The sequence below is a fragment of the Cyphomyrmex costatus genome, unplaced genomic scaffold, assembly GCF_001594065.2.
Source record: "Cyphomyrmex costatus isolate MS0001 unplaced genomic scaffold, Ccosl1.0 scaffold223, whole genome shotgun sequence".
NCBI lineage: Eukaryota > Metazoa > Arthropoda > Insecta > Hymenoptera > Formicidae > Cyphomyrmex > Cyphomyrmex costatus.
In genome coordinates, this window is record NW_017276291.1 from 800446 (window position 1) to 872534 (window position 72089).

Below are 72089 nucleotides of genomic sequence, written 5' to 3' on the forward strand. Positions count from 1 at the left end.
AACATTTTTTAAATTAGAGTCGTCTTTGAGAACAAGCTTTGCATGCTTTAACAAAACAGGAATGAGAAATAGGAACAATGATAAATATGAATACTGATTACAAACCAATAGCATTCCTCCTGGATAGTTTCAAAATTACCATTATGCGGACAGTATATAATATTTTTAACATATATTTATTACTATTCATTTTTTAAATGATTAATAAATGTTTTATGTAATATTTATGATAAATATAAATAAATATTTCAAACAAGCATTTTTGACCGAGATCATAATGTTTCATGAAGTATTTCTGTAACGTTTACTGTAACATTTATATTTACTGTAATATTTATAATATACAATCAGTCAAAGAAAAACCGGTACAATAGAAAAGTTGGAAAAATTTACGAAACTTCGAATGCTCGTAACTCGGTAAACTACTATGATACAAAGGTGTTTAAAAAACAAAAATGAAGCTTGAAGTTTGTACTTTTGAGAAACTTCATATGCCGATTGAGTGATCAATAATTTTTCCATGGTCGATAAATTGAGGATCTGCAAAAGTGACAAATAGAATCTTCTATTCCGAAGTTGCACGTAGTAAAGCAGTAGACGCAGCTTAATGGGATAAAAAGAACATAAATTTCAAAATTTCCCTTTCAAAATATGCTTTTACGGAACTCGATACGATTTTTTTTCGTCAAGTTATGACAATTAGGTAAAAGAACAGTTTTTTAAACAGAACAGAGATAAGTACCTCACGGTTCGTCACTTTTGCATTTATTGACTTCAAACCCTCTCTGCCGTGTATGTGACACACACACACACATTCACACGGATGGGATTTCGACAATTAACATCTTAGAATTGCGATGATGGTTTGAACTGATAATGGGAGCATTATAATTTATTATTATTTCGTATTAAAGACTTTTTTTTTAAAATGTCATAACGTGGCAAAAAATTGTCGTATCAAATTCCGTAAAAGCGCATTTTGATAGGGAGATTTTGTTTCATGTACTTTTTATCCTATTTAGCTGCGTCTACTGCTTTACTGTGTGTAACTTTGAAATGGAAGGTTCTATTTGTCAATTTTGTCTTCACTCTATCATCGGCCATTAGAAAATTATTAATGCCACTCAATCGGTATTAGATGTTTCTCAAAGTACAAACTTCAAATTTCAAACTTTATTTTTTTGTTTTTTAAATACTTCTGTATCATAGTTATTTACTGAGTTACGAGCATTTGAAGATTCGTAAATTTTTCCAACTTTTTTGCTTTTTCTTTTTAATTGTGAGTGTATATACAATATACATTTCATTAATATACATATATTTAATATAATATATAATATATACAATATATATATTCATGTAATATATATACAGGGTGTTTCCAAAATACCGCCCAGTATTTATATAATGATCTGTGCAGACTCTAAGCCACAAAAGTAAATATAAATACTTACGAATATCTTTTAAATTATTTATAAATGTTGTATACTATTTGCGTATTGCACGTATTCTTGTTTGCAAAAATTTGTAAAAAATTGATTGAAAAGTTGTAAACTAAACGACATGATCAACGAGAAAATAATAAATGTAAAATTGTGAATAAATTTTTTCAGTTAATTCTGAATAAGTGAAGTTCTCCATTCATATAAACCGTAAAAAAGGAATTAATCTTTGATAAAATTAATAAATAAATAACAACAACAATAATAGCGTACTAACAATAAATAGTAATTGCTTAGGACAAAGGAAAAGTTGAATATATTTTAGAGGTCAATATCTTTTGACGTAAAATTTTATGAAAATTTTGATCGGAGGATCATGTGAAGTAATCACAATTATGACTCAAACAATAAAATTTGTTTCTCGACAAGAAATATTTAACTTAGGGTTTTTCCACTAGGTATTTACGTTGCACCTAACAAAATCTTAATTTATTGAATATAATTTACTATGTTTAAAATAAATGAACCAAACCAGTAAAATTTTCGTTTAACCTATTATTACAATGAGAAGAGTACACTAATAGAAAAGATTGGCTGCCAATTAAAAATGCTGTACCATAAAACCTGTCAGCAAAAGAATATGGATCCGAGCATGGGATACTCTGTATACGTATAATATATATATAGGGGAGACCGGGGCTCCATAGATCACGAGGTACCATATAGTTCATTGACTGTTTAGGGAAATCCAAAATTTTATGTAATGTTTATGTATCCAATGTCAAACTAAACAATGTCTGATACTTTCCTGAGAAAAATAATTTTTGGCTAACTGCTTATTGTAATGGTAAATAGTAAAAAATGTTTCATACAGTTATATATGGAAACAAATATTTATTTATTAGTTTTCTTCATAGTTGGAAAAATAGTAAACATTTCTAACTCTCGGGGGGAGGGGGTCTTTAATTCTTTCAAGATTTTCCTACATCCGCCGGCGGAAGGTTAAAGGAAGCTTATAAGTATAAAGGTACAATTTCATGACGCTTGACGCTTATTTTTAGCGTCAAAACAGATCACGTGATACAAATTGACGAATATTAATCATCAATTTTGATCACGTGATCTGTTTTGACGCTAAAAATAAGCGTCAAGCGTCAGCATGAAATTGTACCTTAAGACTTAATGATTATTAGACTTCATTTCTATATATAATATATTTGTTTGAGCGTGTAAAAATATATAAATACTAAAAGTTAAATTTATTAATGACTATTTTAAACATAAGATAAACTACTATAGAATTTTTTTCAAATACTATATATGGGCTCATTCATAGCTCGTTCATATTCAGAATATGCTTATAACGATATTAGTGCATTAATATGCTACATATAGTTTACATTATACATTCAGAATTTCAGAGCTATATAAAAGTGTGCTTTTATTGATAAAAACTCATTTTGAATACAGGCCATAATTTATACCTGATTGTGAGATTTTATATCTTCCATTCCGAATACTTATTTTAATACATTTTTACTGACGTTCCCTGCTGTCCACGAACTTATTAGAAACTCGTCAATAACTGTTTCTCAAAAAAGTACGCTCATTCCCCTTTTATTGCAGAGTTTAGAAAGATTTTTTAAAAAACTCTTTATGCTATCTGCTCGTTTGCATAATTGATTCGTATAATGCTTCGTTTTTCTAAGAGAAATCTGTAATTAATAAACAATGAAACGATTCTTTGAAACTAGTATTTTTCGTCTTCATGCTTTGTATTTTTCGAGGACTCATTCCTTTGTGTTGTATATAAAGTTGGACAACTTAAAGATAGCATCATAGTACGATACTCAAATGTCTCTCCCCTTGCTAAGATGTAATATCTTCAATATCTTCGGACTAATTTACATCGGAAGGTTAAGTAAGTAAGCAAATAGCTAAAGTTTTAAGTATTCAGAGAATTTAAAATGCAAATTATTTAAAATCATTATGTATTCATATATGTAGGTTTTTTTAATTTGGACAGTTAAACTGTTATAACGGGAAATTACACATAAAATTAATTACAATACATAAAATGTGTGTGTGCACTGGAATTTATTAAAGCTATAACTATTACGTAAAGTTTAATTAATTTATATAGAATAATATATATTTTTTTATGTGCTTTGCAATTATATATAAGTATAAAAAAATTATCATATACTCCAAAATTTTCAAAATAACAATTTGATATACTATATATATTTTTGTACTAACAATTTAAAGTACGTAATTTAACAAATCAATTATATGATTAAATAAATAATGTAAAACTAATAAAGTGTGTTATTTTAATTCCGAATATGAAAGGACGCAATTGCGATATAATCTAGAAAATTAATAGACCGTGTATTTGAATATCATAACAAATTTGTATCACATTACTTTTAACGAACAGATATTTAAAATATAAATAATATATTTTTAAAAAGTGGAAACAATTATCTGTTGCAAATAAATATTTTTATATTTAATTTTTATATACTTTCTAGATCTTAAAGATATACGAAAATTTAAAAAGTAGACAGTATTTAGAAAATATGAATTTTAATTAACATAGTAATGCATTTTGAAAGTAATTTACGTATATCCAGGGCTGAACATATATATATTTGAAATACTTTTAATAGAAAATTAGTATTTGTTAGAGTAGAAAATTAGTATTCGTATTTTGTATTTTAAATACGAGATTGACAATCAATCTTATTTGAATTATAAATCGCAAAAAACTTTTAATCTTTTCATTTTAAATACAAAATATATAATACTTTCACGTGCTCCGCTAAAATACAAAATATAAAATTCATTTGTATTGTGAAAAACTGCATTTAAAAAAAATATTTCGCATAACATGCGTTTGAAGTACTGCGTATTGAAGTACTATACTGTAGTTAATATTCCATAACTGACTGCGAATGATTTCGCCTTTAACCGCACGATGTAATGTGTTAGGTAATTTACCGGACAACACGTGTTTTTTCTCTTATACGTTAAACGAAGAACTGGTCCAAATGCTAAAGCAAAAGGAAAGAAAGAGACTTCTAACGACATTTCTTGCTCCCACTCGAATACATCACCCTTCTCTTCAAGTTTTCGCCAATAAAATTATATAATCTCCACCAAATTTTCGTTACTCGGAAGCAGTTCGCTAACCGTTCTCTCAGATGTATCGCAAACAGTGAAAGTGCGTGGTACGCGCTCCTCGTCCGCGTAATACTGCAAGTAAATCGCCGTGCCTATCGTGAGTATCGAAAAGAATTGAAATATTTTCTTTTCTGTGCTTCAGATTTATCGAACAAAAAAAAGAGTAAAGAAGAAAGCAATAACAAAGAGATGCAGCTAAAAACTTTCTTGCTTGTGCTACTATTGCGCGCTTCAATTGCTGCAGATTTCGGTAAGTACTCCCAGTTAGATTTCAATAATCGCACGTGTAATGAACTTCCAAACCGGTAATTTAAATGCTTGGTATTATAAGAAAAACCCTAAATTTATACCAAACTCAGATCTATAACATAAGTTAAACAAATTAGCCAAATGTTTGATATAATACTTCAAACAAAAATTAATTATCATAAAATTGTAATACTCCTTAATAAGGACGTATGTTATTTAAAGTGTTAACTGTAAACATCAAAAGTAACATAACATATATCAATGTATAATTTTACACTCAATATAATTATTATGTAATACGTGTGTTATGTTACATCTACATGATTGAGCGTAAAATTATAATATATTGATGTTATGTTATTATAGTTTTAGTTGATATTTACTAGGTTATAAAAAATATAAAATTTTATAAATTGTTTTATTATTACTTCTAAATAATATTTGCATTCCAGTAGCATAATTTTCCTATTGGCTTCAAAGTTTAATTTTTTTGTTTATCTCAATTTTACATAAAAATAAAAGTTAAAATTAAATAGTACTTTTTTTAATAACATTCATTTGCAAATTAAACATAAAGAAGTAGCATTACAAATTAAATCGAATTTTATATACATATAAAAGTCCCGAAATTCGAGAGTAATATCATTATGCTAAGTGAAAAATTAAGTAATATAAGTTTAAGCTATGTTTTTCCGTAAAACTGTTTTTAGGTATAAACGTTTAAAGTTTGATTAATCAAAGCGTTGGTTAAAAAGTCATCTGTTCATGTGACATGTATACAATAGTTAGATATTATCAAAATACTGTTGCTACGTATGTCCACGGACAGATGATTTTTCAATACTTATATGATTAATTAATTTTAAACGTTTACACTTGAAAAACTTTATAGGAAAAAATGGCTTACATTTTTATTTATATTTATAATTTTTTTACATTGCATGATTTTACATTGCAATGATATTACTCTTAAATAATCTTAAGATAATTTGTATATTCACATATATACTAGTAAAATTAAACTCTAATTAATGTTTGCGCAAAAATTTAAATCTATTTATTCGTTTATAAATTACGAACTTAAAACCGCAGCAAAATATGATAACCTGCTTGCACAGTATCCACAGCTTTCTCAATTGCGCTACATAAACTGTTAAGAGCTAAATAATTTGTTTTTTGCTTTTATAATTGGTCTCAAGACGTATTTACAATAAAATTGTTTAATTTTTTGACTAATACTTTTAGTTAATATTATATAACTAAACAAGCATTTTAAATTTCTTCTTAAATTTCTCTTGACTGTCAAATCTCTCATAACCACATCGCATATTAGGTTAAGAACACATTCACGTTGGACTCCTATGCGCTGTAAACTTTATGCTGTTTTTATCGTTTACTTTTTATTATATGAAGAAGAAAGATAGAATGAAAGTTATTGTGTGTGAGCTATAAATGTACTTTAAAGGTTACATAATTGAGCATTTTTGAAAGGAATATTAAGGTGAGCGGAAAGATTGATATAAAATGTTATTTTTATTGAAGAGTATTAAGGATTAATTTCATCATTAAAATTATATAAATTAACACTCATTAAAAAATATGTAAAGTAAAAATTGAAATCATCAAATTTTATTGTTGTGGTATTCTTATAATAAATTAATCTTTAATTATACGTTATGCTAATATTATCATATATTATATTTCAATTATAAATTTTAGAGATATGGTATTGTATAAATTATTTATTCGTTATAAAAATTCGCGCTAATCTAATAATAATTAAAACAAGAAACAAGTCTTAACGGTTAAGTTGGATCTTGGGTGCTTCTATAATCGTGTGTGAATTTAGTTTTGGTAGTCTAAAGGCTTAGGACATTTGCACGGAATGCTGGAGATCCGGGTTCAACTCCTGGCCGAAGTAATATTTTTCACAATAAGAGTTAATTAATTACTATAGATATTAATATGTCATTTAACATGATTAAAATTGCTCTAAGATGAGTAAAGATTATAAAAAAATATTAAATTGTTAATCAATTTAACTCATGATATTACTGCGGTAGTTTAATAAAGCTTACGTTTCAAGTCTAAAAATAATTTGGTGCCTGATAAAAAATCTATATATACATACGTAGTACCTATATAAATACATGTGATTATAGAAGCACTCAAAATCCAGGTTGATCGTTAAAGTTTGTTTCTCATTAGTTTTAGTTTTCACTGTTCTATAAGATTTAATATTACTAATAATAATTACACTTTACATATATCTATATATACATTATCGCAAACGTTTCGACTTTCACAGTCTTTTTCTCAGTGCTCGCAAATAATTATGACCTTATTCTCACTCATGAATTAATAAATTATATACAAAAAGATCACACTAATCAGTTACATATGGTATATATCTATGCGTTTATTATAAAAAAAATCATCAAAGATGGCATCAAAGATAATATTTCATCAACATTTATTCCAAAGTTCTGTTATAAAAATATTTTTACGATTAATTCTTTGGTTAGATAATGTTGAAAGTCCATGCAATCAAGTCATAATTTAAACAAGCATTTATATAAAAAAATTGGTCGGTTATTTTAGCATATTTATAATTAAAAAATATTTATGTAAAACTTTCATCTGCATAAAAGCCAACCGACTGCGTTCTTATAAATTTAAAATTTTGCTTGCTTGCGACAAACTTGTCAATTAAAACTATAGCATATTAATATTTTATATAAAATTAATTTTACATAAATTATCAATATGCTAAAACAACAGTGCAATTTATTTTTAAATTTACTGCTTGTTTGAACTTACTGCGTGGATTTTCAACATTAATCGAAAAATTAAATATAATAAGATTTTTAATTGTTATTGTTATATCGATTATTAATGCTTGGTTATAGATGATATCATTTTATTGAGTAGCAATTTTATAAGTGAATTTGTATATAAATTATAAAAGTTTTTCAATACTTTTAAATTTTCAAAGAAGGCGAGAAAAGAACAGAAATTTCTTCTTTCTCTTATAAATTATTATAACAAAAAAAATCTACATTATTGTATTTTAGTATTAAACAAAGACAAAATATATATAACTTAATAAATACTTAAAGTAACATGTAAAATATGCAAAATTGTGGAAAAGTATGCCAAAGTGCGTCTTTCAACTAAAAAATCGACATATCGTTGATTTGTTGATATATTACATAACGTAATATCCTATTTTGTAATAGAATGCGAAATGCACAAGTGAGATATTCTCAAGGAACTTATGGTGCTATCAAAACCGGAATACCTGGAAGTGAAAGTCACATTATGTGCGATTACGTATGTGCATTCAATGTTAATACGAATATATTAACATTCAATGTTAAAACGTAGTCTTACTTTCTTACAACAATGTCTAAGTATCACACATATTCGCTAATTTAATTTAACTGTTTGTAATATTACACATTAATATTACAAATAATTTGAATTGTAATAAGTTAAACCGTTATATGAATAATACGAATAAGTAAAAAAGCATAGGATGCGATTGAGACTAGATTTTTTTAGATGCTCCCTTCCCTATTAGTATTTCTTATCATTAAATATAATAAATTTTTAATCATCTTTCAGTTACATAAACAGAACTGATACTGTCAGACTTGAAACGCAATCATAAGTCAAGCTAAAAAAAGTATAATATCACAAAATTAAATTAATCGTTAATTTAATAATGACAAAAAATAATAAGTATTAATTTGAATTTTAAATTGTATATAACATCCTACTTTGCTTTATTTAGAGAGAGAGAGAGAGAGAGAGTAAAATATTTGAAAAAAAATTTTAGCTTTAGTGTATCAATCTAATGCAAATAAAAATGTCAATATGAATTTCCGAAACGAATATCGAATAAAAATATGGATTCTCTATGTCTCTCTCTCTCTCTCTCTCTCTGTGAATATATTCAGATATTTAAAAATTATTGATAATTATTCTGAATGTATAAACTCAGCAAACATATTTTGGCATTGTTATATAACTTTTTGTCATTGTATATGATAAATGTCTTGGTTTTATAACAAGACAGTTTTATGGCGTAAACGAAATATTCTGATAATATAAATATGATAATTTTAAATTGATAATTTTGAATATGATAATTTTGTTACATGTCTTTGTGTGTGTTATATGTATTCAGTATAAAACATAATTATATAAATTAAATATAATTAAGTTATACATCCACGCACCATTTTATGAATAAGACATAACAAATACAAAATATATTTACATCATGAAGTCATAATGAAAGAAGATGTAAATTATATATGCTTTTGTTATATCTGCGGGAATGTATTCTGTAACAGTTAAATCAGTAAAATTATGAGATTGTATCTTTCCTATAAAATTACATAACTCCAATAAAATATAATTTCATGAATTATACGTCACTTTTTCACAGCTGTGTTTCAGTACATATTTCATTAATAGCATATTGGATTTTGCACATTGAGAAAAGTGGCTTTGTTATAGGTATATATAGGTAAACAAATCAAGGGGCAACAAATAATTTGATAAGAAAAAATGATCGATTAGTACATGCTATTACAAATTATTTCTCATTATTTGTTAATATTACAAATAATCAAAATAATAAGTATTATTATCGCAAATAAAGTCTATCCAAAAGATAGGTTACATTCTACGTAGTTTGCTTAATTCTACTATGCAGTTTTAGTTGTTAATTGTTTTTATGCAGTTAGATAATAATACATACGATTGTTGTGTGGATTTATCCTTATACTTATAAACTTTTATACCTATAGACTTTGTCGGTAAACGCGCGCGGCGCGCCTCGCTGGCCGGTCATATATAGCCGCGCGCTTGCATTTGGCGGTGGGCCGGGCGAACTTGGATATTTTTATAAATTAATATCTCGTTAACTATTGCGAAAATTGTAAAATGGTAGAGGACTTTTCTTCTCAGTTTAGTCCATTTTATCCCTATGCGACAAAACTTTTCATTACTTTTCAAACACCCTGTATATTCATAAAACAATAAGATATAATATTCGTAAACAATTAAAATAAACTTACTCAATAAAGTAAACTGCAACGAAATATACCGCAAACGTTTTGAAGTGAGTCTTCATCAATGCGGACGTTTATGTACTTACAAACTCATCTTATTGTGCATATCAACTCTTACGAAATTGTTTTCAGCAATCTTTTTAATATGTATTTAAGATGGATTGTGAATTATATGTTTTTAGAGGACAATTTTAAGAACTGTCACCCCAACGTATCAGGTTTTGATGTCTGCATGCGAGAGGGATTGAATGCAATTCGACCTTATTTCAAAACCGGTTTACCAAAATACAACATTCTCCCATTTGATCCCTTTTTTGCCAGGGAGGTAACGGCCACGAGAGGGGTACCGAATTTTGGTTTTACTTTAACTCTTCGAAATGTCACCGAAACCGGGTGGTCACTGAGTAAAGTAACAAAATTTGTTTCCGACTTGAATAATTACAAGGTACATGTACTGTCCGTCGATATACTTAAAAATTTACGTCAGGTTCTCAATTGACATAACATACAATTTTATGCCATCGGAGAATTTGCTTATTTTATCTAAGACGTGCTACAACAAAACGTTGTAAGAGCCAAAACTATGAAAATGCATTTTATTACGTGAATGGATTGTAAATGTTATATTTTATCACATATTAATATCACTGTGTGACCGATTTCAACTTTTAAAATTTTCCAAAGGGCGCGTAGGTTTGATTGTGTCGGGAACACGGCCCACTATCATTTTCCCAAGAGATTTGGTAAAGTTAGATCGTAGAAGAATGGAGCATAAATTTGAAGTTATTAATTTCGAGGAGTACCAGTTGTGCTATTCTCATGGTTTTGAGATCAAATATTATCACAAATACGTACACGCACATACATACACATACTCACACTCACACTTATGCGCGCGAGCGCGAACTTTGTTTTGTAAATACATTAGATAGTAGGATCTGTGAAGCTGGCACGACATTCTGTTGATATCAAAAAAATTACAACAGTTCCATTAGCACTTTTCATAGTTCTACAGTTCTACCTAGAAATAAAAAATAGTTCCGCAGTTTTAATATGAAAAAACTAAAATTGGAAATATGGCGTGCTAACTACGCAAATCTGGCACGTCAGATTTCCTCTAAAGTACGAGAAAAAAATTAATATTTGCACTTTTAGCAACAGTTCCCGATAGTTCTACTAAAAATCAACTAAGATATGCATTTTCAAAATAAAATAACAACATTTAACAATTTTTATACATCCTATATATAGAAAATGGCATAAAACTTCTAGAAAAAGTGACGTGCTGACTATTTCTTGCTGGACTCAGGTATTAAAAAATTGATTAAAAATATGTAGAAGCCGAAACTCTGCTTATAAATGATTGCATTGCATAGAACTCTGTGAGAACTAACGAGAACTGCCGTTGAAACTGATAGAAATAGTCAGCACGTTACTTTTTCTACAAGTGTCGTGCTGGACTCAGGTACTAAAAAATTGATTAAAAATATGTAGAGGCCGGAACTCTGCTTATAAATAATTGCATTGCATAGAACTCTGTGAGAACTAACGAGAACTGCCATTGAAACTGATAGAAATAGTCAGCACGTCACTTTTTCTACAAGTGTCCTGCTGGACTCAGGTATTAAAAAATTGATTAAAAATATGTAGAGGCCGGAACTCTGTTTATAAATGATTGCATTGCATAGAACTCTGTGAGAACTAATGAGAACTGCCGTTGAAACTGATAGAAATAGTCAGCACGTCACTTTTTCTAGAAGTTTTATGCCATTTTCTATATATAGGATGTATAAAAATTGTTAAATGTTGTTATTTTATTTTGAAAATGCATATCTTAGTTGATTTTTAGTAGAACTATCGGGAACTGTTGCTAAAAGTGCAAATATTAATTTTTTTCTCGTACTTTAGAGGAAATCTGACGTGCCGGATTCGCGTAGTTAGCACGCCATATTTTCAATTTTAGTTTTTTCATATTAAAACTGCGGAACTATTTTTCATTTCTAGGTAGAACTGTAGAACTATGAAAAGTGCTACTGGAACTGTTGTAATTTTTTTGATATCGACAGAATGTCGTGCCAGCTTCACAGATCCTAGATAGTAAATATATGTGTTCATTTCATATCAGGCATCAAAACTTTCGCATGCACCAGTATCACTTTATAACGCGTTAGATAAACGTATAAGAATGTTAATTGTGATTTTAAATTTTCTCGGGAAACATCAAGTTGAAAACTACCGTATATTAGTAGATGATATGATAAGCTTTTAAGAATATCGGCATTCATATGTCATTGAAAATCCATTTTTTACATCACCACCTTCAATTCTTTGAAAAGCAGCTTGCTACAGAGTCAGACGAACAATGTGAAAAATTTCATCAACAAATCATGCAGATGGAATGTCGATACAAAGGAAAATTTCTGATTTTTGCTGGTCAATTGCTGAATAAATTTAATAGTACATAGTGTAACAGTGGAGGATATTTGTTTATTGCGCGGCCGGGCACGAGCGCACGAGCGCCCGTGCCGACCTATAAACAAATATGCCTCCACTCGCTACACGTAGAATTTTTCATTACAAGTCCTCGTCGTAATGTGCCCTATACAGCAACGTTTTTGCGCAGAAGAGTGGGATTAGAGAAATAACTCAACGGCTTGAGGTATTGGCTATTTACCGCATGCAAAAGCGTTAAGGTATAGAGCACATTACGTGCACACGTGATGAAAAAAATATTAACATGTGCGTATATTTGTTATCATATATATTTGACCTCAAATCGCGCTACCTGTATTCCTCAAAATTTATAACTGTAAATTGATTCCCCATTTTTGTACGATCTAACTTTGCCAAATCCCTTGGGGAAATGGTAGTGGACCGTGCCCCCGACATAACCAAACCCACGCGCCCTTTGGAAAATTTTTGTGGTCACACAGTGTATTTGGCATGGAAAGTATTACTACAAGCAGAGCAAAATTGGTAGTACAATTCAAAATTTTGTTCATTTGGATTTATAACATTTTAACTTGTAATTTTAATTAAATTTACAACATTTTTCCTTTACCTTTAGAATATCTTAATTTGTATATTTTACTTGGACTATTTTTCTATAACGTTAAAATTTTAACAACTTTTACACGATTTTTTCAAGAATTATATTTAATTAAAATATTTTGCAGAAAGAGACTGATTTTATTTATATAATTTCTCTAATACAAATAATTGAAGAATTGGAGGACTCTTGAACTCTTCTACAGTTCTCTAATACAGTTATGTTTTTATAGAAATTTTGGTGAAAGAAGTTTGGAAAAGAAATAATGATTTTTAAGAAAATAAGCTTTTTCTTTCTCCTGAAAAGTTAAAAAAAAATAGTATTTACAATGTTTTACTTTGACACGCCTTATTTTAATATTATTAGCGAAATTATTTTATAACATATATTTCATATTTAAGATAAAAATATATTAAAATTGATGGCATGATTACAATTATTTTATGTATATTTTATTTTTATTATTTAATGAGAAAAGTAGACTTATAATCAGAATAATGAGTGATAAAATATTTATAACTAAACAAAGCATTTTATTAATTAGATTGTCTACACGCAAAGTTTCCCAGAAAAAATGTTGACGGGTAATTATGAATTTAAAGGAGCTTTCTTCAGTTCCACTATACATAATAGAGGAAGATTCACACTCACTTTATGTAAGTTCAAATTTGCATTTGATTATGAATTCTATTATAGTGATCACTAATATATGAAAATACAACTTTTTTTATTAATATTATAATAAAAAATAACTGAAGTAAAAAAAACAAAAATATTAAAACCGCTTATTTGTATTTAAAAATTTTTTTCGTTGCAGATGATCTTATACAAATGACCACCGTGACCAAATTGCCGGGACTAAAATTGCGGGCCCAAATGGACGTCCAATCCATCAAAGATTTAAAGCTTCACATTACAAATCTTCTATTTGGCAAACGATTCTTTGAGGGTATTCTCGATAAAATAATTAATCATACGTGGCAGCCAGGTTTTGTTTTAACGAGGGGCCTAATCAACGAACTCGTTTCGACTGCTTTCACAGAGATTTTCGATAATTCCTTCCGTGACTTTCCCTTTGAGCAAATTTTCAAATCAAAGTCGTTTATACTTTAATTGATTATAACTTTGAGATATGTACATTACGCTTGAATTGATAAAGTGAATTTGTTAATTAGCAAATATGTAAATATAAGAAGTGTATCTATCAGTTTGTAAACAATTTATCCGTTAAATCATTACAAAAGGGCGAAATTTATAAAGTAAATTTTGCAACTTTTGTTACTTTTACTCTACATAATATAATAATTATTATTATATTGTGTATATAAGTTGCGTACATTAGAACATAAGATATATATGCGTGGCATACTACGTTAAATAAACATATTCTTTTTTTACGTTATATACATATACCTCTGTATTATTACATGTTGTATTATCACTGAGTAATTTATGTAGCTATTCAATTTGAATTAATAATATACAGCTTTAGCTACATAGTCACAATACAAAGTACCTTCACAAATTGATATGAACATTCTACGTCTAATAAAAATAAATTAAAAAGTAATTTTATTGAAAAAAATATTTATTTTTTATTGAAAATATTTATTTTTATAACAATTTTAATATTTTATTAGTTCTTTACTTTTCATTACCGCCTTTTTCAGAAAAATGTAATAAATTATAAATATTTTATACTTTTGTATTTAATACATTGTCCACATGCTGTCATGTATGTACGATTATTGACCGTTTTTATCAATATAAATTCATTTTAATCTTAGTTTAATTTATTCTTTTTAACTCTTAAAACTAAAATAAGATAAAGATTTAAAAAATTGGAATTAAGATTAATTTATGTACCATTGATGAAAATAAGCATACATCTGTCAATTATTATAAAAAATGCTAAATGTTTTATAATAGCATGTAGAACAGAATGGTTTTTTATGTCTCAATAGTAGGTTGCCTTGACGAAACTGCGGTCTTTGAACTTATATTCTTACAGAACACATAGAAACGTCACGAAGCATTGAACCGAAGAATGTCAATTAGATCGTTGTCAAATAATATAATTAATTTCGATCAGCTAGAAGGACAAATTTGTGTATCATATCTTTTCCGTATTATTCAATTCTAATTATTTTAATATTTTTACTAAATGTTTTCCTTAAGATATTTAAAGTTAAATTTGTATTTTAAAAGAAAAATGCAGAATACGAGTGTACACATTGTGCATGAATAAATAAACGATCTGACTGCAGAGAGTGTGGAATCTTAACTAAGGTATGCATGACCTTCCTTCTCTATTCATCATATGCACAAAAAAATCTTAAAATAAATCTAAAAGATCTGTACGTCTCTGAAAGAAACCTTGAAATAATTTTAATCTTAGAAAGTACTGGTTCATTCTTATCTAAAAAACAAAAAGAAGTTATGTGAATTAAAATGTATTGTCAGATTTTAGAAATAGTATCCCTTCTCAGTATCAAATTAATTATTTTTCAGTTTAATTAATTTTATTAGTTTATTTTATTTTTTACTTAATTTAATTTATAATTTATTTTTTGAATGTAGACATTGTGAACAGCAGTTTAATGGACAAAACGATTTACATGTATGTGTCACACGTACGATTGAAAAAATTTTGAAATGGTCCCTTTGCAGGACTCGGTCTCTAGATCTCGGTATTGGCTGTACCAATGTTATTGGTTGCAATCGAAAGATACCGATGATTATATGATAAAAGTGTTTTTAGATTTTTAATTGGGCCTTTAATTTCTGAGTAATATTAATCTAAAATTTATAGATGTCAAAAATCCAGATAAAGCTAGCAGTAGCGTCACGAATTATACTTCGAAAAACTGTAACTTTTCAGGATTTTACACACTTCTTAAATTTTAGAATTGTGACTTTTCGGAACATTCGCGTAGTTTTTAATTTTCGGGTTTATGATTTTTCGGAACTTTACACCTCACTATTTAAACAAATAAGTATAATTTCAGATAAATTAGATTCTAGGAATCTTTAAAACTTCGTAAAAATATAAAATAAAAATGTGTAAGTTGTTACTTACAGTAAGATTCGCTCTTCTGAAGTTAATCTACATCTCAGCCCTCCAATTTCATTTTTTCCTCACGTTTAAAGGCAGGAAGTGCGATTAGCTATACCGGCGACGATCTTCCGCGAACATTTACGTGAGCAAGTCGGAAACGTGACTTAAAACGAACGTGACCAAGGCGATTAACGGGGCTTAACATTCTCCTACTCTCCTTTTGACTGTTCCATGACGTCCACTCTGACGTCTATCGATGCTTTCTTTTTCTCGTACTCATCACTCATTTTTAGGAGCGATGTCATGTCTCATGTTTAATTGTTACCATTTAAATATACTTTCAAATTCAGGATGCGTTTACGTACTTAAATTGCGCAATTTAATAGACTAATTAGTTTTATCAATAAATTGTATTCAATATATATTACAAATATTTTATAATGCACGTAATATTTCTTGTACTTTATTTCTAATTAACCGATTTGCTAATTATTAGAAGCGGAGAAAATCGCTTTTTCTACGCTCTTTCCAATCATTAAGCGTGTACCACTTTAAAATTACCAGATAAAAGAAAAAAAATTATAAACAAACGTCGGCAATTATTGGGAAAGTAAGCGCATAAATTAATCAATGGTTTCTTGGTCTTCTTTATCGGTTTCAGGGCCACTTATATATTAGAAGACTTTTACAGTGCGTAGTTTATTGCGGTTAATTTAAAATTAACGTTGGTAAAAGTTATAAGAACCATCCATGAAATTCATGATGCTTCGCATGAATTTCATCGCTTTTTTACTTCTTTCATCTAGGAAAGTTGATTGGCGAAGTCTGTAATAACAATAGCTTGACTTTGTTGACCCACGCTATTAAAAACCAATTTAATTAAAATTTATTCAAATAAAAATATAAATCATGATTTAATTAAAAATCCAAATGTGGTTAATAGAATAATAAGAGATATATGAAATTATAAAAAGACATTTCCTTGCTCTTATTTTAAAGATTTAAAAGTTGTAGCTCTACGCCACCCTGTATATAACATACTCGCATTCTTATTATTATGCCATTTATTTTGCACCTGTACATTGTACAAGTTAAAAAAAACATCAAAGAGTACGCACTGACTCGATATCCCGCTTAAGGTCCGATCCTCTTTTTCTTCTTCGTCTTTGGGTATAGCGGGGGCAATGTCAAGGTCTATAAGGCCTGGCGCATCCCTGCCAGTCGATCATTTCTCGTCGAGAAACCTGATCGTTCCGTAGAGTGTCTCGGTAGGTACCGGTTGATCATAACGAAGAAAGGAAAGAAGAAATAAAATAGCTTGCTAGATATGAGGAATACTATACTACTGTGCTACGCATGCTCGCTGCTGATTGGCGCCCAGGCCATTGGAAGATATAGGGGCCTAGAATTTTTAGAGCCTTGCTCCAGAGACGACCCAAAACTAGAGATCTGCCTTGCCAGAACAGCCAATACACTTGTCGAACACTTCCGTCAAGGTGAGATGTTGCAAATTTAAAATAATCCACATATATTAATTGACATTGAACTTGCTATTTCTTTTGTAATTTTTGATATATCTATGAAACATATTATCATATAAATAGATCATCCAATTTCTAAACCGTTTAGTTTTTTTATAGTAATGTATCTCATATGTTAAATGATATTTTCTAATCTATACCAAAAAAAATTAAATTTTTTTAATATAAAAGTTATACAAAATCTTTTAATTAGATTTATTTCGATTTAATGTAATATTTGTGTTCATTATAATTAATGACTGATGTGTCTCAAGGAACTTTGAAAAAATTGAAGTACAGTTTAACGTTCCATTTTTTGCCATGTCAAGTGAAGTCGCAATAGACGATAGGAATTTGCGGTTCGTCGAAGTATATTGCTTGAGCATTTCTCCGTTCTTGACTTCTCCACTTCGCACTGTCAGGAATGTTAATAATTTTAACAAATTTGTTATTATGACATTTAATACTTGGTAAAATATAGTTAAAAAGTCAAATATATTAAACATATAACTTTTTATTATTTTTATATTATTTGTATTATTTGAAATAATTACTTTGAACAGAAATGACTGTAATAGCTTTGAAGATCGTCAATGTAACAACATGACTAATATGAATACGAAGCTTATAACGGTCTACCTGGATCTTAGTTGCTTATATATAATTTCGCGTGAATTTATATACTGATATATGTAGTCTTTCTAAACTACGCGCCGAACAATTGTCAGTCTTGAAACTCAACTCTAATAAACTATCGCAGTACTATCACAAATTAAATTGATTAACAAATTGATTTACGTGCCTGAAAGAAAACGTTTGTCACCCTCACATATACCAGTTATTGCGAGGAATATTACTAAAGCCTCAGTAATTTAATTGACTAACAATAAGAAAAAACTCATGTATTTTTTTTTAGTAAATCAAGTTAAATTTAAAATATACAAGAATGGCATTTTTATCAATACTTTTTATCAATTAAAATGAGAATTTTATAATATATTATAATAAACGATTCTTTTAGCTGTAGTAAATATATATACTTGTAGCCAAAATTAAAACGTTTGTAATATAAACACGCAAATAAAATATATAATTAAATAAAATTATTAAATTATGATAAAATTGTTAACTTACATTATTGTTTTATAATTAATACAAAATATAAAAATAGTACAAATTTGAAGAGTACGTTATAATTGTAATATATTTTTGTTTCCTGTCATGGGAATTTTATTAGATAAATATATAATATTGTATAATAATAATAATCTATATAATTTGTAAATAAACTGAAAGTTGAAAGTCTGAATAAACCGGTTTTGTAATCACGTGGTTTTGTTAACGATCACAACACGTTATAACGGTGTATTCGAATGGTCACCCAGTGTCCTACATTCCACTTGTATTGTACGATATAACTTTGACATACGTAAAGCAATATAGCTTTCTTCAAGTGCGTGCAGCGGGTGGAAAATTATTGAATTTATTTTTGAGTGAAATAAACTTTTCAAACGGATTACAAAAATAATTAATAAATAATAAGATTGAATATATTCTAACTTTCAAATTCAAATAGAATCAGTTTTAAAAGTGTCATACGCTTTTTTTTTAAATTTAATCGACACATTTAAGTGTCAAGCAAATTCTAAAAATATATATATTTTCAAAGAAACCACACAAGATTTATTACACTGAGAGAATTTGCGTCGTTTATAGTGAAGCCGCGTACATTATAAGTTCTAACTGCATTGCAATTGCATTGCAGGTCTACCGCAACTAGGTTATCATGATGTGGAACCAATTATCCTGGACGAGTTGCATATCGCGCTTGGCGGTGGTCCAAATGGTTACAGAGCGCAATTTAAAAATATTACTGCAAGAGGAGTCTCTGCCCTGAGAATAACCGGCTTGAGGACGAGACTGACTGACGATGAGGTGCAATTGCAACTGGCTTTTAGCATTCCAAGAATTAGAGCTGCCGCGAGATACCGGTCTAGTGGAACATTAATCTTAGTACAAGCTAGTGGTGCCGGCGATTATTGGGGCGAATATGAGGACGTCAGGGCCAAGGTCTTTATCAGAGCAAAACCATTTTTGTATGAGGGCCGTCGTTACCTCAGATTGCAGCAACTAAAAATGGACTTCAGCGTAAAGGATATCAAAATGGGAGTTGAAAACGTACTCAACACTAACAGCATATTACGTAAGTTAATTTCTGTATAATAACTCTTAAATTGTTTCTTGGGTGTCATACATTAAAAGGAATAAAAATAGAATCTCAACAGTGCAATAATATTATAACAAGATAATAGATATATAAATATATGAAATAGGTACATTTAAATATGCTTTAGAATAAATAAATGTTAGTTAAAAATTGAATCAAAAGATTCAGTCAGTATAAATCAATATAAATTATTAAGTTTAAAAAAAGAGTTATGAAAAATAGGTGTCTAATAAACTGTGTCATAGAATTGAAATAGGATATTTTTTCATTGATTCATTTAAAAAATGCATTTTAATCTAATAATAATTTTTTTTATTTTGAACCATATACTAATATTACTTATATTTTTAGATTGAACTATATATACTATATAATATTACTTATATTTTAGTGGCAGCACTCAATCTTTTCATCAATACCAACAGTCAAGAATTGTTGAAGGAGATGAAGCCGGATCTTAGAAGGAAACTAGTGCAAGTGATGTCGAGTTTCGTAGAGAATCTGTTTGCTCAAGTGCCGTATGATGCCTGGATTACGGATTAAACAATCGTTTGATAATTGTCAAGAGCAAAACCTAATCGTAATTATTGCGTAATTGATGAACCTTTGAATGCGGGTCTTGACGGGAGAAAAAAATTCGTATACAATGATCCTGTTATAGAATGTACAATGGAAATCATGGATGACGTAAATATTTATTATTTTGAATTGGTATTTCCATGCGTCGAGAGAAAAAAATATACGCGTAATAATTAATGGTTTTTTTAAATCTTGCGTAAATGGTCCAAGGGACAAAAAATCTACATCTACAAAGATTAAACAATTGCGTTGCATATACGATACAGGGTATTTTATATAAATTCGTATCACACATAAAATTTAAACGAATATTCTTCAAAAATATTAAATCTTATTATTTTCTTTGTTATCCGAAACATAATAGTCAAGATATTCATAGAAAATAATTTTTTAATTTTAAACTTTATATATATAAGATTGCTGTTAGTAATAAGTATTATACAAGTATATAATTTAGAGCGGATGTTAACTGTGAATAATTTATAGCGAACTTTTCTTATTTTTATTGCTTATTTATTTCATTTTTATTCCATTAATGACTTCAGAAAAACTAAATTAATAATTAAACATTCAAAGCATTTTAAATAATAATAATTGCATATAAAGAGGATATAGTATGTTTAAATTATTTGGATGTATTATTGTTTTTTCAGTCATATATATATTTACAGATTTATACATGAAGAGTTAGACAATAGATAACATATTAAAAATATACATGTATTTTTATAAAAAATATAAGTTTTGTACACAATTATATGTATATACATATATTATATATATACATATGTGGATATATGTATAATATAATAGGATCCATTCTCTTCTTTTAATATACATATATTAAATAAGAAAATTAGTATATTTACCAAAAAAATTAACTGTTTAGTCAATTCTTTTAATTTGATCTTTGTTTTAAAATAAATTATTGCCTTAATTTTATAAAGTTTTTATTCAGTTTATATAGTACGTCTCTATTATATTAGCACATTTTATTTTATGACGTTGCAAATAGACATAGAACAGAAAAATTTTAATTATTTTAGGAATTATTTCAATGCACATATATAGATTATGTATTTTTATAAAAAGTGTTTATAAAGTTTACAACATTTCTTTACAATGAATTCGTTACATTAATCTGCTATAATACACAGAATAAATTGAATAAGTAAAAATGTGCAAAATGTATAATAATTCGTTTTTTCATTTTATTTTGCACAAATGCGTCATTATTGCATTGATGACACATGAGGATAATGTGATAAATGAGCATCAACTCTAAGGAACTCTAATAATCATGGAAACAGAATCATAAATAATAAAATAGAATAATCGGAAAATAAATGCTATTTGAAATTAAATTATTGGTCATATCTGCGCGCGAGTCGCATTTCAAACGACGAGTCATATTTCAAATAGATGAATGAATAATCTGTTTAATGAAAAGTAAAACCAATATTGATTAAATAAACTATATTATCAGGAGCGTTGACTTGAGGTTTCACCATGTGTGGAGGTAGAAGTTGCCGTGGGCGAAGTGACAACCAAAAAAAATATGTCCTCGCAAAATGTGTACATAAATCGCTGTAAGGAATTAACTTTTTGTTATGGGAGTTGTTACTTTCTTACTTTTTCCGAATATATACCTATATTTGCAACATGCTTCTTTAAAATACATTATACATTTATTTATAACATATATTACTTCTTTGTTATACTTATATACACCGTGTGTTTTATTTTAATTGTCCCAGGCAAATATCTCGAAAAATATGGAAGATACGAAAAAATGTTTCAGACAAAAGTTGTATGGTTTCGAGGGGTACATAAGATGATATCATTAATTTGATCTTAAATAATTGTATGAAGGTCACATAAATGATACTTTTAATTTCTTAAATGGAACTCTCTATTTTCCATTTTATTTTCTTATAGCTTATCTCAAGAGCTTTCCAAAACACTATACTAAAATATTTTTTCATCACATACTTTTCGATTTATGAGGCTTAAAAGTCGCAGTATTTGCTGGCATTAATATTACCCAAGGTGTCTAATGGACAGCTAAAACCTCTTGAATGTTGTTCAGAATCATGATTTGGATAACATTTGTCAACATCAAGCCCACTGGAGGTTGTAACTCCTATTTTCATTTTTGCATTGAAAATTCATTTTTATACGTCCACGATATGGAATACTCCACATCAACCACACTATAGTCGACGCCCATGTATATTATTGTTAATCCAATAATAATTTTATATAAAGGTTATTTTTAAAGGTTTTATATTTGTTTTAAATGAAGTTTAACAATTTGCGATTTTAACAGTTACTGCTACTAAAGTTAAATTGTATGAGAAGAATAAGATTAATTATAGTATTTTATTATTTTAAAATTATTTCAACCGATATTGAATGGTTGCCACTATTATTAATTACACACAATTTATTCTTGTGTTACATTAAAAAAAGACATAAATAATTTTCTGTAAAATTTAAATAAACAAATGTCGATTTTACATTAAATAATGTACTAGAAATCTTGTTTGATTTGTGCGAAACATATCATTAGGACAGGATTAATAACAATAATCAAATACCATATATACACATTTTTATTTATCATCTCTTTATGTATAAATTATGAGCAAGTATCTAATATCTTACTCATATTTTTACGATATGAGTGTCATTATTTGTTGTACCTAGAAGTGATATAATATTCTATGCAAGCCTATGTACAATAATTATTTTAAATATCAATAGAACTGAGGATTGAGAAACCTGTATGAGATTTCAAATAAGAAAATAATAGCAGCAAAATGATAATTCTGACATACAAGAAAATTGTATACAATACAATCAATTATACTTCTTCAAGTTAAATCGCGTTTTCTTCCAAGAATTCTAACATTAGAATAGATACATTATCCATGTGTTGAGTAATAAATATATAATAAGCTGGTTATATATTATTATATTAGTTCATTTCTTTTCTTAAAAAATTACACGCTTACACATTTATGTCAAAGGACGATTCAATTAGATTTACAATATTTTAAAAGTGTTGATAAAAAAATGCAAATTTATATTTGGTATTTCTTGAATATATGAAAAATAAATGTTTTAAAATATTGTTAACATTATATCATCTTACATAAAGAAATATGTTAGCTAAAGATATTGATACTAATTTCTTCCACATTTCTGCAGAGACTTATTTTTTAAACGTGAATAAAAATCGGCGACAATAACCTTTGCAAATTAGACAAAAATTGCAAATTTTATTCCGACTTTAATCTCCAGTAAATAATGTCTACATTTCACAAAACGTATATCCACAATAAATATGATTACTGTATTTGCGTTCCCTCACAGGAAACCGATCATCACTGAGCACGTCTTGACGCGCGAGGTCGAAGGAGACCTTGCTCTCTACATAAATACGTACATTTCTATGTCAACGCTACGCGCGCGCGTCTTCACTATTATCAAACTAAAATCATAATACTAGTGGTTGACGTTCTCTCAGAGAGACCCCATATCTGGATTTATTTTGCTAATTCGCGGGCGGTACAATGCCCATTTGTGATATGAAATTATTAAGCCAGTGGAAGCAGGAAATTACGATCGTGCTTCATGTCCTCTATGAATTGACAGCTGTTGCTAGAAATAATATCTCAAGATGTACATAATAAAAAATTCCTGTTTTACAAAATATTTCATTGTTTGGTTTGAATTATAAAATATGTCTCTAAAGAGAGTTTTTAGGCACATAACGTTAGTCGAGTCTAGTTATGAGATCAAATTTTACTCGCAGAAATATTGAGTTTTCAACTGATTTTTGAATAATAACATACATTGAAACTGCGAAGATATTTGTCTAATATATTTCAAATAGAAATGAAGAATATCAAAGATTTTTTTTCGAAGAATACTCTGAAATAATGTACACTGATGCAGTAAATTGATACAAAATATAAAACTATAATATCCGTTTTATTCCAATTTATTATTGCACCAATGTATGTAAATTAAATAAGAATATTCTTTCTTTGAAAAAAATATACCTTAATCAGGAAATAGAATTTAATTTATGTAGTAAATAATTGTACTTTATTAAAAAATATTTTTTTAATATTTTATAAATTAATACACAACTGTGCGTGCGTGCGCGCGCGTGTGTGTGGTGATGGATAAATTCTTTAAGGGCTGGTTGTTTCACTTTCCGGTAAATTTTACCTGTTAGGTAAGTAGCAAGATTACCCAATCACGTGCGCGGATTGCCAGATTTACCGAACAGGTAGAATTTACCGGAAAATGGAACAACCGGCTCTAATTATATTAATTTATTTAAAAACGAGTAAATATGTAATTGGCCAATTAATTTATTTGTTTATTTAAGGGAGGGAACACCACGGTGATGGCCGAAAAAAGGCTCTTTTTGTGAATTTTTTTTTTGAAAACTGGTAGCTTGTATGAATTATTGTTTTTATATATGCTAAGTACATACATTTATATGTATGTAGTACGAAATTATTAAAAAAAAATCATTGAATAATATTAATATTTGTAGCTTCAGTACTCATTAATGTGCACCTCGTCTGAAAAAACATGGATGCACGGGCGCTCGTGCTGCGTCTGAATGGGAGCCCTAAAATAATTTTTTTAAATTTTATTTTAAAGTATATGAGTGTAGTTTCAGTTGCACGTACGGAATTTTTGATAAAATAATTTTAGACAAAATGGCGCTGTTTTAGAAAAAAGGTCACGATTTTGCGACAAAAAATCGTTATCTTTTTAATTGTTTTCGAAAACTAATAATCCGATTGAAAAGTTCGTACGTGCAACTGAAGGCAATTTCGTTGTAAACATTCTGTCCAAAATTCAAGTCATTCGGATAAAAATTGGCCGAGATATGTGAGCGCCCAGTTACGAAAATGTGGTTTCGAGAAAATCACGTTTAAAGTTTTACAACCAATTAGTTTATATAGAACGATATAATTTTGTAACGAATCAAAGTGCGTTCAATCCGGGTGCATGTGAAGTGTTCACGTCTGAAGCACACAAGAAACAAAAGAATACCGGTAAAACTGCCTACAAGCAGATCAAGGGGACTGCTGAATGTCCTAGCGGCATCTGACCACGTTCTACTCTATCACATATTTACTATTGTTCCGTTAGGAATTTCAACATAATATTATAGGGACATATTTTTAAGACTCCAAGCATTACAAAAATGTAATAAAAAAATATCGATTTTTTAAACTCGTCACCGTGGTGTTCCCCTTTAACTGAGCCTACAATTAATTCAATTAAAATATTTGATTAAAATATTTATTATAAATTTTTATCTCTTTGTATAAAAATATAAAATGTTACATAATTTTTTAAAATAAAATAATCCACAATATATTTTTATTAATAGTAAAACCGATTTCTGTATTAATGGATAAAAGAAGAATTATAATAATCTATCAATGTTGGTAGGCGTTCAGTTTAGATTCAATAAGCGTTATATCACAGCTCTGATAACTCCAATGACTTCTTTGATTTAATGGATAAACACCAATTATGATGTTTTTTACTAATCCCAGCTAGCTTAATTATTCGTGCGCACGTAAACAATCATTCTCGAATGTCAGGAAGTTATTATTCTCGCCTGTAAGACTTTACTTTTACTATGTTTCAACGTCTCAAAATAGTTTACAGAAATAAAAATTTTGAAATTGTAAATTACGAAATGCATATGTATTACAAATATGTCACAAAAAATAATTAAAACTTAATCGTACATATCTTAAATTTAAATAATTTTGTGATATTTCTTAGATTTTTAGAAGCTATTATGTTTTTATTGTTTTAATTACTTATATCTATATACTTATCAATTTATTTATATTTATATTATATTATTATATGTATAAATATAAATCCTTTAAAAAATTTTATAATATAAAAATAGTTATTTAATTTGTGTTAAAAGATAATCACTTTTTTTTGTATATAAGAGCATTTAGAACATTCAAAAATTACTATTTTATTTGCAATAGTTAAATATTATATGTATAACTTCGGTGTAGAGAGAGAGAGAGAGAGAGAGAGAGAGAGAGAGAGAGAGAGAGAGAGAGAGAGGGTTATGACTATTGACGTGTATAAAACATTGATTCTCGCATATTATCACTTACATAATCTTTAACTTTAGGAAAAACTGTGAAAAAACTTTAGGAAAAACTGTGAAAATTATGCCTTTTACACTTCTACTTCCATTGATTCGTCATCACACATTTTTCACTACGTATTTCTTTGGTACGTATACGTATGCATAATCACATTAATGGTCAAATAGCAAAATGTCTGCATGTTGCGTAATATACATATACAGACAGCTTGAAACATTTGTCTTTTATTATTTAATTGGTCACTTATTAAAGATGGTCACTTAGATGGTTTTTAAAAATAAATTACTATCAGGTCATAGCTACGTTTTCAACCAACATTTTAAAATCTTTTTCAATATTCGGCACATTAAATGATAAACTTTCGTCAAGATGCAACATTAAATGCAAACGCTTTAGCGCTCAACATAGGTACTTTATAAGATATCACTATAAACACAATATACAGAAATAAAAAGTTCTAAATAAGTATATAAAGTAAATATCTTCTAACAATCAAATAAGTGTATATAAAATATAAAATTTCATTACAGATTTATATATAAAAAGAATATAATGTAAAAATAAATAGATAAATGTATATATGATACTAAAATTATGAAGATATAGCTTCTATAAAAAATGTAAGAAATGTTAGAAAATAATTTAAATTTATTAGATGTGATTTTTACTGCAATATCGCTTTGATTAAAATGAGAGCAAACACATAACTTGAATAATTTTTACAACTTTTAAAATATTTTTTTAAGTTATGGCTTACTTGTTTTTATACATATATTTTTAATTAAATAATTTATACTTATTTTAAATCTTTCATCGTTTCCAATATTTTCGTGATACATTTGCATTTCTTTACAGCACTAGAATTCTGTTATTTTTTATTATGACAAAAATGTATTATGATAAAAAAAGGATTATATATATATATATATAAGCATTTCTAATTTATTTGCAATTGCATATTCTAAAATGTGTAAAATATCTTGTTTGATGCGCTACATTTTTGTATAATATTTATTGAATATATTGTAAAATTACTATCTGTCAATATCGCAAAAAATGTTAAAATTAGATCAACTTGTTTCTTTATTCTTATCGAATATATATAATCTTATCGCCAGTTTTACATTAAATCTTTGAAAGGAAGAGCGTCGAATAAGACCATTGTGTAAAAAATTTTCTTTGACAGCCTTATATTTTCTTATTATAAATAAATAAGAAATCTTCATTTACAAAAAAAGAATCAATAATATTCTAAAGATACGTCAGATGTGTATCTGTAAAAAATGATTGAATCCAAAAACTTATACTTTTCACATAAAAAAAGAGTATGATATAATTATATACTTATTACATATATTTATGAAACAATTTAATAATGTGTTTTAATAAATATTTATATTTAATAATACAATTTTATATAGTTTTAATAAACATTTTCTCATTTTATTTCAATTAAAAAGAAATATGTTTACATATCAAATCACTATAATCGTCTATAATTAAAATAATTTTTAATCCAGATTCTAAATTACCGCCAAACTTTTGTATTATTTTCAAATAAAATATGAAAAATCTGTAATTTTTAATAATTTTTTCATTTTGTTAAAAAATGCATATAATACACCTTTTATCCTTATAACATTCTTATGTACAAATTTTAATAAAATTAAAGAGAGCGAATTTAATCTTTTAATTTAAACCCTAATAAAAACAAAATTTAGAAAACAGAAAAACATTACAATTATTTTTCAAATTAGTTTTTCAAAAAAACTAGTGAATCTTTCAATTATAATTGCTATGTAACGAGAAATTGATTATTTATGTAGAATTTCCTCCGATATTATTTGATCAGACATCATATGACCTTGTCATTTCCTCTTTGCTTTTAGTAGAAATCCATGAGATATGAAACCGAAGCAACATCCGTGATACCGTTTAATGAAAAAGCATATATTAGGCTGTCATTGTCTGCATAATACGCATGTCCACAATCAAATCATCCATCTGTACATGTTCATTCTCACAATCGGTACATGCACTTTTCTTTTTGCAAGTGCATGAAGACAGATATCATATAAGTAACAATAATGACTTTTGTTTTGTTTGTGGGGGGTAGTGAATGATATGGAGAAGGAGAGATGGTCACTGTTATAAGACGTTCGGATTGTTAGGTCAACACTTCCAGCCCGACCATCTTCGGACCACCTGCCACCGTGGGTCCTCGGTCCAGCAACCCCGTCGTCGAATCTTGCACCCAGGTCTTTATTGTCAGAAGACAATTCCGTTGAGCTTCCTGTCTGCTTATTTTCCATTTTTGTAAAACATGGCATCAGTGAAGGCAACATTTACGATTCTCTTGACAGTGGCGACGACGGGCGTAATAGCTTCACGAGATATACGTAAGTAAACAATATAGGTAAAATCCCTCAAAAGTAATATTTATGCTTTAATATTGATTAGTATCATAAGTACTGACAATTAATGTCAATGAAATAAAAACTTTTCAAGGATAGTTTTATATGATTTATTTTTCGTAATCTTATGCTGTTCTTCTAGTATACTATTATATAAGGAAGTTATCAAATAAGAAACAAGAGAGAGAGAGAGAGAGAGAGAGAGAGAAGAGCTGAATTCTAAAAGTTGATTTAATATCTGTCATTAACATTATAATTAAAATTTTTTAAATACGTTTGCAGTTTAAGATAAACTTATATGCAATTTAAGCTAATATCAACATTAAGATTAAATACTCCAGGTGATTTATAATTTTTGTTAGAATTTATTCAAGAAAAATATACATAGAATTTTATTTATATAACAATTTTACACGAAGAACATATTATTAAACGAATATTTGAAGAATTGGACACACATACACGGACATATATTATACAGGGGATCTCATAGGAAATGTTAAAATTAATCAGTTGTTATTTTTAAAAACATTTAAGAAAAATAAAATTTATTTAATAGAGAACATTTGACAATTTTATTTACATTATAAAATAAACGTTCGGAAATATTTTTTGGAAATATTAATATCATTTAATAAATATTCATAAAAATACTAAATAATGCTAGCTTATATAAAAAGTAACTTATCGCATAAGAAACATTTGTGAGAGTTTTGATTTGTGTAGAATGAAAAATTATATGTGTCATTAAATTGAATATTTTTACATATATAAATTTTAATCTTATTTTTATATTCTAATTATATCAAGAAATATTACATAAAAATTATCTCAAGAAATATTACATAAAAAATATAAATCAATTTAACAGAATATATTCCTTTATAAATTATATTTACATTGCATTAATATAAAAATATTTGAATAGAGAGAGAGAGAGAGAGAGAAAGAGAGTGAATAATAAATATAAAATTTTCTCTTAATCACAAAGATCGTATAAATGCATTATATTAAAAAAGTATTACATTTTATAAAAATTAAATCTTGTAATTACAAATAAAAATTAAACGGTAAATAAAAATTAAGGATTAATGATATAAATTTATAGCAACAATTGCTTATTATTTAATATTTTCCATTTTACTGTGTATGTATCAATCTGATGATAGCTTTCATTATAATTGCAGCCGAGTTCCTGCATGTTTGCCAAACGAGCGATCCGCATTACGAGGAATGTATCAGAGAGAGCATAGAACATATGAAGCCGTACCTTAAGACAGGTGTACCAGAATACAATATTCCATCATTGGAGCCTCTCATACTAAAAAAATTAACGTTTGCTCCAACAAGTAGTTTACAATTGGAGGCATCTGAAATCGTGACACGTGGTGCTAGTAACTTTATAATTAAAAAAGCGAAGTAAGTATAAAAAACGTAATACTATTTATTACAGAACAATTTACCAAAATTAGTTTTAAAAAATGCGAACACGCGATACAGTAATATGTCTGTGAAATAATTGCAACAGTATAAATACTTTAAAATTTTTTTATGAGCAGATTTGAAAAGTATTCTTTGTCGCTAATTCTCTAACATAAAGTTAAACTTGATATTCTTGCAAAATATTTTTTTGTAATTATTAATATCAGGTATATCGATAACTTGTTTTATTTAACAAATTAGATGTTTTAACTGAATTTAATTTAATTAATTTGTTAAATAAAACGTAATTGGTCTTCCTCCCTTCTTCCTCCGATAGAACCGACGGTTTTCGTTTTCACAAAAATGACATAACGTAAATGATATAATACAATAAAATTCAAATTAATGAAATCTTACAAATCACTTTAGCGTGCTTGTCTTTATTTTTAAACAAGCGTGTTGAATCTCTGCACAATTATGCGAGTAGTGACCTTGTAAGAAAATATTATTAGATAATGACATCCTTTTGCGCAAAATTTAAGTCTACGAATCATTCATAATGTTAAATTGAATCACATTGTCTCTCTCTCTCTCTCTCTCTCCCTCTCTCTCTCTCTCTCTCTCTCTCTCTCTCTCCCTCCCTCTCTCTCTCTCTCTCCTTCACAATAAATCCAGCCAGATTACATAAGATTACAAAGAGATGATTATGCACACATTATGATGTTTTTACTGTCATTGACTTGTGATGCATACTACCTGGCAATTCATTATAGAAAAAAAATAAATTTATAAAATACGGAAAAAACAACAATATTCCAAATGTATGGTAAAGTATTTAAAAAAACGTTTTGAATAAACATTCTACAGCTTTAGAAAAAAGAATAATGCTACAAATTTTTTATAGAATGCTTTGAAAAAAGCTAACACTTTATTAATAATAATATTTAAAATAAAGAAATGTGTATGACTTCGTAATATTTGTATTGTATTTTTAAATGTAATTTTTCTTTTAAAAAATTTCACGTTTTATTAATATTTTATAAATAATGCACTAATAATTTTTTAATTATAATTCCTATAATCATAATGTACTAAAAATATTAAAATAAATAACTATTTAAACAAGATTTCATATATTTTCTTTTAATATACATATTTTAACATAATAAGATACAAAATTTTTTATGAATTATTTATTTTTAATGATTCGACTTCAATATTTTTGCGCACAGAATAATGAGACGAATCAAGTGTTTTAAAAAGACACATAATCACATTTAAAGAAAATTATGCAATTTGTAATAAGCAATTGAGGAACGGACGCTGTGTCGTTTGTATTCTACGCATAGACGGCCGTGACACGAACACTCCAAGTGTGTCTACAAAGCGTCAACAATACTCATGCCTACTTCTCGAAGATTGCAAAAAAGAGTTAAATAATCGATACGGACCAGAAAACCGGACGAAAATTGTAATCGCCGGTGGTGTTTCTCTCTAAAAGTAGCATACGAAATTAAAATTTGAAAATACATTTATATTAAACAATATGTCGAGCGTTGAGAAAGCAGTAGAAAAAGACAGAACTTACAATAGCGTTGTAATAATGTAAATAATAAGGAAGGCTCGACGCTGTGCATTGAAATTATCAGTATTGTAATAATTTCCCATGTGTGAGAACTATGAAAGAGAAATTCATTAATCCAATATATCGTGTATCCATCAAGATATCCATCCACATTCCATAGAATGCATATTATACTGTTCGTATTGACTCTTTGTATTATATCTCAACACAATAATGCCAAGAATGTATAATACTATAATTTTCTAGAAATTAAATGTAATTTATTGTTTATAATTTTATTTTAATTGCAAACATTTTTATTAAAAATCTTACATTATACTAGATGTGTAGAAAATTACAAAGTTAACACACGGTAACGGTATATAGTGATTCAATAGTAACAATATTTATGCCGCAACAAAAATTTATGAATTCATGTAAATCGTAATCTTTATATCAGACTTAGATTAAAAAAGATTAGTTGAGATACGCAAAATGAAAATCCTACTTGTATCATTTTGAGAGATTTCTGTCATAAGTTAAATAATTTCACTTATATAAATGGAAATTATACAGGCATAAATTGGAAGGTGTAATGAGCGTACAACGAATTTCTCCCGTTATTTTCTTGATTAGGTGTTAATACTGTCGTTCTTTTTTCCAAGAATCGATTTAGACACTTTGATCGTTCTTGTGGATGTGGAACTGCCAAATATTCAAGTTGAAGGGATATATGGAATCGACGGCAAGTTACTGTTACTTCCGATTCGCGGATCCGGCCCGATTCATGGCAATTTTTCAAATTGCATAGGTACTTGCCGTATATAAATTCTAATTCTGTAATTTTATACATTTGAATTATTCATCTTATAAAATCTCGGTCAACTTTTCAGGCGCTTGCAAAATACAGATTGAAAAATATCTCGACGAGGACGGCGAAGAGAAGATGCGCATCAAGGACTTCAAATTGAAAATCTCAGTAGGAAAAGGAATGATAAAGCTAGATAATCTATTTGGTGGCGAACAAGCCCTTGGAGATGTCATTAATTTGGCTATCAACAACAATTTCGATATCTTCCTGAAGGAGCTTTCGCCGCAAATAGAAAAGGGACTATCTGATTCATTTCAGGATATTGCTAGCAGTATCATTCAACAGTTTACATTCGCACAACTCTTCCCCGGCGCATAAATCGACCAATAGTGATCGGGCGGGCTGGAAAACATAAATTAAATTTTTTGCTAAATTACAAAATAAGCAATAGAGTGAATCAGGAAAATTTATTGCTGTTTTTCACTATATTGAATCTACCTTCCTAAGTTTTTTAAAATTTTATAACACAAGGATGAATGGTTTAATCAGAACTAAACCAAAATTCAATTTTGATAGAAAACAAGAGAAGAATTAAACCAGAATTATGGAACAACTTGTTAGTATTACTTAAAAATTCCATTATAATCGTCTTGCAGAAAACGTTATGATCTGATAAATTAGTCGAGCATTTGCGCAACTCTTAAAAAGAGTAATGATACAATAAAAAAAAACTTTTAAAAAGAAAATACAAGAAAAGATATTTTTTAAATAGTGTAAATTCTTTAAAAAAAATTGGAAAAACATTTTTGTCAGTTTTATCATAAAATTTTTTGACACGCAATTTATGGATTTGTTACCATTACCATTAATTGCAAAAAAAAATTAAGTTATTATAGTACTTAGAATTAGATGTGGAAATTTCTTGGTCGAAAATCATGTACTTTTCTCCAAATTTGTCAATAGAGCACAGTACAGCAAAATTTTTGTTTCAATTTTAATTCTTTCATTATTAACTCGAATTAAAAACTTTGAATCAATCAGATGCAAATAAAAAACGATTATCAACGCATAATAAACGGTACTGTTCAAAATAGGTCTAATTTGCTTGCTAAGAAAGAAATAACAATCAGCTGTATAATCTTTGTGATTATAACTTATAGACTTGTAATATTACTTTAATACTTTTGTAATTGTCGTACCAAAATCGATAAATTCAATGCTTTATGAATCATCGAAAGTTTCTGACTATAGTATTTGTTAAATGATATTAGCATTATTGGATCTTTTACATATACCATGACATATGATTATGTCTTATGCGACTTTCACGGTAGGGTATATATTTCCTCCAAAATTATAATTTATTTGTGAAATAACTCACATATTTTTAAATAGGTATGTGTAACATTTTATAAATTAATCAGAAGCTTATCTTAAGTATTATTACACATTCTTTACAATAATACTACCAGTCAATCCATTTTGCGAATTGTATTGTGATATTTATTGTAATTTGTAATTTATTACAAAGATATTAAACGATATATTAATTTAATTTAATTTAATAAATGTGCTTGTAATGACATTGTTGCATCAACAACTAACCAAAGTATTAATAAAAAATATTAATAACAGAATATTAATAATAAATTGTATTACATACAGATAAGTAAAATCTTTGATTATTAAATCTATGTACATATGAAATCTACGTCAAACAATTTATAATTCATATTAGAAATTATAATTTATGCATTAGAGAGGTTTTAAATTATTGCAATACACAAGTAATTGCAACCATACTCAACTTATAGTACCGTAATTAACATAAAATTGACAATAAATATAACGTATCTTAAATATAATTGAGACTTATCAAGTCATTTGCTTTATCTTTTTTTGTTTAAATTTCTTTTAGGAAAACAATATCACATAGGTACAACAATATTTAATTATTTAAAGCAGTTTTCTTCAACATTATAAAATACACTATAATGAACACATACAATATTTAACTCTATGTATGTTACCTTAAAGTAATTTATTGTTTAATATACAACTTTTTTAAAATTTTTTTTTAACATATGTAGACATATTTAGGTTGTTAACCCTCAACTACAGCAACGAGTCATTTGAAACCAAAGTCAAAATTTTTGGACGATTGTACAATCTGTATGATTAATACTATAAGTTTTTAAATTATATAAAAAGCTTGATATCTTTTTTCCTTTTTTTTATCAATCGCTATAAGACGGAAGTTCTATACTTGAAACAGGACGCTTTAGAATTTAAGAGTAGTTTTCATAGCCGTAAAGTTAAGGATTTTCTAACGACATAAATATAGTCATAAAATTAGATAAATAACATATATTATGTATATAATACATAAATATATATTATATCTATATTATAAATAGATATTAAAGATATAAATATAAGGATACGTAAAATAAAAAGCACATCATAGCAATTTTATATCTACATGTTTTCATTTTTTCTAATAATTTTATAACACTTATATCAAAAATTAGATATAAAATTCTTATAAACATTATGCCCAAACAAATAGAAAAAGTATTTAAAATTTTTAATTTAACACAAACTTTAATTCCAAATATTTTTCCAAATAATTCTTTCGTACCTCCGAGATATACATATATATCTTATCTACTAAAAAATTATAACTTTTAATAAACAATTAATTGTATCGACTTTTACCTTGACTTGTTCTAAAAAAGAAGGTTTAAGCTGCACGTAAAAAATTCACACTCTGAAATGTAATGTTTTCATAAAATATATATGTATAAGCTATCTGAATTTTACAAAATATAAAATTTTTGGATAGTTAAGAATTATAATCGTATATTATATATATCGTATATTACATCGAAAAATAGAATTAATGCTAATTATATATTCAGAATCTTATGTACATGTATGCTGTGATATATATTTAAAAAAGTAAAGTTCAAAATTATACTTTAAATGTATAATACTAATATATTTCAGTTCTTCATGACTGCCATTATTTTAAATTTAAATTTAGAATCAGCATCCCCAAAATCCCCTATAAAACCATCTTCATACAAAACGCATCTCTTTTGGGATACCCGGACGTACGAAAGATTTAAATAAATCACAAAATGGGCAAAATGATTGTGTAACAATGGAACTTAAAAACTCTTATTATGCGGTTTATTCTCGATCAGGGAAAAGTTCCTCTAATGTAAAGTGTTTAACTATATTATTGGAAAGCAAGAGAATTCGTTTGACAATTGTTTCTTCTAATGCTGGTTTGAAGACAGCAATAACCTCCTCTTGATTGTTGCCTATAAAATTGCTAATGACTTCATTTAGTCGATTTTGTTCTGCATTATTCAATCCATACTCAGCGGTGTATCCTTTGACGTCGAGATTTATCTTCATCTTTGCTAAATACACATATCTTTTGCCATTTTTGGTTACTACTTTCATGTCCAAATTTACCTTTGCTTCTACATTATCTACAAAATCCAGATTAATAATTATGACGAAAAAGTATCGAATTGTAAATCATTACGTTGAAATAGACATTATTTTATTTTCCTCACGCGTGCACGTAATGTGCCCTATTTAACGTTTTTGCGTGCGGTAAATAGCCAATACCTCAAGCCGTTGAGTTATTTCTCTAACCCCATGCAAAAGCGTTACATTATGAAAAATAACGCAACACAGTGGTAGCGCTCGTACAAATATCAACACGGAGAAACGCGCGCGACCGAAGCGTTCTTTCGGGGCATCTGGGGGGGGAAAAAAATAAGCATAGTTTTCTCCAATAATAAAAGTAACTACGACAAAACGACAATACAGTATCTATAAATATCATTCAACTTATAATAACGCGCGTTTAAATTTATAATTTCAAATTGTAATAATCTCACAATTATAATTAAAAGTAATGAGCAATACAAAATTTAGTATTGTTAAATATTTATTTACGAAATATTTTAATTTCTTTTTCGGGCCGCGCCCTCCCCCCGAATTCCCCCTGCTTCCTGCGCCCCACGCACCATCCCATAAGTCGCACTCGTTTTGCTCGTGCGACTTTATAATTGTATAACATATTACTAACACAGTGCACTCGTGGTGAAAAACTCTATGTGCAACTCATATGCTATAATTGTCTATAGCGCGACGCGGGCGCGGGGAAGCGCACGAGCGAAGCGACGCTTCCCCGCGCCCGCGTCGCACAATAAACAACTTTAACATACATGTTACACAATGTACTATTTCTGTCTTTTTAATTATCATATAAGTATAACGCAATATCGTTTATCTTACGTACTTGTAGTGATGTAAACCGGTCCCTTGTTAACAATAGGCACTAATAAACGTATGTCGAAATCGTACGTGGCATTCAATTGGAGCCGTCTGAATAAAAGTTCAACATCGAAATGAAGTTTCTCGAGATCTGAATGAAGGTATTTTACGACAAAATCGCAAATTCCCGTCACTTTCACATTTTGAAGAGATATCTTAGAATTTGGCGTATCAGAAATGATTAGTTTCTCAATAACTAATGGATTGTTCGGCAGAACGTCCAATTCCGGGATTCCTTCGCAGATCTTATCTTTTATATTATCAATGTTGTCCAAGATGCATTTATTAAGATTCGGATTTTTGCGTCCGCATACATTAATAAAAGAAGCTGTAAAAGATAATTATATCTTTATTAAATTAATTATGAATAAAATTATTAATATTAAAGAATAAATGAAATAAAAGATGACAAAATGTAAAAAATAAAAAGCTATCATAATATTAAAGGATTCCTTATAATAAAATAATGTAAACAAATTTAAAAACGGCTATTAGGAGTCAACGCAGTAAGAAGTGCGCAATAAATATATACTTTCGATAATATAAAAATATATTTAATACTAAATCTTGAAGTACTCAAATAAAATTCTGAACGTAAAAAATAAAAAAAGCAATTTTTTTATGATATATATATTTTATGCAATATATATATATATAGTAAATGATATATAGTTTGTAATATTAAATTATGATAATATTAACAGCGTTAATATCAAATCTTGAAAAATGTAAAATAATGTAAAATTTTTAATTAAATCACAGCATACGTGAAATAATTAATGAATTAAATTTTATATTTAGTTTTATATATTTAATAATAAAGTATTTAATAGTAAAAAAATCCTGAATATTGACGAATTAAATTTTATATTTATTCATAAATTTTATATTTGATAATAAAGTATTTGAAAATAAAAATATCTTGAATATTACTACAGAATTTTTATTTAATACTTTTGTTACACTGTTTTTGTATTAGAACATATTTTTTTAAATATAAATCTATTACAGGTGACTGCACAGCAAGTCAAGTCTACGAAATATGTTGTCGCGTTGGAAAAATTCTTTATAAGACGTTCTCTTCTAAATGTATGTGCTGTATTATAAAACACGTAACGAAATGTTTGACAAGAAACTCTTGTTGAAGTTGATATCGGTTACACCTATCATTTTAATTAAGTGCTTCAAAGGTGGAACATAGCTTCTTTTCGTAAGTATTTTTTCTAATACGCGTTCACGTTATTGCTATCTAATAGGTACATGTTTACGACCTGGCGAGTGCTAGGCATGCAGTTTGCATTAACTCGTTGAGCTATTGCATTATACCTTATAATTAATATTATCGCAATGTCTGCAACAGCAAAGATATTTCTTTACACAACGATTATCTTGAAATATAATATTTTATTAACATAAAATATTTTATCTACAAAAAAAGTCGATAAAAAAATTAATAAAGAAGAATTATAAGCATTTTTTGTGACAAAGACAAACATATATATTTTTTTTACTCACGTATTTCTGCTGCAACATAATTTGTTGCTATAAGCGCAAAAGCAAAAACTATAGTAAACATATTACAATCTGAAATTTATCTTTTAAGAAACACTTTCTAAAGATAGGTATATACTGTAAAGTGAACCAAACAGCTGAATAGCGAATGGGTATTAAGACTGATTCTTGCGTATTGCTGGAGCTTATATATATATATATATATGCGTCCTTGTTCAATATTTTATTAACCAGTCTCTTTCTTACTCTATAGCCATGACTCATATAAAATCAACGATCACATTTCTGTTTACATCAGTAAAGTTAAGTAAAATTCAACAATAAGTAACGAAAGAATAATACAATCTTTCATGTAAAAAGACATATTTTATTAAATTAAAATATATTTGATATACGTACAGGACATGAAATAATATTTATGTAAATGTTGCATGTATACATAAATAAATTTTTAAAATGTGCTTATTTAAACAATCCAAAAAGTATTGTAAAATATTTCAGTAGTAAAATAGTATTGCTAAAAATCGATAAAAAGGAGAAATCGATCAATTTTTTTTTTAAATAAGAGAATTATGTTCATACAATTGCTACAGACACTATTTAATTTAATTATAATTTTTCTTATTTTTAACGTATTAAACAAATATAAATATATCTTCAACTGTGATTTTTTTTATTTTTTAATGAAATAACGGAATTATTTTTTGAAGTATTAAAATAACTGACAACATAAATGTTCTTGGAAAGTATCAGATTATAACCTAAATATTAATACGCAGAATACAACCTTGCAGTTTGATTACGTAACAAGGAAGATAACTTTTTTAAATAAAAGTTATGTAGTTATAATTATAACCGATCAATTGAAGAGAATTTAATTAATGAATTCCAATTTTTTTTCTTCAAATTGTATACAATTAAATATATATACAATCTATTTTTAAAACATAATTAGTTGTGGTAACAAATAAGACTTGCGTCAAGACTAATACACCTATATTCTTTACCGGACTTTAAACAAATTATTATCTCAAATAAAATGTTAACAACAAATTGAAATATTTTTACTTTCTAAATATTTTTAAAATAATCTAAAAATAAATCTAATTGTAAAATATTGTCCAAAAATTGTATTCACAAAATGTAAATGATACGTGATATAAATATATATTATATATGATATGTGCCGAATACAACATTTCATTTCTATATATTAATATTAACAATTAAATACAATTGTTTTTATTTTTTTATGTGCAAAGTTTTATTGATCGCAAAGTAATTAGCAAAAAAGACTATTCTTTTATTCTTCGTAACTAATTATAAATATTACAATACATAACCGTTATTAAATAAATTCTTAATATCTATCTATATGAAAAGATCTACACTAATCTTTATATAGATTATATTAAGAGTTTATTTGTAATTCATAGAGAAAATAGTAATAGAGAGAATGTTTATACAATTGAATAAAATGTTTTAATTTTATAGTTCATATAATATTTTTCTTATTATTAGGATACTCTTTGCTTAGGTTTTACGTTTTTTTTTAATCTTTAGAAGAAAATATATTTAAGAAAATATCTTTAAAATTTTTATAAGAAAATTTAATGTAAAAAGATATTATAATATTAAGATATTTTTCATTTACTGCATTTTACTAGATCTATGGATAAGTTTTTTCACAAACCACGTTGAGCCTGTGGCTTACAATCGCGACTGGTTCCCAAGCATTTCTGCGAATTCTTGCGTCGTTACAGTGGAGTTTTCAAGCAGGGTCTGCAGGTTTCCATCTTCGATTTGACCTCGGTGAATCGCAACATCGACATTTGTACCAGTTTTTATACACGCTTACTGACAACTCTTCAGCCATACGCACGTGTGCACAAAATTCTTTTTGCAGTCTACTTTTCTGAGTTAAAAAAATGTACAAAATTGCGTCGATAAATTCTTGTCTAAATTTATTTAAAATAAGGATCTAAAACAACAACTAAACGAACGAAATTCACAAAATTTTTCTAGTAAGCCATACAGATACAGATTGAGTCACATATATATATACTGCGAAAGGAAGAGTGTACACAATTCTCAAGGTTATTGCAATGTTACGCAAACTCAATCATACAAATTTATGTGTAAATCTGATAATTTGTCAGTAAAATAATTAATTGTTATACAAACTTGTATTAACAAATAATTATAAAATACTAAACGTTAATTATTACGCACAATAATTGTGCAAAATATAAAATACTAAATATTCAAAGTGTAGGAAAGAATTAAATATTATTCTGAAGAATCATACAGGTTTTATAATATTAGCTAAGATAGCACAATATTGTTTATAATATCAAATCTTATTAGACCGTGAGAATTTAAACCAATAAATGCTTAAAATACCGATGAGAACAGAGGTGCTTCTGTAATATATAATTGCGCGCTGAATTTTTTTCAGACTTAAAACGCAACACTACTAAACTATCACAGTAATATTACGAGTTAAATTGACTAACAATTTAACAATTTTTGAATGACATATTAAATGCTCTTTGCGCATCGATCTTAATAATGTTTAATGACATATTAAATCTGTAAATCATTAATTTTTCATTGTGAAAAACATTACCTCGGGATCTAGCTTGACGCGTTACGGCATATTCTCATCGGTATTCATTGGTTTATATTATTTATAGTTACGCAATAATAACTCTTACAATAAAACTCGAATATTATAATAACTATGACATTCTTCGAGTAGAAATTGTTATAAATATAATTCTTTGATTTAATAAAAGCATAGAATTTGCGTTTAAAGCGAAAGAAATGTGATTTTAAAGAATTTGTGTTTGTAAAGCAGAAAATATTTTATTACGTGTAATGTCTACCTTTTTCCATTTGTTGATTTGATTTATTCAATATTTATATTGTTAAATATTAGGTATTCTTAGCCATTATATTAAAGAAAGCGTTCATGCGTGTATCACATGCTTTTTTGAACATGAATTCTGCAAGGTAATGGACGAAATGGGATTGTTTATGACCTATGTTCATATTTTTTATTTTGTAAAAACCGAATATATAATATTACATGTATTAAGAAATGGCTTTTATCGATTATCTTAATTGCAAAGTACAAGGAAGTTGCATAAGTTATTTAATGACTCTATCAAATATGACATTGATGTTCAACACGTTAAACAAATTAAACGCAAAAATTTATAAGGAGAAATAAAAAACATTCTACTATGATTAAAAATAAATAGTATAGTATTATGCAGCAAATACTTATTAGATTATTACGCTAATAGCTTAATAAAAATATACCGTTAATTTTTTTAGTTCGTTTTTTTCTATCATATTGGGAAGAAAACGGAATTAAAATATAATTTCTTTTCGCGTTGGGGGGGGGGAGATAGGGATATTTATTATTGTTATTTTTTCCTTGTTTTCCTTTTTTCGTTTCTTTTTTTAAATATTCAATCAAATAATTGCTTTACTAGATATCTAAGCGGATATCCGTAAGTATTATATTCTTTCCGGATATCCAATATTCAATATCCCCGATAATTTTATAATTCGGTACATCCTTAATTTTTATTGATAAAATTATATATGTCTTGCTAATTCAGTAAGATACTGCTTGATCAGTACAAAATCTTTTCTCATCACTTTATGATAATTTCAATTCTTTTGTTATTAACTAGACGTACTCGACGGTTGATAGCTTTGTAAGGTAATGTCAGTGCGAAAACATATTTATCGATACACAGTAAATAATATGCTTTACTTTGCAGATAAATGTTAAAAAATTTTCATTGTAAATAATAAGTAGTACTGTAAAGACATAAGCTGTAATTCTTTCTACATCATATATTTATCAAAAATTAAATTAAAAAATTAAAAAATTTGTAAAATGTTTATTGACGCAATTTTTATAACGGCTAACACAATTAAAATATTAATTATCAAATTTTTATTTTTTTTATATTTCTTAATGTCACTGCAATTTTAATGTAAAGTAACTTATAAACTTTGCAGTTTACATAATAACATTTAAATTAATTACAATTATGTTTTAAATAATGCACATCTTTTCACGAATAAGAAGAGATAATATTTAATCCTATGTCATTCTATAAAAATTTAACATTTTTAATTTATAAATATAACTTATTTAAAAAATTGAATGATTTAAATTAATAAACAACCCTTTCTTTTTAGAAAAGATAAATTTATTATATCCCATTCAATACAACACTAATATTATAATAATATAATAACGAATTGTAATAAATAAATTCTTTGTAATTATAAATATTAAGTCTGCAACTTAATTCTCTCTCTCGACCTTCTTTACCAAATTTCGATATAAAATTATAAAAGAACAAATATTAACCTAGTCAAAGTAATTCCTTTCACTTTCCACACATTTTCGCCATCTTTCAGGCAATTGTCTAATTCCGCTTGAGAAAAAAGATAGTTATTTTGAGTCAATAAATTCTATGATGAAAAACATTGAAATTAGCATCGTATAAATCTTTGGAACCACTTTTTAATGTACTGCACGACACAGAGTTTCCGCCTAAAGTTGAGCAAATCATTTCTTAAGCTTTCGCGGCATTTTTTTTCAACTCTGAAACGCGAAAAGTTTTCACTACCATTTTTGAAGTTATATTCACAGCACTAACACTATTATAACTTATTTTAAAAATAATAAATAAGCAATATTTTAAGAAAAATACGTTTAAAGTTTCAAATGCAGTTTACTGCTAATTAAAGATTTATTTTTAATTTACAGTCATTTATGCTAAGTATATACACAAGTACTTATACTTTAACATAATAGAGATGACCAGCTGACAGGCAGACAGAACGAGATAATATTTATCCCTTGTGCAGCTGCCGCATTAGATTGTTATAAGAGCGCTTTGATGAACATATACTCAAAAGTCGTATATCTCCGTGAATACAGCAAATAAACTTAAAATTTTGAGGGAAAATATTTCTAACATTATATACTTTAAGAAAATATTATTTTAAAAAATCGATGTTTTTAAAATTTCTAACTAATTGTAAGTATACACTCTTAAATGAATCACACATATATAAATAACGTCACACATTAGACAACCTTAATATTGCGTTTTATATAGTTTATATTTTATCGGGGAAAAGCTCCTCATAGGTGAAACGTTTAATTACATTATTAGAAATCAAGATAATTCGTCTGGAAATTTCCGCTTCTATAGCTGGTTTAAGAATTTTAATAATTTCTTCTCGATTATTACCGATAAAATTCTTAATGATTTCGCGAAATTGTTCTAATTCCAAATTGTTCACATCATATTCGATGTTATAATTTTTGAAATCAATATTAATCTTCAACTTTGATAAATATACATATTTCGTGTTATTTTTAGTTGTCACATTCATATCTATGTCTGCTGTTGCTTCTACATTATCTGCAAATCATAATTTATTATTTGCGAAAGAAAACATAAAATAGAAAAAATTAAACATTAAATTATATTAAAAAGTTAAATTAAATATTAAAAAATTAAATTAAATATTAAAATTTCTTTTTGTCTTATTTTTTAATACATTAACTTGATATTGCTTCAATATTTAAAGTTTTTTAAACTATTATTTAATACATTAACTTTTTACATACTTATAATTAGGTGAATCAATCCCTTATAAGCAATAGGCACCAATAAACGTATGTTAAAATCATATGTGGTGTTTATTTCGATCCGTTTGAATACTATTTCAACATCGAAGTGGAGTCTATCGATATCTGCGTGAAGGAATTTTATGTCAAAATCACACGCTCCCATTACTTTTGCATCTCTAATGTAAATTTTGGTGTTAGGCCCATCGGTAATGAGTAGTTTATCAAAAGTATATGGATTTCCAGATGGAATGCCCAATTCTGGAATTCCATCGCAGATCTTTCCTTTCAAATTCTCAACGTTATTTATGATACACTGTTCGAGATTCGGGTCTCTACGGCCGCATACATGAATATAGGAGGCTGTAAAAAGTTTACATTATTATTTTCCTTAATAAACAACACTTTCTTAGACAAAATTAAACAGTGACATAAATATGAATAACGAAAAGATAAAATGATAAAATCATCATGATAATAGGGCAGGTTGTAACATTTCCATTGATGCGCATCCTAATGAAAATAAAAATAAAGCTTCTAAGAAGCGAAAACGCTTCTTTTACGATGTTTCAATTTTCATCTCCTAAAAGTTTTATTTACGCTTTTTTTACTTTCTCATTACATTCGTCTTACGCTCCGATTTTTATTTTCAACAGCAGTAAGAGAATGCATAAGCTCAAATTTGATCGACTGTTTTCCTTATCCAATCTTACTACTGCCATTATGCGCAATGTTACATCTTTCTTTTTACATTGTGTGTAAAATATTTTTCAACAACTTTTTTAACTATTTTTTAACAACTTAAGAGAGAATGAGAAAAGAAAAAAAAGAGAAAAAATGGAAAAATGGGGGATGATAATTAATAATAAAATTAATAGGTAAAAGATTTATAAACACATCGTAGAATTTTCATTTAACATTTCTATTATACAGTTGAGGTATTAGGAAATACTTCTTTTAATTTATTGACACAAACCTGTTACAAATGACTGCACTCGTAGCAAGTTAAGTGTACAAGATACATAAACTGTATTGAGGAAATTCATTATAAAACATTCTTATATATTTGTACATGCCATTTCCATAAAACACGTACATAAATGTTTGACAAGGAATTCTTGAGTGTAGATGTTAATACTACTGTGCTTTGATTAATTATTCAAGGACTATGATGAAAATAGCTTCTCTTCATCCGCAGTCCTTTTTCATATATATATGTCCTTCATATATTATTACTATCTAATGCATATTCTACATATGATGCATAATACTAGATGTATAATTTGCGCGATACTAATATATTATACAAAATATAACAATTGTTATTGTAATATTTATAGCTTAAATTAAAATTGTTAGGAATTTTTTATTTAAAAATTATAATAAAGTATTAAGTTGGAGGAAAAGTTCTGCGCGTGCGGTAATTTATATATACATATATATATATATATATGTATATTAGTCCAAAATTATACATTTAAAAGATTAGCAATTATACCATTCAATGGAGCAAAGTTTCAGCTTTAAGAAACTGATTTTTTAATTGCGATATGATAATTTTTGACGGAGAATAAGCAATTAAAAATGTTTTTTTACTTCGCAAATAATTCAGGAACCAAAAATCGTAGGAACATTTTTTTTAAACAAATTTTAAGGAAAAACTTTAAGTTTTAACGTTATATAATTGAAAATTGCCGCAAATTCTTTTTTGGTACATGACAGACCCACAAAGTGAGAAACAAATTTCTCTTTTCTCAGCTTGATGTTTTTCTATATGTAAAGATCACCAAATTGACATGAACTAAAAAATTATAAAAACCTTTTAAAAGTAACGATTTCAAGTTATAAAACTTTTTTCTAAATTTAAATTTTGTTTATTTTTGATGAAGATATTGTATATATAGTTTTGAGCTAACAAAATCCGCAGAACTTTTCTTCCAACCCAATACCTAATTCAAAAATATTTTATTCGTGTTAGTTGTCTGAGAAAGAAATCAAAACAACCCTCTTTTCAATAGTATATAGAGATAAATCTTGCACATGAAGTGTGATAAAGGCTAATATGTAATATTTATCATTTACTTACGTATTTCCGCCCCAATATGTACTGTTATAAATGCCAGAGTAAAAATAACAACAAACATATTTTAAACTAAATTAGACTTTTAGCGAATAATACTTTCTAAAATTATGATATTATATATCAATCTTCTCAGATGTATGACAAACCCAAGAACAAGACTGATTTATGCAACTCATCAAGTTTATATACTAGATCTATGTGTAAATGTCTGGGATCAAAGATAGATAGCGCTTTTAAATAAAATTTTTCAATTTTTTTACATTTGTTATTATTACACAACTTGTATTTGCATATGATAATTACAGTTTTAATATAATATAGTATGCGAGACTTACGAGCATATACTATATTTAAAAATGTGTGTCAATTCTAATTCCAAAGGTTTCGAAGTGAAAATGACAAATTACGTTGTAACGATCACAGGAAATAAAAAAGTAAAGAATTAGATCCTCATTACTACTACTACTACTGAAAGTTAATTTCTTATAATACTCTTGTACAATCTTACGGTTAGATAGTTCGAAAAAAATAACATTTTTTTTATCTAAGATAAGATAAAGATAATCTTAATAATAAGATGTGAAGATAAGGTAAAATCGTTTCTTTATCTAGATTATTATCTAGATAATTTTATTAAGATAACGAAAAACACTGATAATAAATAATTATAAATATAAAAACATTTTGATAAATGAAATATTTAATTCTATGCATAAAATATATAACATTTATTTATTATAATATAAGAAAAGAGTTCTAATAGATACATAAGTTTTTCTATTTTATTGCTAATAATAATAACAATAACAAAATTAGTAAATGTTGAAATAAATTATACTAATTACAAATAATAAAACAGCAAATATATACGTACATAATGAAATCGGTAAATAATGTCTTAAGAGCGGTATCACAATTTCATTAAATTGATATGAAGTAATTAAATATATTTTGCTCCAAAATCTCATCCCAAAACAAAAATAACATTATAAACAGAATACTTTTAATTAACTATAATATTCCTTTTTTATTTGAACTATTGAATAATTAATAATTTAAAAATGTTTGCTTATAAATATTTAGTTAAAATAAAATTTGTATCACACCGATTTTTAAAATAGTTATTATAAAAGAATTTTAATACTGCAAGGATTGATTTTAATTACTCATTATTTTAATTGCAAATTTAAGAGCGACTTTATGACAATAGATCTTTAAAAAACGTTTTTACAATTTATTCTCGATCAGGGAAGAGTTCATCGAAAGTAAACTGTTTAACAATATTGTTTGCAAGATGTAGTATTTGTTTAGAGACTTCTGCTTCAATTGATGGTTTAACCTTATTGATAAATTCTTCTTCATTGCTGCCAAAGAAATTGCTAATAATTTCGTTTAATTGAGCTGATTCATTTTCGTTTAGGTCAAATACGTAGCCCAACTTTTTAAAGTTAAGTTTTAAGTTTATTTTTGATAGATACATGTATCTTTTATCATTTTTGGTTACTAGTTTCATATCTACTTCTACTTTTGCTCCTACGTCATCTGTAAAAGGAAACAACATATAATTTAACATCAGTAAACAAAATTTTATATTAAATCTTTACAGTTTATAAAAATAAGTTTTTGTAACTTTTTATGTTATTTTAGTTTATTAAATAAATACATACCTGCAGTAAGATAAACTGGTCCTTTATGAACAAAAGGTACCAGTACTTTTATATCAAAATCATAGGTACCGTTTAAATTAACGTGCTTGAATAACAATTCCATATTGAAATGGAGTTTATCAATATCTATGTGGAAAGAATTTATAATAAAATCGCAAAGTCCCGTTATTTGTGTATCTTTAAGATATAATTTAGCATTATTGGTGTCAGAAATAGTTATTTTTTCAACAGAAAATGGCACAAGTGGTGGACTATTCAATTCCGGTATTCCTTTACAGATTGGCTCCTTCAAGTCATAAATGCTGTTTACGATGCATTTATCGAGATTCGGATCTTTGCGACCACATACGTGAATATAAGAGGCTGTAAAGAATATGAATACTTCCATTAATTTGTAACTTTTGAATGAAATTGTTAATTGGATAAATCTAAATTTTATTGGTAAAACAAAAAAAATTTTTTTAAATAATATGTATTTTTTTACTGTACAAATAGATTATATTAAATGTCATTTATTCCTGACATAAAACTTCCAAGCTCGTTTAATATTTAAAGAAACATTATATTTTTAGCGTATATAATATATGTACATATATACATAATATCAAATAATTTTTTACAATATTTAAAAATATTTAATTTAATATGTTCATTAATTTAATTTAATGTTTAATTTCATTAAATTATTATGTATATATTCCACACATTATATAATATTACAAATATTTATATTAATAAATACTAAGTGTATGCGTACTATTAAATGAATTATTTTAAGTAAAATGTTAAAATAAAAAATTTTGTTACGAATTATAAAGATCATAATAATTCCAGCTTTAAAAGATTAAATTTAAATATTTAAGATAGGTTTGCACACTCAAGACCATAATTATGCTCATAACCATACAGACTTAATTTCCATAATTCATTAGTAATTGATTTTGATCATTTATTTAATTTTTTCTACGTCTCTGAATGTCAAGATATCATATAAATTGCAGGAATTACTTTAACTTAAAAAACAAATTATCTTGCTATAATACATTTTAAAGTCTTAAAATTATCAGAAGACATTATTATATAATGTCTTATAAAACATCTTTCATATATATTCTATAAGATGTTTTTTATATCTTTTATGATATCTCTTTTCTAATAAGGCATCTGTCAGAAGCCTTATTTTTATATAAAATTAAACAAAATGTACTGTTCAAATATACTTTATTTACTTTTTTGAAGTCTGGAAACTTCAATTTTGAAGGTTTGTCCTCAAAAGTGCAAATCAGTTCAAATTCGAAACAAATTAAATCGATTCAATTTGTTTTCGAATCTGAAAAATTCAAAATCAAAAATAGGTTTTTATATTTTTTAAATAAATGTAATTAAAATAAAAGGACAAATTTAAGGCAACAGTTAGTTATTTTCGCTAGAATAAGTAGTCAGTATATAGTTTCTTTAAAATTATCTTTAAACAAAAATTAAAAAATTATCTTTAAAACAATACATTATAATCGCGATTATTATAATATTTGTTTACTTATATGCATTTCAGATTATTTGTGATTTAAAGCTGGATTTAACACTTCTTGTAAATTAATAATGATGGATCGTAGAGAAAAGAATAATGCTTGGATTGTATAGTAAAACGTGCGTCTTGTGCACTGCTCTTTATTGTAGTGTAGTGTTCGTTGAACAAAACGTTGGCGCTGAAGATGCTGTATGCGCGCGCATGCACAAGTGAGTAAGTAAGTAAAGCAAATTACAAATGGAAGGATATTCAAATGAGTCGATACAAATCAAAATGCTTAACACAGATATTATTTTATGTTACTTGAAATAGATTAATAAAAGCTAATTTAAAAGTTAGTAAATTAAAACAAAATATTTCCAATAATGTTTAAAATAAAAAAAATTTTTTAATTAAATGAGATAATAAATTATTTTTAATTTACAGGGGGGTATTATAAAAAAATAAACCATATGACAAAAGTATACTAAAAAGATTTCTTATATTATATATAATAACAAATAAAATTCTTTTGCCATATTGTTTATTTATTGGTATGTACCTGTAAATTACAAATGACTTATTCTTTTTAACATAATATTTCCTTTGTTTTAGCTTTTAATGTAAATCTAAAAAAATTTGATTTGAATTCAATCTTTTTTTAATATATTGTCAACGATTCGAATCAATTCAATTCACTCATCTTCAAAATATATCATTTCGACTATAATCAGTGCTAAAAATCTATAACTTTATATATTACATGTATGATAGATTTTCAGCACTGGCAATGAACAATAAATTAGAACACAGCCTTCATTGTACCATTTTATTACGACGAATAAAAATCACATATTTTTTTATATTGTTGGAGAAAATATACAACATCTGTCATATTATATTATACATACTCAACAAAATTAAAGCATTACATGATCTAACATGCAAAAATTAGCAAATTTCGATGTAGAATAACTTTGTGAATAATCATTGTAATTGATATATTTAGAAAAACATTTTAAAACTTTAAAAATCTGTACTCTTCAGACCAGTACTTCAAAAAAATGGTGTTACTGGATATTTCATAAAGTTACATAAACATAAATAAAGATGCATCAGATCTCAAAATTTTTTACAAAATTTGCAAAGTTTCGTGGAGCCAAGTGAAAATTGTGTCCAAATGCAGTTTACAGCTTTCGAAAGAGTAAATCTTTATCTTTGATTTGTTAATCTTTGTACGATTTTTTGCATCGAGTTATTCAACGTTAATGTAACAAAAAGGTACACTTGAATTGAAATAGAATTATTCTTACGTAAGAATTGGAGAATATATCACTTGAGTTGATAAAAAATTAAATAATTTTTAACGTGCATAAATTTTATATTAATTATAGTTCAATTTTGTAATATTATTATTTAAAAACAGATAAAAAGTAACAGGACTGCAATATTTAAAATACAATAATATGATATACAAGGCTTGTAAGAGTTAAAAGAAACAATAAAAGAAACCTCATGATCAGGTTAATATAAGTGTATTAAATTTAAATATAAAAAATTACAAAAAATAATACGTTCCATGCTGCAAAAATATAATACATTACAAAAATACAATGCATTACTACATGTTTCGGCCATATTATTTAGATCCTCTCTGAAATAAGACGTTTATTATGACACAATTCTTCATCTAGAATTTGAATGTTATTCCAATCAAAATCATGTCCTAATTGTAGTCGTTGGTCTGTTATTACCAATTTAGAACTAATGTTCCATCGTATTTGATTTTGATGTTCTAAAATTCATGTTTTCAATTTTCTTTCCTTTTGTTCTACGTAAGATATGCATCACAATCGTTGCAATTTATCTTATAAATAATATTAGATTTTGAAAAAGAGTTCAAAGGAGTTTTTTATGTATTTTAATATACTTCCGTAGTTTGTTCGAACTCTAAAATAACTAATTTCTTGACGAGTAATTTTCCGTTTCTCTAATTAAACACTCATCTAATTATGTAACAAAACCGTCGACTTCTCAACTTTTAATAATTTACTGCGTTAAAATTTTTGTATACCTGAAGAGGGTCTAAATATAAGGCCGAAAAATGTAATAATGTTTGTAATGTATCCAGTAAATTTTCCTATATTAGGAGGCGAATGAGAGTACCAACAGCAACGTGGCACTCTCATACGCCTCCTAATATAGAAAAATTTACTGGATTCGTTTGGAATTTGGGAGTCAAGAAGAAGATATCGATTTTTGGAATTGGTTTGTAATGTATTTTTGCAGTGTAAAATGTATTATTTTTTGTAGGTTTTTATATTTTTAAATTTAATATACTTATATTAACTTAATCATGGAGGTTTCTTGATTCTTATAAGCCTTGTATATCATACCATCATTATTTAAAAAGAATTATAACTAACTGCTATCACTTGGATTAGAATAGAAAAAATGAATGAAAATACAAAATATGTACCACATACACTTAAAGCATATTTTTTAAAAATAGTTTCATAATACTCATTTTTCAGAAGCGTGTATTGGAGAGATTTCATAATTTTTTATCTTTTTTTTAAATTACTATTTAGTAATTTAAAAAAAAGATAAAAAATCTCTCCAATACACGCTTCTGAAAAATGCAGTATTTTAAAATACTAATTTGCTAAAATATCTTGTTTGCATCAAAATGAAAGATCTAATTTGAAAAATAGTTCATTAATTTATTCTAATCTATTGATTAAGAGCAATGATATACAATATATTATAATATTATTGACAATATGATAGTTTACGATTTTTATGATTTTTAAACTAAATTTTTTTTTCAAATAGTGTAACAAATCTTTTTTATAGTATAGTAAAATATATCTATTATATGTTACAGTAAAAATATATAAATGACAAACACTTTTACAAACTTACGCATTTCTGCGACTGTATACGCCATTATAAGTGCAAAAGTAAAAATTATAGCAAACATTTTTCAACACGAAATTTTTCCGATCTTTTAAAATGACTAAACGAACAATTGTAATTGCTACTCAACGGATGTGAATCAAGACTAATCTACACAAGTGCGCATAAGCTCTTATATACCTACCATTTTTAAATTGCTTATCAATTCTTGCTCTTTTTTTAATGACACGTACATTAAAATATCGTATACTTTGTCTTTCGTTCTTTTTGTCACGTACACATGTTTATTTTAATTACATGGAAATTGTGTAGGAGAATAACTCAAAAGAGAAGGAAATTAATTACAACAGAAAATGAGCTGTAAGGAATCTATCTATAAAGGAGTCAGAAAATCTAGTATAGAGAGCAAAAACTATTCTCATTTAGAAGCAATTTGATGTCATAATTAGTCACTTCCTTACTTTGTAGTGATTATTCATTCAAGTCTATGTTAATGCACCATAGTCATCTAAATTGTATTCGCGTGATACACTTAAAATTAAAAAAACTGCATAAACAATAAACGTTTTCTTAACTCTGTAATGTAAACTCATTAAAAATGATATAAAATTTATGCTAAATTTCAAAATAGAATTTTTTAGTTATAATATTATGTGCTATATAATAATAATAATAGTTAGAAAATTATATATTATAATATATATACATATGTATATAAGTTTATAATTGTATTAAAATTCATATACATTTTTGTAAATAAAATTATAAGTAACACACACATTCTACTTTTAAATTTTTCTATTAATCACTTTGATTAAAGGAGCTTTAAAATAATACTGTTCTTAAAATATGCTACATGTAAGAATACAATTACAAAAATTGATATAAGACATGTTTATTCTTTTATTGAATAAGCATAATAGTATTTACTTATTGTTAGTTTTTATTATAAGTTTATATATATACCTATGCTTTAATCTTTTTCCTTTATTAATTTTTTTAAGTAATAATAAATTTGTTACATAGTAAATAAATATGTTACATAGTAATTATATAATTATTAAAGTAACATTGTTTGATCCAAGATTTAAGTGTGCATTTATATTGTGAAGAATTAATTTTTCTTCAGATTTTGAAATTATGTTGTAGTACTTATATAAGATTTAATTGAGTATAATTGTGATAAAACTTTATTTTTTTCTGGATTTTCCACACTTGTGTATTATTAGATACACTATGAATATTTATAGTCAATCTTTATTAGAATAATATTGAAATAATGTGTTAAGTATGCATTAACCCTTTCCGGCACACATTTTTCTGATGAACCATTTTTCATGAAACTGGGTACTCGGGGGTTTTTGAGGTCACTGATTACGAATCTGAATTCAGATTTTAGAAATTCAAAATGGCGGATTCAAGATTTTATATTCTTTTTATTTTTTATTTTTTTTTCAATTATTTTGTTTAAATTCTTATGGCAGATTCGTGATCAGCGACACCGAAAACCCTTATATACTAATTTTCGCTACCCTATCATCCTTCTTTCTCTTTGACACACATTCTTTGTAAAATAATTATGAAATTCCGAGCTATATTTATTTATATAAATAAACAAATGAGCAACAAACACATTAAAGCCAAGGAAATCACATCTCTAAAATATATAAAAGTCAATGAAAAAAAACTGCCTTCATATAACGTGATTTGAGCTCCTCATTAAAAAAAAAACTCGATCGAAAAGGTGTTCGCTACAGCGAACACTATGCCGCAAAGGGTTAAAGACATTTAGTTCATACATATTAATTAAGACGTTGCATTATATTTCTGTATCGTAATAATTTCAGATCATTTTACAAACCATAACGGATAAATTTTATTAAAAATATAAACTAAATTTAAAAAAAAGTAATGGGTAACTTTCTTAAATAATCTAAAAAAATCAATAAGGTCACTTGCAAGGAATACAAGAGATTTGAATTCGATTACCGACTGAAGTATATGAAATATTTTTCGGATTAAGAAATTTTTACTATTACTAGTCAATTTAATTTATGATATTGGTATTGTATTATCATAATAGTTCAGCAGTGTTTGTGTTTCAAAACCGAAAAATTAATTCCTAATTTAAACGACTATATTGGTAGTATATATGTAAATTCATTGAATTATTTACGCACTTAAAATCCAGCTTGACTGTTAAAGAAATTTATTCCTTATTGGTTGTGATTCACATGTAGTCCTAATAAAACGTTCCTTATTTAATACTAAATCTGAAAACGTTTTTATTTGAATAAAGATTTATTCGGTATACGCTATACAAAGTATTTTTCGAATAAAAATTTACTTCAATGTCATAGTTAAATGCCGTATTAACATTAAATTTCGTAAACATATAGTTTTATAAAAAAAGTTTCTATCAAGAAATATCATAGTAAGAATAAAATACGAATATAAAGTTAAGAACGGCAATTAAGTTCTTTCTTTTTCTGATAGAAATTAAGCGTATTTTTTTTGTTATATTTAGCAATTTAAATTTTTCTCTATTTTATATTATTAATACAAAAAAGTAGCGGAAAAATTTTATCTGAAAATCTTGAGAAATTTATTGTAGTTATTACTATATTTGCAATAAGTGTTATTTGCACACACACACATACACATACACACACAACAATATTATTTATTATATAAACACTTAATTATGCTTATATAAGTAGTAATATGGTATAAATATTCTCCTGTATAAAAAGATTAGTATAAAAATCGATTTTTTATACGCAGAATTAAAAAAAAAAGTTTTATTAGAACTTAGCAATTTTAATTATGTACACACATAAATAAAATTAAGGGAATATATTACTTTTAACACAGAAAAAATAGATGTTCTTCAGGAATTTTTTTCAGATAGAAAGAATAGACAAAAAGTTGGATTTATTGTAATTTAAAGTTAAAGAACTAATTTTTTTTTAGTAAAAAATGTTAGATTCAATCCTCTATAGATGGCGCCAAAGGTGACCGTGCACGCTGTGAACTCCTAAATTGGCGTGCACGCTACAGGCTGAACGGTTGACCTAGAACACAAAATTAAAAAAAAATAAAAATAAATATTATTCTCTGACATTTTTTTTTTTTAGGAAAATACATAGTATTTTTGGATAAAATTAATTTTTAAGAAATTTACGCTTTGTGGAATAAAAAGATCAAATTTTTCATCAAAAATTCTTGTACAAAAACGGTTTCCAAAAAAAATCTAAAACTTGTATAAAAATATCTACGTAGTTCCATAGAATATTTAATTACAAACGTTTTAAGCTTTATTTCAAGTTAATCGGATGTAAATTGCGGGAGATACGCTGCACGCCAATTTAAAAAATACTGTTTCGAAAAAATAGTGTTTAAAGTTTTGTAAGAAAGAAATTTGTAAATACTTCGAACTCATCTTTAATCGGCAATGCCAGGACCATGCACAGTTGCCTTTCTAAATTAAAATTCTTCTTATCTGCCAGCTTTCGAGATGATGTGACTTGTCTGCGACTCTCCCGAGCTACTTCGATCATAGATTCTTCTGCCGCGTGTATTCGGCGTTCACAGCGCGCTAGGACGACTTGTACAAAATCGGCTATTTTACGCATAAAAACGTTTCAGAACTCATTCTAATGAATAAAATTATATTCTTGACACTTCAAAGAATAGTTTAAGCAAATAAAAAAAAATCGATTTTTTTTGCCTCAAAGATGATATATCTCCTTAAGAGAGATCGGAATCAGTTATCACAGTTTTTGATTTTTCGAAAAAAGTTGATACCTAATTTTGAAATATTATATACATTATAATATATCTATACATTCTTTAAGTATTAAAAAACGTTACTCTTGAATTCATCATCGTACAAAGAAGTTATTTAGTTTTCAATGAAACTGCGAAAATGTGACAATTATCTTTGTGTTATAATTGATTGTTACACGTTCTAGGATTGACAATAGCATATTTATTACGGACAATATATAAAAATACAATTTATATTTTAATGATAAAATACGTAATTAATTTTTGTAATGTAGTTTCTGTATAAAAAATAAAAAAAACATAATATCTTTATCAATACATTTTTAGTGAATATATTTTCACAAGTATATTATATTTCAAATTTTTCTTGATCTATCTACAGTACTCGTATTTAGTATTTTCAGTAAAAGAGATTGCATTTATTACAATCGTTGTTAGGATAATGATTAATTAATTGTAGCAAAAATTTTTTGAGATGTCATTTTTTATATTAATACGAAAACATCATGATTAATATTATCAAAGACTTGTTAAACAAAAAATTGGTGATAAAAAAAAATTTACTCATCAGTTTCATTTTTTTAAAGCGTTGTAAATAATATACAATGCTTTTAGTGCAAACTATTTTATGCAACAAATTAATATTCATCAACAATTTACAGTCACAGAAAGAGATTTTCTGCTATGTGCTGATTATGTCATAAGCATTTTTACAATCAATCTTGTCCGACACAGGCTCTCCTCTACATGATAATTATTTATGTACGTATATAAAACGATATTTTCTTCTCTATATCTTTCCAACAAACTTATTTCTTACTCTGTATGTGTTTCAAACTTCGAAATTATATATTTGAAATTATATATAATAAGTATAAATTACATTTTAATATTACTTACATATGATTATTGTAATGAAATTGCCAATAAACATATTTTTTTCAACTTTATTTTATACAAAATATAATAATATTATTTAGCATTGTATAACTTTATTATGTTAAAAGACAAATTCAACTAATCAATAATGATAAATATGTAAAAATACGGAAACAGTCTAAAATATCTAAATCATATTAATTTTAATATTTAAATATTATGAAGACACTATAACTCTGAATAATCTTGAAAAGATTTTAATTGTCAACCATTATTTAATTAAGAGCTATTAACAAATAAAGTATAGTACATAAACAAGTTTTATACTATAACGTAATGATTTCTAAAATTCGAGACAATTCATGTTCTTTCTGGAAATATTTCCTCGTAATTGGAGCGGGCTATGACGTTGAAAATTGATATTATTATTTTGGAGACAGTCTCTTCCATTGCCAATTTAATAGCATAAATAACATCCTTTTTATTGTTGGCTATGACGTCGTTTAAAATTGAATGTAATTGAGCTAATTCTTCGGTGTCATCATTGAATTTATGTTTAAATGATTTTATTTCGAGAATGTTGTTTACTTTCGAAGCATATATATGTTTCTTGTCATTTTTTATTATTGTTTTTAGATCCATGCCTGCCTTCATCCTTACATTTTCTGTAGAAAAAATTATATTATAATTTTAATAAAATAAAATAATAGTTATTTAAGTTTTTTATTCTAATAAAAGTTGTCTTCTCTCCCAATTTTTCTTTTATTCTAAAGTAAGAATTATTTTACCTGAAGTAGCTTCAACCGGTCCCTTATTTGCAATTCGCACTAGCAAACGTATATCAAAATCATACGTAGCGTTCAAGTAAAGATGTCGAAATAAGATGTCTAAATCGAAGTGGTTTCTTTCAAGATTTGTACGAACGGAATTTACAACGAGGTCACAAAATCCATATACTTTCATGTCTCTGAGATAAAGTTTGACATCGTTTGTGTCAAAAATAATTACTTTGTCAAGCACTATTGGTTCGTATGATGGAATGTTGATTTCTGGAAATCCTGTACAAAGCTTATCTTTCACAGCTTTTATGTTTTCTGTAATACATTGATCATAATTGGGATCCTTACGGCCACAGACATGAAAGTAGGAAGCTAAAAAGTAATAAAGTATATAAATCATGTTTTGTAAATTATAACTTCAAACTACTTACACGATAGATTTATACATTAATATAGATTTAAGATTTTATACAAAACGTCTTTTAGATTTTATAAATTTCAAACTTTTAATAAATATTTATTTTAAAATATTTTCATTTAAGTTTACTTAAAATATATTTATGAAAAAAATTTGACGTTTTCGAAGATTTTAAACCAATTCATATCTATACTGTTAAAAATTGCACGAAATTTAATAAACTTTTAAATTACACAAGTTAAACTTAATTTTCTCTTTAAATTTCTTAAAATTTAAATAAGTAAAATTTCAATCTATAAGAATAAAAAGAGTAACAATTTTCACTTAAAAAGAGTGAAAATTGTCACTATTTTTCATAAAGTAATTAGTAAAATATTATCACTCTCATCCAAAAATGACTATGTTTTTACTCTCTTGGAGTGAAATTTTATTTGAAGAAATTTAGAAAGTTTAATTACATTAAATTTAATGTATCTCTGTAACTAGAAAGCATATTTGTGTACATGTAAATGAAAGGAAGGTACTTGAGGGTTTCCCGACCACTCGGAGATTGTTTTGTTTGTATGTTTTCTTATGTATTTTTCTTCGTAGAAACTGAAAATAATTATTATATAATTACGTCAGACTTAAGGAAAAATTAGTACATTGGTATAAAATAAAAAAAGATCCTTATTCGCATCGTTATGAAATCATTGTCAGTTATGCCTCAATGATTTAGAAATTAATTTCCAATTGGATCAAATGCGAGTAATATTGCACCACAAAATGTTAATTAGATTATATTTCTCATTAGGACATTTGTTACAAAGAATTAATAATCTTATAAAAAATATGAAAATTTGAAGATGTTATAATACATCAATTATTGCTTTCTAATTAATCCTTTTTATGAATCATTTTGTATGTTTAGATTCGACTTGTATCGACTGTAATATATTGATAAAAAAATTGGCAACAAAAAAATTCTCTTATTTAAAAAACAATAATAAATGACGAAATGCCCTCGTTCTTTTTATTCGGACTTGGGTCCAACAGTGGTATAAAAGTTACATCTTCTATTTACATATTTACATACATCATATTTACATATATATATATATACATATATATGTACAGCTTATGGTAGACACGCGACACTTGGAGTGGGGTAAATGGTATCGAGATGATAAACTGTATAATGAGAAATATAATCTAATTAACGTTTTGCGTGCAATATTACTCGCATTTGATCTAATTTGGAATTAATTTCGAAATCATTGAAGCATAACTGAGGCTTAACAGTAATTTCAATATATTACTTAAATTTATCATAAAATTTCTAACAATGTACATAAATGACAAAAGTAAATATAAATATAATATGCTTTATTTAATATATAGTATTTAATATATAGTATAAAAGATCGTAAATTTATAACGTTGGAAACAAGAAAGAATATATATTGTTTTTTACTTACGTATTTTCGCTGTAACATATGCTGTTATAAGTACAAAAACAAAAACTTTAACAAACATTTTCCAAATATCCAAGAAATTTTATCAATTTTTTAAAATTTCCTTATTAAAGAATAGCCTTATAGCAAATACATTAGGACTGATCTACACTGATTCATGTGAGCTGATCAAGCTTATCTGAAGACACGACAGTGTCTCGACTCTATATATACATGAAAGTGGCTCGGAAATAGTCAGGTATAATATAAGACACAGTGTATTTTTTGTTAAAGACCGTGTTACTCTATGATATGTGAGTCACTGAAATGTTTCTAAAAATCAGAAAAACGACAAGATAATTATTTTTTTAAATAATATGACTTTAACTTAACTCGGTAAAAAATTATTCATGCATGAACATATAATATATAATATTAATTATTATTTTGACAGATTTAATGTTCTTTTTTTAATTACAAAGGCACAAAAAATTTATTGTTTGATTTATAGATTAGAACTAGAGATTAGATATTAATTATTACATAGATTCTTATGTATTTTAATAAATGAAACCGGATCTAATATCCAAATTGTTTTATCGTAATTTTTTTATCGACAGAAAACTTGATTTATCAGTATTTTTAGAGCCATTTTTATGGCCAGGTTTTTATGCAAGCTAAAGTAGAAAAAGAAAAAGTAAGACAACGATAATATATAAACTTATTAATTAAGATGCAAACTATTAGGTTAAAAATAATGAAAAGTCGAGTTATTTTTTATTGATAAAAATATTGTGATGTGATGAATTTAGACATCGTGAAAGTGACTTAAAACATTGACTTCGTTTTTAAAACTAAAGAAAAATAGATATAAGTTACATTTTTCTGATAAAGGGAAATTAAACTTTTTGACACACCGTGGACTAAACTGAGTTAAAAAGTTTCCAAATAGACTTGTATGAGTATCACGATATACCTAAATTAATTTACCGAAATTTAAATCAACTATATGGTTACTCATAATGTTATACAAACAAAAACATTTATATTATGGTGATATCGTTTGTCCTATATTGTTTTGCAATTTTCGCAATAGTTAATGAGATTAATTTTTAAGGAAACGCATATTTAGCTGGTACACTGCCACATGTAAACATGCGGAGAGATATAACAACTAAAATATAATATTACTGGAACGAGAGCGCTGACGCTAGTTTCGCGATCCGACAAAGACGGTCTCAAGTAGTATTCTTGTCCTTTTTTAGTACAATATGATCATGAGTTTAATTTTTACGATTAGATTATGCGCGCTGAATCATCTCTCGTGCTTTAACTTTTCAAGGGACTATACAAGCCCTACTACTGTTTACTGCACATGCGTATAATTTCAAAAAGGACAAAGATACCACTTGAAATGCTCTCTCGGATCACTGCTAATAAAGGCGACGAGAGTCAGCGCTCTAGTAGTATTATATTTATATTTCAGTAGATATAACTTCCATAGAGATAGTAATACTAGAGTGCGTCCTTTTCTATATGCGGACTACCCCCACTCCACAAATTTCTGACAATGTGCATTCTATTACTACTATCTTTATGGTGACTTTCCAGCGTTCAAGGTTGCTTAGTGTGCGGGAAGTTGTTTGTTACTAATGGCAACGACATATATTTACACAATCGGCGCATTCATGGCATTGGACTCCTGTTCTGAGCTATTATCATCTTTCACTTTTTTTATTAAAATCAATTTTTTTAATAACACATAAATGACACGAGAAATGTATTTTTGTATGTATGTATGTATGTACGTATGTGTGTGCGCCTGCATGCGTGCATTTATAGAAAGGTACCACAGGGTCGCGCGTAAAAAAATAACTTTATTGTTTCCATGATAAAAAAGTGACAGAGCGCTATTATTTCCTTACCATCTTTCTGTAGCTAGTATGTTTCGGGTTTTTTTTTCATAATAATTTTCCCAATAGGTCTAATCCAATCTCGTCTTTTGATGCAAGCTCAAAGTGCCGTTCTCACTCTCGTACGCAAAATTTCGCCCTTCAAATAATTATATTGTAATAACGCGTATTACACAATGAGTCATTCCCGCGTAATTCTGTTAAAGGTCGTGACAATGACTTATTCACTTATGTGATATACCATCACAACAATGCTCTAATAAACTTTTCATGTATGTAACTCCATACAAAAAATTAGTAGTAATAGAATAGGATCATCTTGATCGATCCATCTATCTGAATAACGAGCATTTATCTCGTTGCATCTTGCAGAACAGCATGAAGTAAATAGCCGTCTCCAATCCTTAAAAAAAATATAAAGTAAATATGTATAAATATATATAATACAATATATGTATAAATATATATAATACAATATATGTATAAATATATATAATACAATAAAAAAATGTTTTATAACGAATTGAAAAGATTCTGGAAAAAATCTTATATATATTCACTTGTAGGTACTTTATACAAATAATTTCTGTAAAAGAAAAAGAATATGAATATGTAGCATTACTGCCTGTGTCAGTTTTGAAGCTGTTTTGTCAGACGCTCAGTTTTGCTTATGTTACAAAAAATAAATTATTGCAAAATGACAAACAGTATTATAGAAACTGCTTATAGTATCTGACAGAAGACACTTTTTAATTTGTGCTTATGTTTGTAAAGTTTTATTTTTATTTTTTGATAAAAAAAATATCTAAAAATAAAGCGATATATCGGTATCGAGGTGACTTTCCTCTCATAAATTTTTGTAATTTTGACTAATGTCCCACAAGTCAACTTTAAAAGTAAGTGGTTAATTTTACTTTATTTTATTTACACAACTTGTGAAGACTGTGTAAAAAGTAAAAATAATTATGCTAATAACCAAAAATTATAAACGAAAATATAGCAAAACTTGTTCCAAGTTATCTTTAACGGTAAATGTATTCTCTTTCATTTGCATTACATTTAAATTCCAATCTTTTCAATAACATCCAGTAAGAAATGACTCAACATACTGATGTCGTATGTAACGACAATGTTATGAAATATCTCAACAAAATTACCTTTTTAAAAAAAAGGGAAAAAAGGCGCCAAGTATATACGTGTTCAATCTCACTTACAAAAAACCGTTACATATTGCAGTATACAAAAAATGAAATAAAATCTTTAAATTGTGCCAATTGTGAAAGGAATATATTTTCTTGCCACATATATAACATATACTTTATTTCAAAAAGTAAAAGTACAAAAAACTTGGCACTGTTAGACCGCACTCAACAAAATTACATTTTTTCCCTTTTTTTTAGAAGGTAATTTTGTTAAGATATCTTACATTTTGTAATGTTAAATATTTCTTATAAATTTATATATATCATTATATATATATATATATATATATATACATACATATTATATCATATGTATACGTATATATTGTATATGTTATTTTTATTATATTTTTTTTAAGTGCGTATCTTTGAGATAATTTTATGATGAAAATTTTAATATAAAAATGTCGAGGATATAATATAGTTTTTAAATTAATCGCAATTAAATTTTGCTAATCACAGAGCTTATTTCACGCTCTCAGGCATGACGATATAACAAGTGGTGAATGTATACAAGGGCCTCCTTAACATGCAATATTTTTCAAAAAATTGTTTGAAAAAAAATATTTGTATATTTTTAATTTTTAATTATATACACATGTGCATAATTAATATGCATAATTAATATTGGAATAGTATATCGTAAAATATCAATTCAATAGCAAAACATAACGTATATAACTATGTTCATTTGTCTCGATCGTCTGGTAAACATTTGTATTTACATCAATATAAAATAAAATATGCTAACGAGTGTCATCTGACATTTAAAATGTGAATCAGACAACTTTTTTGAGGGCAATAATGATGATGATGGTGACATATCTGACATCAAAATTTGACGTCGCATCGCAATATTTCCATTCGTAGGGTATGTAGGTCATAAAAAACAATTTTATTATAAAATTTAAACTTCCGAGTAAATTGAGAATACTGAAAAGTCGATTAATTCAGTCATTTATTGTGAGATCCGATAATCTCGGGTCTTTGGAATTCACCTCGCGTATAAATATACGGTCTCGCTTCGCGTTCATTTGGCGCGAGACACTACCGTGTCCTCTCTCTTTATACGATGTATAAATAAAGATAAAATCCTTTTTTACAAATAATTTTATTTCAATGCAAATACGTGACACTATCACTTTATTTAATGATGATTGTAATAAATATTAAATAAGACTAGATTTCTGTACAAATAGACAAAATTCTTACTTTTTAATCAATATAAATGCATAATGGCATTTTATTTTTTGTAATGGATTTTTATTCTATAAAAACATGATACTATTCCTAGCTATTAAATAAATGCTTATAGTTGTTTACGTAATAATTATTTTATTATACAGAATGTAAAATATACATTGTAGCATTGTTGAATTAAATAACAATTTTATTTACATAGTAAGTGCATTCTTATACAATTTTTACATTTCACTAATTTTCCGTTTGTCTCATTCATAATATTGTTCATTATTTTTAAAAAATATATATATGCACGTACACGTACGTGCGCAGACACACACACATGCGAGACTGAATACTAAACGTTTGTCTCTAACATTCAAAATTTGCTAATTAACTTATTAATATCAATTTTTATTTCTATATATATCAAAAAGAATCATACGAGTAATTAATCAATATATTATAATTATAAATTTGAATAAATAAACTCTCATAAATGCAATGTTGATGTTTAACTTTATGTCTAATTTATACGGTAAGAATTAGCGTGCAAATAATGGTACGAGTAATTGAGAGTCACTTACTGACTCCGTATAACATTACGACTAAAATACTGACCATGTAAGTTGGACAGTAACTGACCTTGACATTTCAAATATTTTTGCTGTAATGTTCAGTAACTTTCCATCACGCAGACAGGCTCTTCGTGAATGTATAAATTAGTAATATGATCAGTAATTGTTCGAATAAATATATAAAGCTAAAATAAGCAACTAACTTGCTAGTAAATAGTACTGACTTCCAGTTCAGAGACCAACACTATTAGCAAACTAATATCTCGCACTGTGTAAACTCAGTATTATAATATCGAAATAAGTCGGTGACCTTGGCATTTTGAAGAATATTAGAATAAATTATCATACGTAATTATATATCAATTTTATATAATAGCATAAATTAAATTTTATGTGTAGAGTTAATATTATATACAGGGTGATTCAAAATTCCCGCACTCGGAGTACAAGACGTAATACTTTACGCTAAGACAAACAACTTTTTCCTTTAACAAAATTGCGTCCAACAAATAGTTTTTGCAGTAGAGCATGTTAAATTTAACGAATAAGCGTTGTTGCTACATGGCGCTCAGGGCTGGCGCGCGCTCCTCATTCGCGTGTACATATCTCGGCTATTATTTGAAAATAACATTTAAAGATTCAAATATGGCTCTATTATAAATTAGTTTATGACATCTTAATACAGTCTTAAATAATACATAATAATAATGATAATAATTGCTTTCGTCATTTACGTAATAAATGATTAAAAGGATTGTCTCTGATGCCGTCGCACCATTTAAAAATGTAGATACATACGAATACAATACGTTTTGCGAGATGAGAGTTCTAATTCTAAATATCACACAATTGCGTATGATAAATATCATTAAACTTAAAGAATAACTTACTGATTATGTGAATACATAACTCTCAAATGTTGACAAACTGATCTATTTTGAACAGAGATTAAAAATAAAATAAAATATTCGAGATAAGGTACATTAAGCTTTAATTCTTTCTTTATCCTTTACGATAAAGAATATGATAAAAAAGTTTATCAAAATTATTAATTTTCATGTGTTAGTTTTAATAATACAATTTAATAATACAATAATACATTTAACAATACATTTAGCGGTACTACTTTTTCCGATGTTTATTGCATTTTAAAAGTCAATTGTGCCGCCGGCATTAGCATGATTCAAGGTACACCACGAGGAGATTGCACGGTCGGACTTGTACCTCGTATGTGTAATAATATTTGAATGTAGCTGTGGATATTCAAAATGTACCGCTAAATGTATTATTGTATTATTAAACTGTATTATTAAAACTAACACATGTAAATAAATATTTTTGATAGATTTTTTTATCGTATTCTTTATCGTAAAGGATAAAGAAAGAATTAACGCTTAATATACCTTAAGTCGAATATTTTACTTTATTTTTAATCACTGATCAAAATAGATCAGTTTGTCAACATTTGAGAGTTATGTATTCGCATAATCAGTAACTTATTCTTTAAGTTTAATGATATTTATTATATCGTACGCAATTGTGTGATATTTAGAATTAGAACTCTCATCTCGCAAAACGTATTGTATTCAAATGTATCTACATTTTCAAATGGCGCGACGGCATCAGAGACAATCCTTTTAATCATTTATTACGTAAGTGACAAAAGTAATTATTATTATTATTATTATTATGATGTATTATTTAAGATGTATTAAGATGTCATAAACTAATTTGTAATAGTGCCATATTTGAACAAATGTTATTTTCGAATAATAACCGAGATATGTACACGCGAGTGAGGATCGCGCGCCGGTCCTGAGCGCCATGTAGACAACAATGCTTATTCGTTAAATTTAACATGCTCTACTGCAAAAACTATTTGTCGGACACAATTTTGTTAAAGGAAAAAGTTGTTTGTTTTAGCGTAAAGTATTACGTCTTGTACTTCGAGTGCGGGAATTTTGAATCACCCACAGTTAATATTTTTGTAATTTTATGTCAATTAATCATTTCTTAGATAACTTATAAATTTTATAAATATTAGTAAATTGATTTGTGCTAAACGCGTGTACACTGTCATATGCGTGAAAGGCCATAATTTGTACACGTAGGGCCATTGTGCGTCAATCTTTATTGTAATAAGTTTACCTTCCAAATCAATGTCCAAGATAATGAGGATGCGACCGTGCACAATGGAGGACAACGGTCGGCTTGGAAACTACATCCTCAGTCTGATGCACTTTGTCCCATCTATAATGTGTCGTCTAATCCGAACTGACATGACTGACTTATCTTCAAAGATTTACTGTGCAATCGTCTTCCTCTCATTTTGCAAGACGAATACGTACTCTTTTGTCTCGCATATGTGTACTGCAAGTATGAGGATTTCTACAGGTATTTGAATAAATTTGAACAAATAAATATTCGCTTACAATTATTTTTAACAATTTGAATTAAATCTGAAGAATAATAAAATACACACTACACACGCACAATCCAGTCAAAATTGTATTATATTAAATATACTACATGAAGTTAAAAATATTAGATGAAGATTATGGAATATTATTTATAAAAATGCGTACATCTAGTTTAAAATTTTGAGATCTCTTTAATCTTAAAAAAATCTAATAAGTTTCTAAAATAAAAAATATATGTTACAAAGTATAGATTTTCTCGTATAAAAAGAGTAGAAAAATAACAATTTTCAAAACTATCTAGTACATTTTTCTTTTATATCTCTTTTTGCGTATCTTCCATACAATTCAAAAAATACGAAACTTGAGATAAAACGTCTCATATGAGCATAGATACGGAATATTCATCGACGCCGGCACTCTCAGATGAATCAATGTCGATTTTTGAGGAGATAAAGAACCGTCTATCCAACTTGGAACGCAGATTGCGAGCTGTCGAGCATCCTGGTAAAAATCGTGAGATTTACGTACGACGGAGACACGAAAGGACACTCATGTTTTGCAGTTTGGCAGATCAGCCTAAAAGAGGAGGACTGGGAGATCTGTGCTGAAGGGCCATGCAAATGCGTACCGGAAATAAAATCGGTGTCTTGTTGGAGATACAATCTACTGGATTTACCCTCGAAGCAATTGGTCCCTGCCGACGTATTGAGATTGTAAGCAATTTAAAAAATATTATTCATTGTCATATACAAAATGATGTCAAGGGCGATATAAGAGTAAAAAAAATTTTTGTTCAACAATAAAACATATAATTAGTCAATATTTTCAATAAAATTATAATAATTTAAACAGTACTTAACTAATTCGCTTTATTGTTGAACAAAAATCTTTTTGTCTCTTATATCGCCCTTGACATCATTTTGTTTATTTTTATATAACGAGTCCTTATTTCTTTTTGGTAATTGTTCACTTTAGGGGAGCCACCTCCAATGATCTTGACCTTGACATATGTTGTCAAGGTTATGACCCTGAGTAACCTCCAACAAGTTTTAGCCGTCGCTCGCCCTTCGTTAAAAAGTTATTAACAATCATAGTTTTAAAATTAACATATGATATATAATACATGTATGCTATTATAGTATATATACTATAATAGCATACATATATATATATATACGTACTATTCTACACCTTTCCTTGTCCAGGAACATTAAACTTTCCACGCGAAGTAACTTTTACTCCCCCCCCCTGCACAGGGGCACACGACTTCTACGATTGTACTGTTGCTATAATAGTACTGTCGGGGCAGACCTCTGTGACGGTGTGGGTGCGAGGGGGTGGCCGAAGGCCACCTCCTTGCACCCGCCCGTGTGTGTGTGTGTGTGTGTGTAAGGTCTGCCCCGACAGTACTATCATAGCAACAGTACAATCGTGGAAGTCGTGTGCCCCTGTGCAGGAGGGGGGGGGGGGCGAAAGTTACTTCGCGTGAAAAGTTTAACGTTCCTGAATACGGAAAGGTGTAGAATAGTACTTAACATCATACATGTATTGCAGAAATAATTCAGAAGTATTCATAATTATATATTTTATTACTATTGAATAAATTATTCATTGATCGCGATATGGTGAGTAAAAACGAGCCATTATATCAAAAAATACATCAATACTTCGCTTGGAAGTCATGCTGTATAATAGAAATAAAACGTAATTTTTCAAACTTTTTTTGATCATAACTTTTTAACGAAGGGCGAGCGACAGCTAAAACTTGTTGGAGGTTACTTAGGGTCATGACCTTGACAACATATGTCAAGGTCAAGGTCGTTGGAGGTGGCTCCCCTAAAGTGAACAATTACCTTCTTTTTTATTAATTTGTTATTATTGTCATGTTTGTTGAATGGATATCTTTAATGATGGATCTCTTTCGAAAAAATAATCAAGAAAACCTTGAAGATAGAAATGCTTTATATAATTTGTAAATAAAATTCAAACTTTTGTAATTCTATTATACAATAATTTATGTATTTTGTTATAAAAGAATCGTTCAATTCCATATAATTTTTAGATAAAATTAAATTATTGTAATATAATTATAATCTTTTTTTAATTATAATTTCTTATATAATATTACATTTGATTTAATTTTGATTTTTTCCATTAAGGAGATGCATATTTATATTGAATCTTAGACAAATGTTTCACGAATGAAAATATTATTTATTTGATGTGTCTCTTCAGGGATCTTGGGAGTAATCGACTCAGCGCTCTGCACAGAGATACATTTAAGAATATGACGCAGTTACACCATTTGTAAGTCGTATAATAATCGGGAGACGTATGTATAATATATTAATGAAATTGTGAATTGTAGAGATTTGAGCAATAATTTAGTAGAGCATTTGGCGGCAAGCTTGTTCTTGCCGTTGCATGGAATTGCAAATGTCAGATTGAGTAATAACCTTTTGAAAGAAATGCAACGTAATCAATTCTACGAACTAAGAAATCTCCGAATACTGTACGTAAGATACTTAATTACAACTAGTACTAATTAAAAAAAGAAATACAAGAACTAATCTTAAAAATTAGTATATCACTAATCTTAAAGTTATACTAATTCCTTCTTCCGTAGACATTTTACATTATTTAAATATCAAGTTGCTTTTTATTTAATTGTTTTGAAAAAGTTGTAAAATTAAAAAAAAAAATGTTTGAGTGCTTAACGTATAGAAGCGTATTGTACACACTATATGTATTTTATGTGTATTGTATATACTGTATATATACACTATAGTTGTATTGTAGGTACTTCTATAATTATCTTAAAATTTATTATATTTAATACAGTTTGCCAAGAAAAAATAATATTAAATATGCTACTAATATTTATTTTTTCTTTGATTTGAAATTTAATATACATTTTGTATTTCGTTTAGCGATCTGTCATCAAATAAACTCCGTACTTTGCCAGAAAATCTTTTCTTAAGTAATGGCCATTTAGTTTTGCTGGATCTCTCCTCCAATCGCATTTCGTTGTTACCTCCTGGTGCATTTCATGGCCTCGGAAATCTTGACGAATTGTTGCTGAGTGAAAACCGATTAGCTGAATTACCCGTTTCAATTTTTCGAGACACTATCAATCTTAGACGCCTTGCACTTGATGAAAATCGTTTAAAAAAGCTTCCTAACGGTATATTCAAAGATCTGACGTCTCTCAAAGAATTGAATATGCGGAACAATCGACTGACTGAATTGACCAAGGGATTATTGTTGACTCTGGCACGATTAGAAATTCTGGAAATATCGAGCAATAGAATATCTCGTGTAAATATTGTTTACATTTCATAAATTTAAATTTTATTTTACTTTAGAGAATTATAAAATTATAAAAAAGAATTATATTATATTATTTTATTATAATATATTTTTTATGAATATACTATAAGCTTTTAGAAGATTATTTCTCTTTAAGAATAAACCATTGCATCTTTGCTACAGATTGATACAAAAGCATTACACGGTATGCCAACACTTCGAGAACTTCGACTAGGACATAATCATATAAAATATTTGCCACCTGGATTATTTAATAATTCTATATCTTTGCAACGTCTTATTCTCTATGGCAATCGTATAGAAATTTTAGTAAGAGGTGTTTTTCGCGGCTTGTTCAATCTTACTTCTCTTTTTTTGCAATCCAATCGACTAAAGATACTACAATCAGGAGTTTTTGAAGACACGCCAAATTTACGAAAACTGTAAGTTAATACTAAAAATTCTGTATACTTAATTGTAATGTTATTTACTTTAAAATTAATATTATTTAATATCAAAATTTTTTGTGTATTATTTTTTTCTTACTTATGTCATAACAAGGATTCCTTGAAATATATATTATAGATAAAATCTCAATTTATATATATCTGCTTTATAAATCTGTCTACTGTAACTTTTAGATTAGAAATATATATTTGTTTATTGTATGAGAAAGAAAATAAAAAATAATATTCTTTTATTTCTTCTTCCTTTTTTCTTCTCTCTCTTTCTTTGTTCTCTGTGACGCCGTATCGTAATTTTTAGACAACTGGAATCGAATGACCTCTCCTTCTTGCCAGCTGGTAGTATGGACGCCATATCTACAATTCAGCAAGTACGTCTGAGTCAGAATCCCTGGCATTGCGATTGTCGTGCTTCTTATGTTGCTTCTTGGCTGCGCAAAAGATTCGCCAGCTTTGCGAATCTGACCAATCCGTTGCAGATACAGCGCGTTTTAATTATGACAGGTAACTGGAGTATCTGGGAATTTGGGGCTGGTGCAACATGCAGGGGTCCAGGTATACTAGGCGGTCAGTCACTACTGCGTCTGACTTTTCATGAACTCTGCGAAGGTCAGTGGGCCTCTATGAAAGGTATTATCCCACGCTTACCCCTCGACGTTATAGCGCCGTCTATCACGTCACAAGCAGCCAGAAAAGACACAATATTGGTATAAATTAATGGTACATTATATTAAATAGAATATTTCAAGTATTAGTCTTTATTTTTCAATGACACAATAAAACTATTATACAATGGTATATACATGCAAAAGTTTGTATAAAAAAGTTAAATTAAATTTTGTTTAAGAGATATAGAATAATAATTTTTATTTCTTCTCTAATTAGATATTATTTATTATTTTTTGCTTATGCTATTACAGGTGTGAAAGACGTGAAGTTTAAACCTCTGAATTTCCTATAGAGAATGGAATATTGCACAATATATAGAAAATTGATGATAATTAATATGTCCGTTAAAACTTCTTTTATAATGTTCAACTACTTTTGTTTTTGTTTGTTATTATGAGAAATGTAGCGAAATATATCTAGGTTTTTTTATTATAGACTGCATTTGTATGATAAACCAACAAATAATTCTTAATGATTGTTGAGATGTAATTTTTTAAGTTAATGTTAATGTAAGTTTACAGGTGTTTGTGAATTGAATCTATTGCC

The 72089-nt window shown here is 27.1% G+C and overlaps 8 protein-coding genes across 8 annotated transcripts; 4 read left to right on the plus strand and 4 right to left on the minus strand.

Moving 5' to 3' along the window:
• Window positions 1-4817: 4817 nt before the first annotated feature.
• Jhbp16 (Juvenile hormone binding protein 16) lies at window positions 4818-14123 on the plus strand. Its single transcript, XM_018539806.1, has 4 exons — window positions 4818-4878; window positions 10144-10406; window positions 13555-13666; window positions 13828-14123. The coding sequence occupies exons 1-4, from the start codon at window positions 4818-4820 to the stop codon at window positions 14121-14123; spliced, it is 732 nt and encodes a 243-aa protein (XP_018395308.1).
• A 3189-nt stretch (window positions 14124-17312) lies between these two features.
• On the plus strand, window positions 17313-20433 carry Jhbp2 (Juvenile hormone binding protein 2). Its single transcript, XM_018539842.1, has 3 exons — window positions 17313-17564; window positions 19354-19791; window positions 20207-20433. The coding sequence occupies exons 1-3, from the start codon at window positions 17396-17398 to the stop codon at window positions 20356-20358; spliced, it is 759 nt and encodes a 252-aa protein (XP_018395344.1). The 5' UTR covers window positions 17313-17395; the 3' UTR covers window positions 20359-20433.
• An 8343-nt stretch (window positions 20434-28776) lies between these two features.
• LOC108773879 (circadian clock-controlled protein) lies at window positions 28777-33353 on the plus strand. The gene is made up of 4 exons (XM_018539832.1): window positions 28777-28975; window positions 30178-30409; window positions 32642-32787; window positions 32870-33353. The coding sequence occupies exons 1-4, from the start codon at window positions 28900-28902 to the stop codon at window positions 33163-33165; spliced, it is 750 nt and encodes a 249-aa protein (XP_018395334.1). The 5' UTR covers window positions 28777-28899; the 3' UTR covers window positions 33166-33353.
• A 2463-nt stretch (window positions 33354-35816) lies between these two features.
• LOC108773885 (uncharacterized) lies at window positions 35817-38728 on the minus strand. The gene is made up of 3 exons (XM_018539846.1): window positions 38662-38728; window positions 37112-37474; window positions 35817-36290 (listed from the first exon to the last, which is right to left on the minus strand). Exons 1-3 carry the CDS (start codon window positions 38720-38722, stop codon window positions 35983-35985), a joined length of 732 nt encoding a protein of 243 aa, XP_018395348.1. The 5' UTR covers window positions 38723-38728; the 3' UTR covers window positions 35817-35982.
• A 4307-nt stretch (window positions 38729-43035) lies between these two features.
• On the minus strand, window positions 43036-46477 carry LOC108773859 (uncharacterized). The gene is made up of 4 exons (XM_018539807.1): window positions 46419-46477; window positions 44333-44695; window positions 44062-44123; window positions 43036-43161 (listed from the first exon to the last, which is right to left on the minus strand). The coding sequence occupies exons 1-4, from the start codon at window positions 46474-46476 to the stop codon at window positions 43036-43038; spliced, it is 609 nt and encodes a 202-aa protein (XP_018395309.1). The 5' UTR covers window position 46477.
• Window positions 46478-47649: 1172 nt separating this feature from the next.
• On the minus strand, window positions 47650-52636 carry LOC108773861 (uncharacterized). The gene is made up of 3 exons (XM_018539809.1): window positions 52515-52636; window positions 48083-48445; window positions 47650-47957 (listed from the first exon to the last, which is right to left on the minus strand). Exons 1-3 carry the CDS (start codon window positions 52570-52572, stop codon window positions 47650-47652), a joined length of 729 nt encoding a protein of 242 aa, XP_018395311.1. The 5' UTR covers window positions 52573-52636.
• Window positions 52637-57536: 4900 nt separating this feature from the next.
• On the minus strand, window positions 57537-59902 carry LOC108773891 (uncharacterized). Its single transcript, XM_018539852.1, has 3 exons — window positions 59831-59902; window positions 57965-58327; window positions 57537-57841 (listed from the first exon to the last, which is right to left on the minus strand). Exons 1-3 carry the CDS (start codon window positions 59886-59888, stop codon window positions 57537-57539), a joined length of 726 nt encoding a protein of 241 aa, XP_018395354.1. The 5' UTR covers window positions 59889-59902.
• Window positions 59903-66873: 6971 nt separating this feature from the next.
• Window positions 66874-71852, plus strand: LOC108773862 (leucine-rich repeat-containing protein 15). Its single transcript, XM_018539810.1, has 9 exons — window positions 66874-67075; window positions 67492-67605; window positions 67664-67814; window positions 69337-69408; window positions 69470-69613; window positions 70032-70419; window positions 70594-70853; window positions 71176-71594; window positions 71795-71852. The coding sequence occupies exons 1-8, from the start codon at window positions 66874-66876 to the stop codon at window positions 71585-71587; spliced, it is 1743 nt and encodes a 580-aa protein (XP_018395312.1). The 3' UTR covers window positions 71588-71594; window positions 71795-71852.
• Window positions 71853-72089: the final 237 nt, after the last annotated feature.

What these genes read in the sequence shown, in the direction of transcription:
- LOC108773861 (XM_018539809.1), bottom strand. Translation starts at nt 52,572, where the DNA reads ATGTTTGCTATAATTTTTACTTTTGCACTTATAATGGCGTATACAGTC. An exon ending in GTATACAGTCGCAGAAATGC is followed by an intron (nt 48,446 to 52,514) that starts GTAAGTTTGTAA and finishes TATTCTTTACAG; the next exon opens with CCTCTTATATTCACGTATGT. An exon ending in ACCAGTTTATCTTACTGCAG is followed by an intron (nt 47,958 to 48,082) that starts GTATGTATTTAT and finishes TTCCTTTTACAG; the next exon opens with ATGACGTAGGAGCAAAAGTA.
- Jhbp2 (XM_018539842.1), top strand. Translation starts at nt 17,396, where the DNA reads ATGAGGAATACTATACTACTGTGCTACGCATGCTCGCTGCTGATTGGC. An exon ending in TGTCGAACACTTCCGTCAAG is followed by an intron (nt 17,565 to 19,353) that starts GTGAGATGTTGC and finishes ATTGCATTGCAG; the next exon opens with GTCTACCGCAACTAGGTTAT. An exon ending in CAACACTAACAGCATATTAC is followed by an intron (nt 19,792 to 20,206) that starts GTAAGTTAATTT and finishes CTTATATTTTAG; the next exon opens with TGGCAGCACTCAATCTTTTC.
- Jhbp16 (XM_018539806.1), top strand. Translation starts at nt 4,818, where the DNA reads ATGCAGCTAAAAACTTTCTTGCTTGTGCTACTATTGCGCGCTTCAATT. An exon ending in CCGACTTGAATAATTACAAG is followed by an intron (nt 10,407 to 13,554) that starts GTACATGTACTG and finishes TTTATTAATTAG; the next exon opens with ATTGTCTACACGCAAAGTTT. An exon ending in AAGATTCACACTCACTTTAT is followed by an intron (nt 13,667 to 13,827) that starts GTAAGTTCAAAT and finishes TTTTCGTTGCAG; the next exon opens with ATGATCTTATACAAATGACC.
- LOC108773862 (XM_018539810.1), top strand. Translation starts at nt 66,874, where the DNA reads ATGGAGGACAACGGTCGGCTTGGAAACTACATCCTCAGTCTGATGCAC. An exon ending in ATGACGCAGTTACACCATTT is followed by an intron (nt 69,409 to 69,469) that starts GTAAGTCGTATA and finishes TGTGAATTGTAG; the next exon opens with AGATTTGAGCAATAATTTAG. An exon ending in CTAAGAAATCTCCGAATACT is followed by an intron (nt 69,614 to 70,031) that starts GTACGTAAGATA and finishes TATTTCGTTTAG; the next exon opens with CGATCTGTCATCAAATAAAC.
- LOC108773891 (XM_018539852.1), bottom strand. Translation starts at nt 59,888, where the DNA reads ATGTTTGTTAAAGTTTTTGTTTTTGTACTTATAACAGCATATGTTACA. An exon ending in ATATGTTACAGCGAAAATAC is followed by an intron (nt 58,328 to 59,830) that starts GTAAGTAAAAAA and finishes ATTACTTTTTAG; the next exon opens with CTTCCTACTTTCATGTCTGT. An exon ending in ACCGGTTGAAGCTACTTCAG is followed by an intron (nt 57,842 to 57,964) that starts GTAAAATAATTC and finishes TTTTTTCTACAG; the next exon opens with AAAATGTAAGGATGAAGGCA.
- LOC108773859 (XM_018539807.1), bottom strand. Translation starts at nt 46,476, where the DNA reads ATGTTTGTTGTTATTTTTACTCTGGCATTTATAACAGTACATATTGGG. An exon ending in ACATATTGGGGCGGAAATAC is followed by an intron (nt 44,696 to 46,418) that starts GTAAGTAAATGA and finishes AACTTTTTACAG; the next exon opens with CCTCCTATATTCATGTATGC. An exon ending in CTAAAAATAACACGAAATAT is followed by an intron (nt 43,162 to 44,061) that starts GTATATTTATCA and finishes TTTTCATCATAG; the next exon opens with AATTTATTGACTCAAAATAA.
- LOC108773885 (XM_018539846.1), bottom strand. Translation starts at nt 38,722, where the DNA reads ATGTTTACTATAGTTTTTGCTTTTGCGCTTATAGCAACAAATTATGTT. An exon ending in TTATGTTGCAGCAGAAATAC is followed by an intron (nt 37,475 to 38,661) that starts GTGAGTAAAAAA and finishes TATCTTTTACAG; the next exon opens with CTTCTTTTATTAATGTATGC. An exon ending in ACCGGTTTACATCACTACAA is followed by an intron (nt 36,291 to 37,111) that starts GTACGTAAGATA and finishes TGGATTTTGTAG; the next exon opens with ATAATGTAGAAGCAAAGGTA.
- LOC108773879 (XM_018539832.1), top strand. Translation starts at nt 28,900, where the DNA reads ATGGCATCAGTGAAGGCAACATTTACGATTCTCTTGACAGTGGCGACG. An exon ending in AATAGCTTCACGAGATATAC is followed by an intron (nt 28,976 to 30,177) that starts GTAAGTAAACAA and finishes TTATAATTGCAG; the next exon opens with CCGAGTTCCTGCATGTTTGC. An exon ending in TTTATAATTAAAAAAGCGAA is followed by an intron (nt 30,410 to 32,641) that starts GTAAGTATAAAA and finishes CTTTTTTCCAAG; the next exon opens with AATCGATTTAGACACTTTGA.